Source organism: Phalangium opilio, unplaced genomic scaffold (genome assembly GCF_054372755.1).
Source record: "Phalangium opilio isolate 3A_F unplaced genomic scaffold, DU_Popi_V2 ptg000061l_1, whole genome shotgun sequence".
In the NCBI taxonomy this organism is placed as follows: Eukaryota; Metazoa; Arthropoda; class Arachnida; order Opiliones; family Phalangiidae; genus Phalangium; species Phalangium opilio.
In genome coordinates, this window is record NW_028324178.1 from 10,162,239 (window position 1) to 10,234,327 (window position 72,089).

The 72,089-nt window shown below is 38.7% G+C and overlaps 3 protein-coding genes and 1 long non-coding RNA gene across 5 annotated transcripts; 1 reads left to right on the forward strand and 3 right to left on the reverse strand.

Annotated features, from left to right (window-relative positions):
- Window positions 1–23,845: 23,845 nt before the first annotated feature.
- On the reverse strand, window positions 23,846–30,554 carry LOC149665077 (uncharacterized). Of its 2 annotated transcripts, none has more exons than XM_089841937.1 (3): window positions 30,496–30,554; window positions 27,285–27,755; window positions 23,846–23,980 (listed from the first exon to the last, which is right to left on the reverse strand). In XM_089841937.1, the coding sequence occupies exons 1-3, from the start codon at window positions 30,520–30,522 to the stop codon at window positions 23,945–23,947; spliced, it is 534 nt and encodes a 177-aa protein (XP_089698063.1). In that variant the 5' UTR covers window positions 30,523–30,554; the 3' UTR covers window positions 23,846–23,944. The 2 variants fall into 2 exon arrangements, with proteins under 2 accessions (XP_089698063.1, XP_089698062.1); XM_089841936.1 differs by lacking the exon at window positions 23,846–23,980 and adding an exon at window positions 26,834–27,058.
- On the forward strand, window positions 27,458–28,028 carry LOC149665078 (uncharacterized). The gene is made up of 3 exons (XR_016368401.1): window positions 27,458–27,585; window positions 27,651–27,739; window positions 27,955–28,028. It is a non-coding gene; the product is annotated as an uncharacterized LOC149665078 (long non-coding RNA).
- On the reverse strand, window positions 30,542–31,809 carry LOC149665079 (uncharacterized; the record flags this gene model as incomplete). Its single annotated transcript, XM_089842062.1, has 4 exons — window positions 31,511–31,809; window positions 30,848–30,960; window positions 30,687–30,791; window positions 30,542–30,621 (listed from the first exon to the last, which is right to left on the reverse strand). Coding segments are annotated over exons 1-4 (597 nt in total), but the record flags the coding sequence as incomplete, so codon positions are not given.
- Window positions 31,810–42,450: 10,641 nt separating this feature from the next.
- Window positions 42,451–47,821, reverse strand: LOC149665080 (uncharacterized). The gene is made up of 4 exons (XM_089842063.1): window positions 46,942–47,821; window positions 44,252–46,906; window positions 43,482–44,185; window positions 42,451–43,419 (listed from the first exon to the last, which is right to left on the reverse strand). Exons 1-4 carry the CDS (start codon window positions 47,819–47,821, stop codon window positions 42,451–42,453), a joined length of 5,208 nt encoding a protein of 1,735 aa, XP_089698189.1.
- Window positions 47,822–72,089: the final 24,268 nt, after the last annotated feature.

Sequence of the window (72,089 nt, forward strand, 5' to 3'; positions counted from 1 at the left end):
TCAATCAAACGGGATTCCTTTTCCTTTAAAAGAGCTCGTAATTTTTCATTCTCTCCGATTAATTTCTCGGGATTAACACCATCAATAAGGTTAACATTGGAGATGGAACTCTGTAACAAAAATGTGGCTAAAAGTGAAATAAATGTCAAATAATTGAGATAAAACGCCTTTAAAACCAATAAGATAAAGTTCCTGAATGACTTCAGAGATAAAGATAATCATTATTTTCAATTAAGATAAAATAGACTTTTTTATACCCCTTTAAACAAGAATAAACAAATGTAATTCTTACAGCCTTTTCTTTCATTTCAGCTTCACTTTTAGAGAGTGCGATTGCCAATTGCAATTCCTCTTCTCCCAATTGTTGTTCAGTTTTACCACTAGATGTGGGAACTGCCGAATTTTGAGCTGAACTAGGTTCCTGGAGGAAAGAGTGGGCCCATGTTTGAAAGAGTTCCAAAGTTTTGGCTTTAAGAGTCTCGTGGGGTGTAGTCTTAAAGAATAGGTCATTGGCTATAGGCTAAAGATTATAATTATTCGTGAATAACGCCTACTTTGTATAATTCCCGCAGTTCTTCCTTGAACTCTTTAGATGCAATCTCATTATGAACTGGAGTGCCACAGTTTTTAATAACATTTTCTAAAACATGAAACGCGTTTAAAGCTACTCGAGGATTCCTAGCGTAGAATTTTTTCCTAATGGCACTGACGGCGTATTCAGCCCTGATTAATAGTTAAATCTAATTAATATTTACGCCTCATTGTAATTCCCAAGGTTACGTCATTTTGGATACATACGGGACATCCTGTTGACTTATAGAATCACAAATGTTCAAAATCGAAGCCCAATCGGGTTCAACAAGATAATGGCTCGTAGCAGCCTCTAAAATTTAATTAATAAAATGAAAATAATGACTATGACTCATTCGTTGTGATGATGTGATCGTTGTCAATGTCATTTATAAAACCAACTTACCTAAACATTTGTCGAAGTCTGACATCTTCGCTGTCTTCGGGAAGTAATAATTACTTATTAATTACGGTTAATTAACAAGTATGTACTATTAAATTCGTATCAATGAATAGAAGTCAAGTACATAGACATTAGAATACTATTAAGAACCTAGATCTAAAACAGGAACGCTAACCCTGTCTCAGCGGCGTAAAATTAAAAACCACGAACAAAGTGCGCGAACCACGGTCATAAAAGGCGCCAAAAGAAGCCACGTGATCTATGCCGGCGCCGAATTCGGTTTATCACAGCAGGAAGCCAGGAAAGAAGCTGAGAAAGTTGCAACTTTTAAACCCATGGAGAAATATTACTGGAGTTGATGGTAAGAATAAATAATTTTGGGCAAAAGCGTTAAAACCAATAACTCGCTGAAAGTTCTCTGATGTTCAGCCCCAGTCTAAGGTAGTTAGTACTTAGTAGGTTATTTTCCTAAGCCTAATTTTTGGAATTTTGGCGCCGAATTTGGCGGAGAAGCTGCGGAGGGTGAAGCCAGGGATGTTTGATATATCGTCGACACTATACGGGACTTACGAGGTTACCGCCCCCTTTTCGGAGAGTTGTTCTGCCAAGGCTACAGAGCGCGTTCGACGACAGGCAATGTCAGCCACTAACTAAAGGCCGCAGACAGGTTATGGCAGCGCCAACAGAAAACGTCTAGTAAATCCAGTATAGAGTGTGGACGATATATCAAACATCCCTGGTGAAGCCGACGATCTGGACCTGTCAGCTTACTTTATCATTATATTTAAGTCGTAATTATGTAAAATAACTTCGAAAATTTATTTAAAACGGAAATATAATCAGTTTCTGCGTGTTTTGATAGCTTATTTTCAAGAATTTCTCGAAAAGTTACGGGTAATTAAAGTTTTGAGGAGCGTTATGATTAGTAGGCATAAAGGTCCCAAAGTGTTTCATTGGCAAAAGAAACAACAATTAGTAGGTAGTTAGTAATTAACTTTATCTTGGTTTTAGAGCATAGTACAGAAATATTTAACACAAAAAAAATTCATTTAAGCAAGATATCCTTAATTTTTTTATCCATAAATTATCCATTAAAAGCAAATTCCTAGCAATTTATGTGGGCAATTAACCCCCTTTTAAAATGAAAGAATTTAGGTTCGGTCGTAAATAGAGAAACTGATTTTCGCGCTGTATGTTTCCCGCCTACTTGACGAAGAAATCGTATACCAAGTCCCTTTCCCTACCGAAAAATAATCCCTTTAACCTACATAAAGTTGAATGAGACTTAACTAATAGGAACTAAATTATTTTTAAGTTTGCGCAGACTGCAGTCTGGGAAATAAGGATATTTTTTAAACTAGTCCTTGGGACCAGTGACCCCCTAGTGTCTTAAATAATAAACTGGTCTAAGGTCTCCAGAGTGGTCCCAGCCTTTGTTCTATTATAGATTTGCAATTAATAAACTGGTCCCGAGGACCAGTAACTCCAACTTTTTGAATTGAAAAACTAGTCCAAGCAATTAATAAACTGGTTTTGGACCAGTGAAAGTGTGCTATTTCCCAGACTGGCGCAGATACGCCAATGAATCAACCCCCACCCCCATCCTTGTACGTCCCGATCCTGAGGATTTGTTACATCGAAGCTAGTTCAATTCAGTCTCAAATGATTTTGTAGAAAAATTAATCGGAAAACAATAGTCAACGCCAAGCCTAAACCACGTGGTCGTACCGGATTGCTAGGGTGAAAATGGCGAGCCGACAGGCATGAATGAAGCCAATACGCGCTAATCACGATTAAATGTGCCAAACATCTAACCTTAAAATTACGCGACAATTCACCAGTTACCGCTACAACTTAGAAAGAATCGTTCCCATAATTAATACAAATGAAACCTTAGGAATTCCGTATTTTATCAACTAATAATGGGCTAATTAAAATTATCTAAATCATGGTTTAAACCATTCTAATTAAATTCAAAAATTGCCCCCAATTTCAATAGATTAAACCTTCACATAATTAATACAAATGAAACCTTAGGAATTCCGTATTTTATCAACTAATAATGGGCTAATTAAGTTAACCTAAATTATGGTTTAAATTCAAATTAAATACAAAAATTACCCTAATTACGATTTTAAAGTATGGTTGCAATGAAATTTTGCGCTTACCAAGTTACCACTTCGGAGTCACGTTAGTGAGAGAATAAAATTTCTATTACGTTTTTCTTACCAGCTGTAGGAATAGACCGCCAGGGGGCAAAGTGGCTCACTAGGAAAAAAATAGACCTATTATAATCAATAGGCCAAAAAAGGCGTGCGAGTCATATTTTTTGGGAGAAGCAATGGGGAACGCGTCATGTTTCGGCCATATAAAGCGGCCTTTACACGCTCAATGTTTTGCACAAATTAAGTGGGGAACATACATAAAATTCATATTTTAAATTTTTCCCAAGACTTTTCACGAACTGTGCAAATAAAAATCTAAAAAAAGCTCAAGATATAGAACAAAAAATTTAAAATTTTATTGGACAAATATATTGATCATATTCCATATTATTAAATTATATTGAATATATTTTATCATAATAAAAATGTTGATGTTGAGTCCGTGGACCTCTTACAATTTTATTGACCACACATAACATATAAATCGTTAAATACACAGACTTTTTTTTCGAATGCGAAATATTGTTCTTATTTTAATAACATTTTAAGGAATAAAAACTCACTCAATATGTATGTTCATTTTTTTACGCAAAAATTGTCCAAAATTTACCGCAATATTATTTTCCATTTCCTAAAACATATTGTAGCATTACATTTGAACTTTGCACAAATATTAGTCTGAATAACGTTCTATTTATACTTTGTAACTAAAATAACGGGCCACACGTTTTTTGCGCAAATTATTGAGCAAGTAGGGTGCCCTTAACATTCGCGACTCGAAAACAGGGACAAAAACCTCAGGGAAATTTCGAATTTTTAGTAAAATTCAGGGAAATTTGCGTCAAACAGGGGCGGAGTAATTAGGCAAAATGTTCATAACCATACCCTCCATAGGATTAACATTACACTCAACTTTGAAGGCTCATAACTCTGGTTCTACTAGAGTTATGGTTATTTCTTTATGCTTTTAGTGTCAAACTTATGGTTATTATCTTATGCTTAAAGTGTCGAACTTATTGTTATGACATTATGCTTATAGTGTCGAACTTATTGTTATTACCTTATGGTTATAGTGTCGAACTTATGGTTATTACCATTATTACCATAGACATTATTCGTGTTCTCGAAGCCTTTAGTTTGAATCTACTGTCAGCGGTTTGCCATATTACCAAATTACCAAGCTAGCGGCTTTTGTTCTGCCGGACTCATGACGGTGTGGTTTACTATAACTGTATCTGAGACCTGACTAACAAAAACGCTTAACGGTTGCATATTGAATTGCCTATGGCGCCTTATAAAATACCTTGCCCAAAGTGTGAAAAGGGCATTTTTGGGAAAGAAAAATACATCCCCTGCAAACTTTGCCCAGTTAGAGTTCACACGGATTGTATGAACCTGAAATTAGAGGAAGATATACTTGCATTCTGGGATGGTAATGAATCTAAGTATACTTGCAGTATATGTAAAAGGAAGAGTAGTGAAGGTCTACTACCGATAAATCCTCCTGATTTTTCCCAAATTTTGGGCACAAATCACACCCCATCCATAGTAAACGCCAACGATAATAGAATTAATGTAATTTGTAGCAGGGACAAAGAGATTAGTGATAGACTATTATCCATTGACTCTCAAAGCTGTTCTTCCAAGGAAGACACAACTAAGACAAGAGTACCGACAGTTAACTTGACAACAGCCTCGGTTAACTCCATTAAACGTATATTTCAAGTGAAAACAAGTCACTAAGACACGATTTTGCGGAATGCATCGCCAAACTGATAAGTGAACACACAAGCACAGTGCCAGATAATAACAACATTCAAATAGTAGTGCTAAAATCTATCATCGAAAGGCAAGCGAAGGAAATAAAGTCACTAGCTGTAACCATGGACGTTCTAACAAAGAAGCTGCAGGCCTTGAAAACGGAAAATATCAGGTTAGCGACACTTACAATGGATACGACGCGATTGGACACACTATTGGTGGAGATGCAATACCTAAAATCTGAAAACACAAAACTGGCAATCTTGTCCACTGATGTGCTATCCGCGCTTTCGGAGGACAAGACAAAATTGGATAATTTGGCAAAGGGAATTCAAGCCTTGAAACTCGAAAACTCTAGGATATGCACACTATCAGCAGACACCCTTCGAGAGGTTTCAGAACTTAACAATAAAGACGATACTTCCCCCATGACCCGCATGCACAAGGAGACCGAGGAAAATGCTGAGCATGGTAATAATAACAACAACCCATCGTGGGCTAGGGTCACGAAACGAAAAGCAAAGAAGATTAACCACAACACCACGAAAAATGTGAATACTTACCAAGTTACCAAGAAGAAAAAGCACGTGGTAGTCGGGAGCTTTACGGGGGCTCCATTCAAAGCAGCGGAAAAGGAACGTACCACCATTCTTCGGAAAAAGGCTGTTTTTGCGACCCATCTCGAAACTGCATTAACTAGCATCGACCTTACAAAATGGCTATTAGATGAACACGGATTTAAAACAATTAAATGTCTGAAATTCAAATTAAAACATAACAAGTTCTCATCTTTCTACATATCCTCCTTTCACGACGAGTATGACAAACTGTTGGACAGCGAAATTTGGCCGAAAGACGTTCATGTAAAACCTTTCCGTGGAAGTCTTTACAACAACCAAATAGATGCGGAGGGCGAAGAGTCAAGACCATCAAATAGGTCAATCGCGCAAGAACAATTCGTATCTAACAATGAAGACTCGCAGGCTACGAATAACATGTCCCCAGTGCAGAGTCCAAATAATATTAATAAGACACGTCCTCTAACAGAAACAGGAATAGTTGTAGAAGTTGTCAATTAAGAAAACTAGACTACCCGACCAATAATTGCCGAAGAATAACAAGTAAAAATTCCAAAGAAGACAACAGCAACCTGTAATATGGCACCGCTCAAATTAAAACAGCTCCGAATTGGCTACCAGAATGTACGAGGCCTAAGGACGAAATTAGACATTATCAGGACAAACAAATTGAGCAGCACCGAAGATGTAATCTGCTTGACGGAAACGTTCTTAAACCATACACACTACGACAAAGACTTTGTTCCACTTGATATGCACGTTTTTCGAGCTGATCGCCAACAATTAAACGTTAAGGACAGGAGAGGAGGCGGGAGTCTGATTCTAGTACGAAAAAGTCTCTTGGTAAAGAGACGGACTGAACTTGAGCTCCGACCGGAATGTGTATGGATTGAAATAGACGGAAGAAATGGACATAAGACTTTAATCGGGAATCACTATTTCGCTCCTAAATTAACAAAAGAAGAGTAAGCGCAATATTTTGACCAACTTTACGCCAAATTAGAAAATGGCCCAGGCGACATTGTCATTGTAGGCGATTTCAACATTCCTGGAGTCAATTGGGACATTGGTCAGACAAGCGAATGCAATTCTCGAGTAAAACCAAAGGCGGAAGTCGTTCTTCACTTTGCACTGAGTCTAAACTTGCATCAGTATAATTCTTTCCGAAATGTCTCTGGAAATATTTTGGATCTCGTTCTCACAAGCACAAATACAATGGTTCAGGCAGACCAGACACCACTAGTTGAAATAGATGTGTTTCACCCACCATTGTCGATCGTCATACGATTGAATGAGAACCTGCATATGGTACCTAAGAAAAACATTCAGAAACGATTCAACTTCAAAAAAGGAAACTATACCAACCTAAATACTTTTCTCCGTGATCAGTCCAGGGACCCTATTCTGTAAGCGTTTTTGCCCGTAAAGTTTTCGTGAACCGTAAAGATTACGGTCGGCAAAAACCGTTTGGTGAAAAAGTCTGTTCTGTAACTTTCTGGACGAAAACTTAACGGTAACGGTAAACGTTAACTTTTCGTGAGCTCGAAGGCATCCGTTAGGGATTTTACGGTTTAAAAAAGCATTGTTAAGCCTATTTCAAAAACACTATTATAGTGGTATAAACTTAATTGTTTACATATGTGTTTTTTTTTGGCAATAATTTCAATTACGTTTCGAGAGTGATATTTAAATGGGCCTACCGATTAGTACAAATGGAAATTCTTCGCGTTGCTGTGTAAGAAAGAAGGCAATGCTTTGCGTGTCAACGCGTTTTTCGTGATAAATAAAAGTTAATTTAATTAAGTTGACAATTTATAAATAATTAAATAGTGAAGAAATACCACGCCAACAATCTGTCAATAGTTCAACTTAAGCCTAACGAAAACGGTATTATGAAATTTCAACGGGAATTTAAAAATTAACGGGAAAAATGTTTTTACTTAACGGAAAAGTTATAGAATAGCATTTTTCTCGAATTTTCATTTGGCCGTTATGCCAAAAACGGAAAACTGTAAACTTAACGGGAACCGTAATGTTTACGGGAAGGATCGAGAAAATTACAGAATAGGGTCCATGGAAAGAGATACTAGCCGATCAGCCAGTTGACGATGCCGTCGAGGCACTCCATACCGTAGTCGATGACGCGATAAATCGATTCATACCAAAAAGTATTTGCAAATCCTCAAAATATCCACACTGGTTCTCGCCGGAACTAAGAAAAGCCCTGCGTCGAAAACAGTATTTCCATAGAAAGCATAAAAGATCAAACAATTGGATAGACCTACAAAAGTTTAAAGAGCTACGCAAGGAAGCTCAAAAGCTGCTAAGGATTGACAATTACAACTATGGCCGATCAATAGTGAAGGAATTGAAAGAAAAGCCTCAAAATTTATGGAACTACATTAACAGCAGAATTAAGCCTAAAGTTAGAGAGAACTTACGATTGGAAGGGGTAAACAACGAAACCATTGTCGACAGTGAAGAAATAGCTCAAACATTCAAGCACCATTATGAACAATTATGCGGGGGGGAGAGAGACTTACTCACAAACAAGGAGCAAACAATAGTATTAAATAATATGAGAGGCAATTTATTACAACCTTTCCTTTGTCTTCAAATCACAGACAAGGATGTTGATGAGGCTATTAGAAACATTAAACCGAACAAGGCCATAGGAATCGATAATATCCCTGGATTTGTAGTTAAAGCCTGCGCGCAGTCGTTATCCAGTCAACTTAGGCACATATTCAATACAACACTGAAACAATGTGTTTTTCCAAAAAAGTGGAAAATATCTTTGGCGGTACCAATATTTAAAAAAGGGCGGAAAGAAGACGTGAACAATTATCGGTTGATAACCATTATCTCCGTATTTGCAAAGCTCTTCGAAAATATCGTACATAAGTACTTTAGTAATTGGTTCCAGTCGGCTCTAGCGCCTTCGCAACATGGGTTTAGTAAAGGAAGATCAATAAACACGAATCTACTTACTTTTATGAATTTCTTGGTACCAAGAGTTTTAAACCAGAAGCAAGTGGATTGCATATACATGGACCTAAGCAAGGCTTTTGACCGAATGGACCATAAGATACTGCTTCTGAAACTATCATGGTACGGTATGGATGGCAAGATGTTAGAATGGGTAAAAGGCTACTCAAAGGACCGAACGAATTACTTAAAAATAAATCAAGATCCTACCGATATTAGTTTTAAAACCACCGTAGGAGTCCCGCAAGGGTCAGCTTTAGGCCCCCTACTATATGTTATATTCATAAATGACTTACTGTGGACCAACGAGGACAACTCGCTAGCATACGCCGATGACAATAAGGCTTTCAACGAAATAGAAAGAGTACAAAACTGCAAAGAGCTAAACATAAAACTAGAAACCATAAGTGAATGGCGCAAGAGAAATAAATTACCGCTAAACCCAGATAAAACATATATAATGAATTCACTAGAAAAGTAAGTTATATTACATACCCCTACGTGATAGACGGGAAAGTTTTACAAAGATCCAAAACCTTGAAGGATCTGGGCGTATTGGTCGACGCGAAACTACTCTTTGTTGAACATATAGAAGCTATACAAGCCGATTGTTTCAGAAAACTATATGCTGTACTAAGAATAGCCAAGAACTTTAACAGCTCCACGATATTTATCGCACTTTATGTATCCTTGGTTCGCGTCCGACTGGAATATGGGTAATTAGTTTTTGGGGGCTGTAGTGCACATAACATAACTAAATTAGAAAGAGTTCAAAGAAAATTTGTAGAACTACTTTATAAGAACTTCCGAAACCATTATAAAATTGAATATCATTAAGACAACAACTTAAAATGTCTAAAATTCTTAACAATTCGAAATCGTATAAAATATCTGGAAATTACTTATTTATACAATCTTAAAAACAAATATATAGACTGTCCTTGCCTCTTAAGTAAACTAAATTTTAAATTACAAAACGGTGTGACAAGGGCAAAGAACTCTTTTTACATATTAAAACATTATCAAACAAACCCAATACTAAGAATACAAAAAAACATATGATGAATTAGAGGACAGCTCCTGAAATATTCGAAAACATCAAAAGTCGTTTTAACTCAAATTTGAAGATTTCCCTAATGGGAAAGTAAAAATAGTAACGTGTTTTATTTATTAATTTATTTTTTCTTTTCTTTATTTTTATTTAAACGTTTATAGCACCGTTATATATGAAGTAAATTATTAATTGTTATTTATTTTAGTTAAGTTTAATGTTCAAAGACCTAATTTAACTCGTGCACGATTGTAAAAAGTACTTATGTATGTTATCATGCACGAAATAAAATTCAATTCAATTCAATTATTAACATTAACGGAGTGTCTATTTCTGCCTGGGACCCGGGAAGAAATAGAATATAGTCGACTAAATCTGCCCGGGTCCCGGGCAGAAATAGCCGCCCATTTATAGCAGACTAAAACTGCCCGGGTTCAGGGCAGAAATAGCAATTTAACTAAGGACCACTATTTCTGCCCAAGGGCATAAATAAGGATTAACCTATATACAGCTATATATGCCCGGGTTTCAGAAATTTAGAAACCCGGGCAGAAATAGACGGCCCACAGTGGAGTGGCTATTTTTGCCCGGGTTAAAAATCCGGGCAGAAATAGCCCTGAAACATTAGTCGGCTATTTATGCCCGGGTAGCCAAAAATTAATTCAAGCCCGGGCAGAAATAGACGGTCCACAGTGGGCCGTCTATTTCTGCCCGGGTGATCAAGTGTTCTTTCCAGCCCGGGCAGAAATAGTCGCCCATTTATGGATGGCTATTTCTGCCCGGGTGATCAAGTGTTCTTTCCAACCCGGGCAGAAATAGTGGCCCATTGATGGATGGCTATTTCTGCCCGGGTGATCAAGTGTTCTTTCCAACCCGGGCAGAAATAGTCTCCCTTTTATGGATGGCTATTTCTGCCCGGGTGAACAAATGTTCTTTCCAACCCGGGCAGAAATAGTCTCCCATTTATGGATGGCTATTTCTGCCCGGGTGCTCGAGTGTTCTTTCCAACCCGGGCAGAAATAGTCGCCCATTTATGGATGGCTATTTCTGCCCGGGTGAACAAGTGTTCTTACCAACCCGGGCAGAAATAGTCTCCCTTTTATGGATGGCTATTTCTGCCCGGGTGATTGAGTGTTCTTTCCAACCCGGGCAGAAATAGTGGCCCATTGATGGATGGCTATTTCTGCCCGGGTGCTCATGTATTATCATATTTTTTGCGATGACAACAACCCTTTCTATAAGCAAAATAAAGCAAACTCCTTTTATTTTTTTAAATTTTTAGTCTTTATAATATAAGCTAGCTATATATTTTTTCTCTTGTATTTAAATTTCAATGGAAGGGAGCGAGATCAACTTTCAATAGAACCGAAAGTTCATAGATAACTTTTGATAATTGCTAGTGCAATTATGATATCCTTGTTATAGCGATATTATACTGTCCATTTATTCCAAAATCAATTTATTTTAACAATAAATATTCTTCAAAATGTTTGCGTATCATTTTGGCTTCGTTATGCCTTTCGCCTTTTTCCCCATACCGGATTTTTCAAAGTTTATGATGTGTGTCCCCCCACCCCCAAGTTGACTTGAACTTTGGAAAAAGTAATAAAATAATCATAAGCCAGGCCTTGAGATTTTCGTGGGCCAAGGTTACGATATTGTATCAATAGCCTGCACTGTACTTTTCGTTGAATTTAATTTATTGTTCGTGCACACATAAGAAATGCATCAATATTAGTGGAGTTTTCAGCAATTATAATACGCACCTAATTCCTACAAAACACATCATTTTGTTATTGGCTCAACCATCGCCCACTAAATTCTTAAAAATAGCGTATATTTGTTACATTTTAACGAGGGGAGGGCCAAAAGCCAAAAATAAAACAAAAACATTATCGTTATTTCAAATATGAAACATTCTGTCGCGAAGTGATTGGCTCCTCGAAAAGTCACCGTGGGAAACATTTTCCGTTTAAAAGCTGTAGAGAGGTTGAGCAAGATTTTATAAACCTAGACATCTACCGAAATAAAGCATAAATAGCAATCAAACCCAGAAGGTCCAAACTGTTTTCCAAGCATAGATCAACTAAAATTATCCATAAAACACGATTTAACGTTATAACTTTAGACTTATATATTCTAATTAAGGCGGAGTTGCCATTTCGAGTAAAGTTAACCTCTCTATAGAGATGAATCAGCTACAATAAAGTTTTAATCCGCTGCGGAATTTCAAGTTGGTTTCCCAGTAACAGCACGGACTCCTTTTCACAACGCGAATCTTTCAGTTTCGGATTGAAAGTGTAGTTTTCCCACCTAACACGTAGTGAGCGAGAATCGAATGAGCTTTTTTTGTCAAATTAAAATGACGTTAAAAGTGAATATGCTTTTTGAGGACTGGGAATCCCTCATTAAGAACCATCGTGATTATTGTGACGCTAATAATTCACCCATCTTATCGAAAGCACCGCATTCAACAACAATTGAATCAGAAAACCAAAGATCATATCGAAAGAAACCATTACCAAAGAAGCTCAAGTATGCAAAGGTGAAATATACATGCGTGAACTACGGTTTTTATGATTCTAAAGCGTCGGGAAAACGCCAATCATCAACATACAAGAGCGGCTGCCCAGCTTTTGTGAGTTATTCCGTAAACACTAAGTTTGAAAGACTGTACATTCATTCGTTGAATTTGGAGCATAATCATGAAACGGGACCATCACTCTACCCAAACTATCCTCAAAACCGTGCTTTTCGACGCATGAATGGAGAATCGAAAGACTTTTTTGCTAACTAGTCCAAGTCGGAGCGGATAACAAAAAATTGCTACACAAAGTCATGGCATCAGAACAACGAGTTGACTTTCCAAAGTCATTACACAATTTTAAATCTAAAGTATTATCAAAAAGCAAGGAGGATAACGCAAAAAACTCTGCTCAAAGGCTTTTGGATAAGCTTGCAAGAGACAAAGAAGCAGATACGAACATGGTAAATATTTTTGTTTTATTGATATTGTTTTCAAAATATCTTCAGATAGTTTTATTTTGTTTACAAAAAAGGAGTCAATGTCGAAGAGTGGTTATATCTAGATTGCTCTCATAAGCTTTATTATTTATTTGATACCGTATAAGCAGCGTAGTATTTGCTTCCCAGTAAGTCATTACTAGTATTTAAAATTAATAATAAGCAATGCATACTATGTGCTCTTTTTATTCACGGTGTACGAATATTTTCGCGGTAATATCTATTATAAAACGTGCAAATTTTCAATTTTAAAAGCCCTTTTTCAACCAAATATAATCAAGAGTACTTGTTTCAAATGTTTTGGTTGCCGATTGTAGATCAGAAGTAAATTATATAGTGTACTTATGTAGTGTTGGAATTGAAATTTTCACATAAGCGTAGCTCTAAACCTGCCTTTAAATGTTATTTGAATCTAGTGTCTTTTTGAAACGTTATTTGGGATGACACGCATGGTTTTAACGAGTGTCATAAATTAATTCTAAGTGGTCGAGTTCGAATATGATGAAAAAAGTTTCGAGTTAACTTTTGTTTTTTTGGCAAACTGGAGTTATGAGGGAATCCTTTGCAAAGTACCCTGAGCATGTCTTATGTGACGCTACGTATTGTTTGAATTTTTGTCGTATGTCTTTGTACATAATAATGGTGGTTGACGGAAATAACTTAAGCGAGATAGTAGCCTTGAGCCTAGTCAAAATGGAAACCAAAGAAGTTATATTCAAACTTTTCTCTACGTTCATAAAGCACAATCCCAACATCGATAAAATTGTGACCTTTATGGTTGATAAAGATTTTACAGAGATCAATGTCATTGAACAACTTTTCCAAAATGTAACTGTTGAAATATGCCTTTTTCATGTTCTTAAGGCAATTAAGGCCAAAATCCATTCACTAAAAATGGGCAAGTCTTCCGAGAAGAAGGCTAAAATGTACGTTCAGAACAATGCCTATTCTTTTACTGAACTTGATTTTCAAAAACATGTGGATTCACTATTGTCCGATGAAGAGTTGAGTCGTGAATTTCTAAAATATTTCCAAGACAATTGGTTGGTGATTAAGGAGAAATGGGTAATGTTTTATCGAAGGCAACACTTCAATTTGGGAGACACAACCAACAATAGATTGGAATCTTTGAACCAAAAAATAGAATCAGCCGTTTCAAAACGTAACAACTCGCTTGACCAATTTTATGAAGAAATGAAAAGCCTTTGCTCCTACATTAACTTAATTCGAGTGCAAAGTAAATTTAATGCAAAGATGAAAAAAAAAATTCCATCCCATCCTTAAAGATCCTGACATGCAGGAGGCAGCTGAAGTGATTCGGGACGTTTGCGTGCCAAATTTTTCTGAAGAAATTGTCGAAAACATGATTATTGGAATGTCAAATTACACGAGTTGCTCACCAATAGATAACTGTTCGAATTATTTGGTGAAGTACAAGAGCAGTTCAAACGCAATCTGTGATGGGAAAACATGCTCTTGTTCTAAATTTAAAATGATTGGAATTCCCTGTTTGCACATCTTTTCAGTACGAAAACATCTAAAATTATTTCCCTTTGAAATCAAAATGCTTTCTCCAAGACTAAGTAGAGAAAAATGGGTTGGAAATCTAGAAACGGAGATGGTAGTGACCCAAAGCATGGCTTTCAAATCCACATCAAGAACTTGTCAACAAAGATACGCGTCTGCGCGTCCAAGACTGAATCAGCTTTTCGACGTAGCCACATCGTGTGGAGAAAAAACTTGGGTGAAAAGGGATAATATTCTGAATATGATGACTAAAGCCTGGGCCCTTCAAGAAGAAGTTAAGCTTCTAATAGGTAATAAAGTTTACGACGGAGATGATGAACTTGATGCTACTGAAATAATCGAGTCTGGTGCGAAGGACAATAGTGCAAATGAAGATTATCAGGCTAGTTCTAAATTTCACGGAGAAAGTGGTACTATAGATGACAACGAAGAGAACGACAGCGAAGGAGAAAGTGACAATGAAGAGAACGACAGCGAAGGAGAAAGTCACATTGCAGGAAACAGAGGGATAAAACGAAACAATAGTGAAGACGGAAGCGATTCAAGTAGCAGCGAAGAAAAATGTAAGGATGATATTTCAATGGAAAGAAAAAAAGACGAACGTGTTAAAAAGGTTGATTTGGACCATGAAAGAAGAAATTCAGCTAATAGTATGAAAAACATCATTTCACTTATTAAAGAACCCATGATTTTGAAAGGACGAGGTAGACCAAAAGGTATACACCAAACCGTAATGGGTGTGGAAAAAAAGAAAGCTGGTGATAATGCGCGAACGGAGTTTCGAAGTCCAATACGGTTGCTTCGAAATCGTGAGGAAGTCGCTTACATTTCCAAAATTTCTTACGCAAAGGAAAATCTATGGATCGAAAAACCCTTTCACCTCAGTAAAGAACATGAAAAAAACGTTCTTAGCCACGCTTATATGTCAAGCGATATCATCGATGTTTCCCAAGAACTTTTTAAGCAGTCTTTTAAAAATGTAACAGCGGGGTTTGTACCACTACACAACTTTTTCCCGACAAAAATACCATTCATTGTTAACACCGTGGAGGATGAAGGTTATCTAGTTCAAATTTTGGGAATTGATGACCATTACATATGTGTAGCTGGCTATTACAGCAATGGTCAAGCTGAAATATCCGTTTACGACTCTCTAGACGGTACTGTAAGAATACCGGAAATAATATCGAGACTAAGTGCACAGTTCAAAAATTCAAAGATTAGCAAGATAGTTCTTAAATGCGTTAGAGTTACGCAACAAGTTGAAGTAGAATGTGGAGCCCATGCTGTTGCCAATGCCTTTAACAGTTGCCTCAACCTCAACCCTGGTGCTTTCACCTACCAAGTCGAGAATGACGCAATGAGGAGACACTTACATATGTGTCTCACTCAAAGCAAATTCACACCATTCCCTTACACGAAAGTTAACAATTTAACAATAAATATTTATCATGAAGGAGTGTACGAGCTGGTTTATTGTGTGTGTCGTAAACCTGAAGATGGGAAAAAAATGTACTGTTGTGACATTTGTCACGAATGGTACCATGAAGAGTGTTTAAGATCAAAGAAAAAGCTATCCAGATTTTATGAATGGCGATGTGATTTCAAGTGCGCTTTAAATTCGTCTGAAGAAAGTGTACCGATAGCAATAAAATGATTATAAGCGCATTTCGCATTTTCTCAAAAGCCTGTAACTTTGTTCATAATATAAATATAAGTATTAATAAAAAATATAATTTAGTATCTGATTTTAGCTTCGACTGTAGTTTATATAGGTTGGACAGATATAACCCAAGAATAGAACTATCGACACCAATGAAAACTCAGGGTCTTATTTTCTCCAATTTATGGGGAGATAATCTATGGTAATATCTAAACCGCACATATACGTAAATTTCATAAAAATACTTCAATAATCCAGCTGTATGACGATTTAAAAGGTAAAATGAATGAAGCAAAAAGGGACATTCACCACGTTAAATTACCAAACATTTTTAAAATTTTACCACGGTAAATTACAATTCTAAAATTATGGTAAGATATAAATTGGTAATGTACGCGGTATTTGATAAATAGCCTAGGCAAATTATGGACTCATAATCTATACGACGGTGCGAGAGAAAAAACTGCATGGTTGAGAAAGTAAACTTAGGTTTAGTTTAGTAGTGGTTTTTTTGTTTTTTCGAGGTTGGCAGGTGGGGAAAACATATCCATTAAGCCTGTCCTATTGTAGATCTGCTTTACGGTTAATAACATAATTAAATAAATGGAGTTTGCTTTATTTTGCTTATAGAAGGGTTCTTGTCATCGCAAAAAATATGATAACACATGAGCACCCGGGCAGAAATAGCCATCCATCAATGGGCCACTATTTCTGCCCGGGTTGGAAAGAACACTCGAGCACCCGGGCAGAAATAGCCATCCATAAAAGGGAGACTATTTCTGCCCGGGTTGGAAAGAACACTTGTTCACCCGGGCAGAAATAGCCATCCATAAATGGGCGACTATTTCTGCCCGGGTTGGAAAGAACACTCGAGCAGAAATAGCCATCCATAAATGGGAGACTATTTCTGCCCGGGTTGGAAAGAACACTTGTTCACCCGGGCAGAAATAGCCATCCATAAAAGGGAGACTATTTCTGCCCGGGTTGGAAAGAACACTTGATCACCCGGGCAGAAATAGCCATCCATCAATGGGCCACTATTTCTGCCCGGGTTGGAAAGAACACTTGATCACCCGGGCAGAAATAGCCATCCATAAATGGGCGACTATTTCTGCCCGGGCTGGAAAGAACACTTGATCACCCGGGCAGAAATAGACGGCCTAAAAGTAATGCTTAAGACGTTTATCGGGGCTCTCGATAACGCGTCCGCTACCACATTCTCTACTCCTTCCTTGTGTTTAATGTTAAAGTCAAACGTTTAAAGGTACATGGCCCATTTAACTAGGCGAGAATTTGGTTCCCTAATATTGAACAGCCATTGTAAAGCTTGATGGTCAGTGAGAACTGTGAACTTACGACCTTCTAAAAAGGGTCTAAATTTTTTAACTGCCCAAAAAATAGCTAAACATTCTTTCTCGCTAGTCGAGTATCTTGTTTCGGCATCTTTAAGTCCTGTACTAGCATATGCTATAGGGACTTCTATATCATCCTGAATTTGGGATAGAAGGGCACCTAACCCTACGTCACTAGCATCTGTAGTTAGAATGCACGGGGAATCCCTTCTATAGGAAGCTAAGGGCGGAGCCTTGCATATTTCTTCCTTAATTCTATCGAACGCCATCTGCTGTTCAATTACCCCAATTAAATTTCTGACCTTTTCTTTTAAGTTTATTAATTGGAGCTACTATTTGAGAATAGTGATTAATAAACCAGTTATGCCAACCTGCCATCCCTAAAAATCTTTGCACTTCTTTAATATTTTTAGGAGGAGGGAATTTCTTAATGGCTTCAATCTTAGAAGGGTCAATATGCACTCCTTTTTCCTTAACTATGTGACCGAAAATAACTGCTTCTTTTTGAGCAAACCGACATTTTTTTAACTGAAGGGTGAGACCCGCTTCCTTTAATCTATTTAGGATGTATTCCAAACACGTTAAGTGCTGATCCCAATCCTCACTAAGAGAAATTAGATCGTCTAAATAATCGATTAACTGAAAGTAATCGGCGTCTCTAAAAATCTCGTCGATTAAACGTTGGAAAGAGCTAGGGGCGTTACAAAGCCCAAATGGGAGTACGTTAAACTCGAATTTTCCCATATGAGTCACGAAAGCAGTTTTAGGTCTACTCTTAGGGTGCATTTCTACTTGCCAATACCCGGATTTTAAGTCAAGTGTTGTTATAAATTTCGGTCTTCCTACCCTAGCTAACATGTCCTCTATATTAGGCAAAGGATAAGGGTCCTTAATGGTAACACTGTTTAGTTTTCTGTTAGCAATACAAAACCTATAGGGTTTACCCCGTTTTTTTTTTGATCAACTAAAACTACGGGCGAAGCCCAAGGAGATACTGAGGGTCTGATTATCCCGTCATCTAACATTTCCCTGACTTGTTGTTCAATTATTTTCTTTTTCTGGTCATTTACACGATAAGGCTGAGATTTTACGTTCGGACTATTTCTCGTATGAATCTTATGGAAGACTAGTCCTGTTCTTCCTACTTTATCCGAAAATAATTCAGGGAATTTTGACAATAGGGATTCTAGTTGCTGACGTTGTTCATCAGATATAGGGGCTGCGGAAACCACTTCCCTGATGTTATCTAATATCTCCTGGTTTACTGGATCCTTTTCTGATGGAATTGAAAAAGGGATCTTCAAATTACCCACTAAACAAAGTGAATATTCAAAATCTAATTTGACCCTATATTCCTCAAGGAAATCTTGTCCCAATATAAAGTCACTAGTGAGGGAAGGAACAATGTAGAATTGAAATTTAAAATATTTTTCATTCCCATTATCTTTAAGAGAGAAGTCAAGTTCGTGGGAACCTTTTGTAAACGTATAACGGCCGTCGCCCCAAACTACACAGTCTAAATGTTCATCTTCAGGTAGCTCTGAAGAATTTCTAAATTTACAAATCCTTTGCCATTGATCTAAGCTAATAAAAGCAGCATCTGCCCCGCTATCTAATTTTGCGTGTACTGTCGCGTGTTCAAATATAACGGGAATAGTAACCCTTTTATGAATGGAACCTTTCTTCACGGATTCAATCCTCAAAGGGTACGCGACACGCATCTTGATAAGGATTTTTATTGGGCATCGGGAGAGGGACCCTGAGGGATCTCTCCCGCTTTGGCTTCCCCCGACTTGCTGGGTTGTTTATCAGGGCAGTCGGTAGCGTAATGTCCAGTCTTCTGACATATGTAACAAGTAGGCGGATTGAATTGTCTAGCTGGGGATTTGGCTCTATACCTAGACCTTGAATTAGGTCGAGAGTTATTTCCTTGTACATTTGGGATCATTGACCTATTTTGGTTTCCCATATTTTGATTAGGATATTCCCAAGGAAGGGCATTCTGATTATAATACATAGGTTGAGGGATCCAATTCACGGCATAAGGCTCTGGAGCAAAGGCCCCATTATTTCGGGAATCCCTAGCCCTATTAGACTGCTTAGGAGGAGATTTTTCTTCTCAGTAGGTTTATCTTCTTTGTGTAGGTTTCTTTCTACTGTTTTTAAAGATGTTCTTAACTGCTCAAGAGTTGTAAATGACATAAAAAGGAGAGGAGCTTCCAACTCTTTTTTAAGGTTACTTTTTATAATTTTAACTAGTTATTTTTCCGTTAACGGGAGATTCATTCCCAGATTTAATTTCGTTACTTCCCCAATAAATTCTTCAACAGATTCTTTATCTTTGTGCCTCCTTTCTGAAATTTCTAATCTTAGTTTTGAATCTGCTTCAGCTGAGTCCCTAAATTGAGCTTTTAAATGTTTCTTAAAACTTTTCCACGTCAGCTTAGGATGGTTCGGGTTAGTTTGGCGTACCGAATCATATCTCAGGGTTAGATTTCTATACCAGTAAAGGGCATGCCCTCTAAGCAAGAGAGGCAAAGCAGATAGACTCTCTTTATCTGTAAGTTTATGGAACTTTGAGAATTCGTCATAAGAAATGAGAAATTCAGCGTCACTTTCATTTGGTGAACCCGAAAATGCTAACCTTTCAGGAGGGATATCAGGAGTTCTAACAGCTGAAGGAGCTGGAGAAATAGCTTTTACTAAATTTGCATTAGCTTGTACTAGTTGAGGTAGGGCATTTGCTATTACCGTGAAACTATTCACCATGGCCTGAAATAGGGGGAGTAAATGATTTCCTACATCCTCAGCGGATGTATTTGGACCAAATCGGAAAGTACTAGGTGGAATTGGAGGGATATTCCCTGAAGTTCCAGTTGAGGAAGGTTGGCTAGGATCAGTCCCTGTAGGCCTAGGATGGGAAGTATTCTCCTCCACATTAGAATTACGTCGTGATCCAGTCTTAGACTGTAAAGTACTGAAAAAGCGAACTTTTGGCCTAACACTAGGTACTTCTGTATCGGAACCTGAAGGATTATTCCCAGCAGAGAAAGGGATAGTTAAAAGGGTAGAAGACCCCGGAGGAGGAGGAATGCCTCTCATCGGAAAGAGTTGATAGGGATTTTCTCCCGAGGCTAAAGGGTTTAAGTAGGAAACAATGGTCTTCTCTTCCTTTCTCTTTCTTGTTAAGTCCTCCATGTAAAGCAGGTTGTTGAAAGAAGCTGCAAGATCTTCCTCCCATTCTGCCGGTAGTAAGGAATCAAACTCCTCCTCTTCCGAATCTTCTTCATTATTGTAAGACGGTTGATCGCCGTCGTCTTCTTCCTTCTGGGTCGATCTCCATTTTTGGTTATCCATAGGGTTTTGACCGTGGGCCATTATTATAGGGTTTATTAATTATGACAACAATACTAATTTTAATTAATTACAGTCAATGATTAAGTTGGATTAAGTGAATGATAATTAATTGGCTAAATCAGCGTAATTAATCACCTACAGAGCCGAGGCTAAATATCCCGCGTGGGGGCGTTGAAATCTCGCCGGTAACAACGAGGTTTAGGGTGTTTCAAGTCCCTGTTCGGGCGCCATTTATGCAACCCTCAATATAATATTTGAACGAAAGGGAATATCTTCCCGAGGGCCATAAAATAAATTAAGGACAACTTAGTTTTAATCCAAATTCAATAATAATTTTATTTCAGTTAACGGATGTAGGGATAAACCCGTAACCGAACTAGTATACAAAAATCGATCCGTCTTCGGAGAAATCATAAACAGAACTGATTGACTATACTAAAATTATCCTAGATAACATCTGTGGAAGAGGTGTGGCTTGTGACATGGAGGCTAGATATGCCCTGCCAGAACCAAGGAGTGGAAGCTCCAAGAATTTTGGCAGCCATGTTACATCGGGACGAACTAATTTAGTCTATCATGAGATACATACAACCTCCGACGTTCCAGTTAGTCAACGCGCGTATCGTGTTAGCGACGAGAAAAAACGGATAATTGAAGATCATCTTCACGAAATGATCCGCGACGGTATCGTGAAGCCGTCCGTTAGTCCTTATGCGTCGCCTGTGGTACTTGTCCACCAGAAATGCGGAAAGATACGTTACTGCGTTGATTATCGCTCTTTGAATAATGTGACCGTGAAGGACCCTTATCCGCTACCGAGAACTTTTAGGAAAAATGGGAACCCCAAAGTTCATCACAGCACAAGACTTGAAGAGCGGCTATTGGCAGATAGATCTCCATTCGCAGGCAAAAGCAAAGGCCGCTTTTATCACGCACGCGGGGAAGCACGAGTTCGAAGTACTTCCGTTTGGTCTATGCAATGCGCCGTCGTCGTTTGGACGACTCATCGACGAAGTCTTCAGGGATGGATATGACTTTTGCATCTGTGTCTATCTGGATGACATCGTCATTCCATCCAGTACTTGGGCAGACCATTTACAAGCCTTGGAATATGTCTTTCACCGACTGTCTGAAGCGGGACTTACGCTTCAGACGAAGAAATGTCGCTATGCGCAAAGCGAAGCGACCGTGTTAGGGCATATGGTAAATGAACTAGGGATTCACATTGATCCCTCCAAGACTAGCGGCCGTATTCTGCAGAAACGTTAAGCTCCTCCTTCTGCCCTTGGCTCTCTGATTGGACCGTCAACCATTGCCCTTGGCCTTTTAATTGGCTACGTCTACCGATGACGTTCCTTGCCTTGGCTCAGTGATTGGTGCAAATTCCGCGCAGACTCAGATGTAAACTATCAAATTATACACCAAATTCAAAATGTTTTTCATAAACTGACAAATGAGTTACCGGTTAAACACCGGTTTTAATGGTTGCTTCGGTACCATTCTGTGCTGAACGCTGTCAGCCTCTCACAGCAGACGACAGTTACCATTCCTTTGACCACTGCTTTGATTAAAGTTAAGTAAAAAGTAGCGAGTGTAATTTATTAAGTATTGAACTAATTTCTTTAATTGTTACAGGTTTAAACTAATTTCTTTAATTGTTACAGGTTTAAACTAATTTCTTTAATTGTTACAGGTTTAAACTAATTTCTTTAATTGTTACAGGTTTAAACTAATTTCTTTAATTGTTACAGGTTTAAACTAATTTCTTTAATTGTTACAGGTTTAAACTAATTTCTTTAATTTTTACAGTTTTCAACTAACCGCTTTAATTTTTACAGGATTCAACTAATCTCTTAACTTTAACTTTATTAACTGATAATTACAATGGCTGGCGCTATGGGTCGTCTCTTGCTTGCCTACGCATTTGAACTTGAGGAAGGGCAACAGGGAGAGAGATACCGTCGAACTAGGCCGGTTGGCGGTGCAGCAGCATTTTGCATGCCAGATGCTGAGTTTTTGCGTCAATATCGCATGTCCAAGGAGAAAGTGACGCATTTGTGCGGGTTATTGAGGCCTGAGTTGACAAAAGAGTTTCCTGACCGTAACAGATACGTTTTGTCTGTAGAGGACGAAGTTCTCGTGGCATTATTGTTTTACGGTTCAGGAGCGTTTCAGCATAGCATCGCTAGCAATTACGAGCATGGAATGAGCCAGGCATCAGTAAGTAGAGCCATTGAAAGGGTAACTAATGCCATTATCACGAGAATGAGGGGATATATACGTTTCCCTACTGATGATGCTGAAGTAATTGCGGTAAAGGTCAGTGTCATATAAAATCATTAGATAAAATGTTAAGAGTTATAGCGCTTAATTTTAAAATGTCCCAGGAGTCATTTTGTCAAAGGTGCTCTTTCCCTGACGTTCTGGGTGCTATAGATTGCACTCATATTGCAATCAAAGCCCCATCGAAAGACCCAAATGCATATCTGGACAGGAAAGGAAATTTTTCCATTAACGTCCAACTGGTAAATGACATTTCATACTTGTCTAACACATTAAAAATCCTTCCTTGGGCTATAGATATGTGATAATGAATGCCGCATCACAGATGTGGTGGCTCGATGGCCTGGTGGAACGCACGATGCATTTATTTGGCGTTTCAGTGGAGTCTTAGAACGTTTCAAGGCTGGGGAAATGCCTGAGGGATATTTGCTCGGAGATAGTGGGTACCCTCTTCAGCCCTTTCTAATCACTCCCCTATTACAAGCTGCAACGCCTAGCGAACAGCGCTATAATGAACGTCACATGTCAGGTATTAGAACATTTATTCTGGCAAAACTCAAGACATTAATAATATTGGGCAATTATCTATGTCATTAGGAACATTTCCCTCTAAGTTTACTTTTTGCGGGTTATCTTACTCCCTTGTCTTGTTATTACCTCCCTTTTAAGTATTTGGTTTCGAAATGCTTTAATGGTAATGGTTAACAATACTGATATTAATTGATTGTTTTACCATATTCAATGAACCTCAGTAAGCTATAAACTGGTAAAAGCACAATCATATTGGTATCATATGCCAGACTGCCCAGTGCTAGATAATTCATTAATGTGACGTCCTAAAGGACCTGTGCTTGTATTAAACCATTAATTGATTTTCTTTATGATTAGGTCGCAATGTTATTGAACGTGTGAACGGAATTTCAAAGATGCGGTTCCGCTGTTTGGACACATCTGGAGGCGCACTATGGTACATACCTGAAAAGGGTTGTGCTATAATCAGTGCCTGTTGCATTCTCCACAATTACTGCTAGGATGAACCAATGCCTGCAGGAGGAGGAGGTACTGTTAAATTACTTTGAAAAATTAATAAAGACATTAGGCGTTTCATGGACCTTTCTCAATGTAGCTGCAGCAAATCCAAATGTTGGAGGACACAACAATGTTCAGCCTCAGAATGATAATGAGCTGCTTCAATCTGGTCGACTGCATAGGCAAATCTTAATCAACCTTGAATGTAACGGCCTCTAACATCTTGTACCTAGGGAATTCCATATGATAACGACCAGAGATGCCACTACGGTTCAATTGATTATTTTTAAATTAAATACAGCAGTTAATAAACGTGGGTTTACAACAGTTTTTCTTCAATCAGTGAAATGATTCTGAATCCTGTATGTGATCCTGCAACCCTCTGCTTTTATAAAGATCTTTTTGAAGTATGTAGCTTTTTCCTAAACGTTAAAGCAAATGTTGGCTCCTTTTGCGCCCCTAACATGCTGGCTAATCTTCACAAATTTTGAATGAACCAATCAGAACTCGTCGACGAGGGCAGACGACGAGGCTTGACCCCTTGACTATGGGAGTACTATCTAGTGGCATTTGTTTAAACTAAACCAAAGCCTACACTTTCTTGAAGTAACATTGTTTGTACATTTTACTTCTTAACGACATTGAGCAGACTTTTGTAATATTGCAACGGCTATTTAGGGGTGCATATTTTAAATTTCTAATGCACAACATTGCTAAGGTCTTTAGTGCCTAAAATGGAAAGTGTTTTATTGGAGGGGGCCCCTTATCCAGGTTGGTGCTACTACCCAGCGTGTACTTAAGAAACATTTTGTGTTACAACTTTGTAATATTCACTGCAAAATAGCAATTCCGATATTCATAAGTCTCCTACATTTCATTAAGAAGTATTATATAGAAACAATGTTATGTTACGTTTAAGAAAGGGCTAAGCACTTGCAAAAAAGCTTTACAAAATGAGAAGGATGCAGGGACACTTACATGATTCAAAATTATTTCACTACTTGAAGATAAACTGTTCCAAACCCAAGTTTCTTAACTGGTGTATTAAATTTAAAAATAATCATTTAATCCGTGGTGACATGAATGGCCGGTACCGTATGCCTTAGCTTTCGTAGATATATAAATGTTTAATCTCCAAATAGAAATCAAGCCAAAATTGAGGCTGCTAAAGAGGCAGTACATACGTGACGGAAGACAGCCAAGAAGTTTTATTTTTATGACATGCTGAAGCTCAGCATGATCGAATTAACTGTACATATTTATTTTCTTAATGCCGTGATAGATCTTCAGTACAACGTTTCCCTAATTTTTTTATCATTTTAAATGTTCAATTGGACATGCACTTTCATCATCACGGTATTCATTATTCATGTTCACGTTGGCATGAACTCTTTTCAATTATTGTATCCTTCATTATCATTTATAGTACTCATTGTAGATATTTCATTCTCATATTTTCACATGCACTCTTTTCCATGCTATCATTATAGACTATTATTTTCTTCACGCTCAGTTTGGCGTGTAAAGGTTTCGTTTGAACCATTTAATTTATTGCATGTTTTTATAATTTAATTTATTACATGCGCTACTTGCATGTTTTTATAATTTAATTTATTACATGCGCGACTTGCATGTTTTTATAATTTAATTTATTACATGCGCTACTTGCATGTTTTTATAATTTAATTTATTACATGCGCTACTTGCATGTTTTTATAATTTAATTTATTACATGCGCTACTTGCAGGCATTTTATCTAATTTAATATTCTCATGCATCTAATTTAATATTCGCATGCATTTTATCTAATTTAATATTCGCATGCATTTTATCTAATTTAATATTCGCATGCATTTTATCTAATTTAATATTCGCATGCATTTTATCTAATTTAATATTCGCATGCATTTTATCTAATTTAATATTAGCATGCATTTTATCTAATTTAATATTCGCATCCATTTTATCTAATTTAATATTCGCATGCATTTTATCTAATTTAATATTAGCATGCATTTTATCTAATTTAATATTAGCATGCATTTTATCTAATTTAATATTCGCATGCATTTTATCTAATTTAATATTCGCATGCATTTTATCTAATTTAATATTCGCATGCATTTTATCTAATTTAATATTCGCATGCATTTTATCTAATTTAATATTCGCATGCATTTTATCTAATTTAATATTCGCTTGCACTTTATCTAATTTAATATTCGCATGCATTTTATCTAATTTAATATTCGCATGCATTTTATCTAATTTAATATTCGCTTGCAATTTATCTAATTTAATATTCGCTTGCATTTTATCTAATTTAATATTCGCATGCATTTTATCTAATTTAATATTCGCATGCATTTTATCTAATTTAATATTAGCATGCATTTTATCTAATTTAATATTCGCTTGCATTTTATCTAATTCAATATTCGCATGCATTTTATCTAATTTAATATTCGCTTGCATTTTATCTAATTTAATATTCGCATGCATTTTATCTATTTTAATATTCGCATGCATTTTATCTAATTTAATATTCGCTTGCATTTTATCTAATTTAATATTCGCATGCATTTTTATCTAATTTAATATTCGCATGCATTTTATCTAATTTAATATTCGCTTGCATTTTATCTAATTTAATATTCGCATGCATTTATAATCTAATTTAATATTCGCCTGTATAGGGTGGTTTGATTTAAATCTGTTGGATTAAGATTACTGATTGAAATCGCTCGATTGTGGTTTTGTTTAATAATGGTTGGTTTAAAACCTAAGATATTTTTCAAAACAAGGGTTTCTAAAATTCCAACAAATAGTTTTAGATACTTAACTCGAAAAGACCCATTATTGAAAACAATCATGGTTTGGAATATTTCAATTGGGTTTTTCCCAGTCTGTTGTGTCTTGCATAAATGTAATAATCATTATTTTTCTTTTGGTTCTTAAATTTGGACCCAAAGGTTTTGAGGTTGGTGATTAACTAACTGGTAATTCAATAACAATCATAATAATTCGATTTAAATCGATTGGTTTGATTTTCTTACATATTCCCATGAGAACAACGTTGTCGGCCTATTCAAGGTTGAACTTAAACATTTCCTTCCAAACAACGATTCATTTTAACTTAAAACTCTATCACGTTCCCTCCCCCACTGCAACCCTAGGAACATTACAACGCGCCCTGACTGTTATTGAGAGGGGTTGTTAAGATTGTGAAGCAAATGGCGATCGTCATTCTAGAACTCAGTGCAGCAGATGGGTTAAAAAAAGGAGATGGGCTGGTCGCGCGTGGTAACTGATCGGAAATAACACAATTTGGGTCTTCACTTTAGTTAAGTCAACAAAAGCGTGATGATAATGAATGTTAAAGGTCTAATTTGAGCACTGAGTATTTTTATAAGGAAGACCAAAATCGCAAGAGCAATTTCATACTCTTGTGGCACTTATTGATATATCATAATCCCATGGAATGGCGTGCTGAAGGCATAATCATGAGATTATGATACAAGGTACACACTTACCCTTTTATCAATATTTATCCTTTCCTCCTCCAGGTATTGACGAAGTTGAAAATCCTTTCTCCAACGAGGTACCTCTTCCAGTGGTCGACGAACCATCTTTTCCAGACACCGACTGTCTAAATATTTGCGCCTTGCAATTAACTGTGGATGTCGTAGATGACACGCTTTCCGTTTTACGACTGCTAGTCGAGATAAATTATAACAAGTAACCATATTGACACCTTTCCAAAGAACTCTTACATTCATTTCAGTATGCAGCAATTGGTATATCAATCCCCCTGTTTCTCTCAATATGAATATGGTAGGTCTGAAATAGGTAATGATGTGATTAATGAAAATAGCAAAGTAAAGGTTAATGTAAAATAGGTATGCATTCATGAAGACTTCGAGGATGTAAATTGTAGTCAGGCGACAGAAGAAAAGACCAATGAACTCCTGATGGCCAGACGGATGAGGTAAAGTTGAATCCACCTAGTAAATAAGTATGTGAATATTAATAAATCGCGGAGTTGTTGGGTTCGGTAACTACATGCAGGTTATAAAGAATGTAATCTTGAGTAAAGGGTAGTCATCAAAATACGTGTGGGAACTGATTAAAGGCGCGAAAGTAACGATATTGTTGTATTAAAGGGGGTAACCGACTTTTTCTCCCTTTTTAATCCCTCACCAGCTGCACTGAGCTCTATGAGGACGGTAGGCATTGTCTACACAGAATGAAATGGAAAATCAAGTGATTTTATCAACGATTCTTCTACAAATTATAAGACCAATCTGGAAAGTGAAACATCCAAAAAATATCTCCGAATGATTTTAAAATTCTAATTAGTCCGATTAGATTTTATGGATACTTTTAATAATATACCTCCGACCAATCGCGTAACGCCCTGCCTTTTTGTTAACAAAATTCTCGTGGTACGCTCTATGTGAATTTAAATTTATCGCGAGATGTGAAAATCGTGGCATGAGACATGGAGCGCGCCACGAGAATTTTGTTAATAAAAAACAGGGAGTTGCGCGATAGATCAGAGGTACTTATTGAAAATAATCATGAAATAATAGTAATTTTTAAATCATTCGGTGTTATTTTTTGGATGTTAGACTATGGATATTGTTCTCATCATTTGTAGAAGAATCGCTAAAAAAAGTTACTCAATTTGAAACTTCACCCTCCCTTTAAATAACAGTCAAATGATAAAATATATGCTAATAAATTAGTAATAATGTAATACGTTAAACATTCATTGTGAAGTTGATGTTCCTAACACATCGAATAAATTGTAAAATGCATGCAAATTTAATTGGCTTAATAAATCCACGCAAATAATGCATATAATAAATACAATATAACACGCATGCAAAGAGCACATGTAATAAATTAGATTATAAAATGCATGCGAATATTAAATTAGATAAAATGCATGCGAATATTAAATTAGATAAAATGCAAGCGAATATTAAATTAGATAAAATGCATGCGAATATTAAATTAGATAAAATGCATGCGAATATTAAATTAGATAAAATGCATGCGAATATTAAATTAGATAAAATGAATGCGAATATTAAATTAGATAAAATGCATGCGAATATTAAATTAGATAAAATGCATGAGAATATTAAATTAGATAAAATGCATGAGAATATTAAATTAGATAAAATGCAAGCGAATATTAAATTAGATAAAATGCATGCCAATATTAAATTAGATAAAATGCATGAGAATATTAAATTAGATAAAATGCATGAGAATATTAAATTAGATAAAATGCATGAGAACATTAAATTAGATAAAATGCATGAGAATATTAAATTAGATAAAATGCAAGCGAATATTAAATTAGATAAAATGCATGCGAATATTAAATTAGATAAAATGCATGCGAATATTAAATTAGATAAAATGCAAGCGAATATTAAATTAGATAAAATGCATGAGAATATTAAATTAGATAAAATGCATGCGAATATTAAATTAGATAAAATGCATGCGAATATTAAATTAGATGCATGAGAATATTAAATTAGATAAAATGCAAGCGAATATTAAATTAGATAAAATGCATGCGAATATTAAATTAGATAAAATGCATGCGAATATTAAATTAGATAAAATGCATGCTAGTAAGGCATGCTATAAATTAAAGTTTAAAATGCAAGCGGGTAGTGCGAGCAATAAATTAAGTTATAAAATACATGCGACTAGCGTATGTAATATTAAATTAAATTGTTTGAACTAAACTTGTACATGCCAAATTGAGCATGTAGAAAATAATAATTTAGAATGATAATGAAAAAGACTGAATGATAAATGAAAATGAATTAAAATGAGGGAAAAGAAGTTCATGAATTAATTGACAAAGAAGAATACAATAATTAAGAAATGTCAGAAGTGATAGGAGTTCATGTTAACTTGAACATGAGTTAATAAATAAAGAGTGATAACGCCACGAAAAAGGTCCATGCCAAATTGAGCATTAAAAATAAAAATTAAACAATTTAGGGTGACGCTATAAACAATAAAGCTATTTACAATATTTACAAAAACTATACATGCTTTGCTTAAGCATGCTTTCAAACTGAATAAAAAAACTACTCTTGATTGCTCTTAGGAGCCCGCCCTTTGTCGGCTAACTGTCTCAATGCTTCAGCTATATTATTGGCTTGAATCCTTTCGGTTTCAAGCCTAAACCTTTCGTTCTCAAGCCTCAGCCTCTCATTTTCCTGCTTAGCCTTGTCACTTTCAGCCATTGCTTGCAAAGCGGACGCGAATAAGCATAGGGCCTCCTTTGTTTCGCGTAGCGCCTCCCTTGTTTCGCGTCCATCCTCCAAACATTTATTTGCGGAAAGCATAAGCCTTTCCTTAAATGGTAAGGGTCTTTTCCTGCTTTGCTGCGGCTGAGACTCAGCTATAAGAAAGTTTAGACGTGTTATCAATCCGACCCAAAGGAAGGTCGAGCATACAGAAACAATAGCAAGAAAGGATGTAATATAGAAAAAACGCAATGGAGAAGTAAAGAAATAAAAGGAAACGGCAGGGATAATGTAGAAAGTCTGATTAGAAATCTGACTTAGCATCTGCAATGACCCCTCTTAACTTAAAATTTCAAAGTTAGACAACAATAAACTAAGTCAAATAAAAGGTTAAGGATATTTTGCATTTACTTATACCTTTTAAAAACGATTGTTATAACCATGTTTATGTCGTACTTACAAGTGGCAGGTGGTTCGCTATCTTCATCGAAAAGAGAAGTAGGAACACTGTTGGTGTAGCTTGTTTCCACATCTTCACTGAAAACATTTGGACCACTGTTTGAGCAGCTAGCTCCTGGATCTGATTCTGAAGGAAATAATGACAATGACATGGTAAATACATTACGAGACATTAGCAACATTTCATCTTACCAAAATGTGGAAAACGCGAAGCTATGTCACTAGCTGTAGACGCTTCCGGATCAATACCGACAAAAGAAGGACCGCTGTTTGAGCAGCTTGCTCCTGGATCTGGAACTGTAAGAAAAAAACGTCAGTGGCATGGTCAATACATTAACAACATTCCATCTTACCATAATTTGCAAAAAACGAAGCTACATCAGCTGATAATGATGCTTGGCCTTCTTCTTCAATAGCAGGTGCGTTCTTATCAGTGGGTTCAGCACGAAAGGAGTCAGTAGGTAGCCTGCAATTGTTTTAGAACATAATGCACACACTCCAGTTTGTAACAATAGTTTACTTTAATTTCTCGGGCCATGGGGCCAATTCTGTAACTCTTTTAGTGTGTTATCGCAAGTGATAACTATCGATTGAGGAGGTCAGTATAAATAGGCAATTAGTCTTGGGTGTCCTCAAACCATGAACAGAAAGTGGTGGAAGGCTCGCGTTTCCGGTCGTGCTGATGAAGACATTTAAAATTTTACTATCACGACAGCGATCACTTAATGACCATCTTAACCCCTTTTGTTAACTTATCACATGTGAAAATGAAAAACGATAAACGTTAACTTTGGCAATCTTGTTGTTTTTAGAAGCACAAACGTAATCGTGACACAACCGCCGCTTTTTATTCAAGGTTTGATAAGACCCCAGAGTAATTGGGTATTTAGACCAAGCTCTGAAATAAAATCATGCCCTTTAAGCGATACTTATCACATGATAACTCACTGAAAACGTTTCAGAATTTGCCCCATATCCGTTATGGTTTGTTATGCGATGACAAAATAAGTACTTACATTTCAGGGGCAGTTGATGGACCATCCAAAGATACCCCAAATTGGGATGAACCAAAGTCAAAGGCATTCGGAATGCCTTCCATCGACACCTTAGGAATCAAAGAGGCAACCCTTGACTCAATAGGTGTCAATGGCTGCGTCTTATTTGGTCCTCCACCAGTTTTACGGGACTCCCTTGTAATTTTCGCCACCTTCTTCCTAACCTCCGTCTTTATAGTGCTCCATTTTTTTCTAATTTCTTCAGCAGTTCGGTTCTGCTGGTGGACTTCATTTACTCTATTTGTAATTTGCTGCCACATATTTCTCCTCTCTCTTCGGGCGTCTTTCCATAGTCGTTCACGACCAACGAAGGTACGGACTCCAACTGAGTCAACAAAGTCTCCATCTCATCTTGTGAATATGGCGCCTTTTCATTTTTTTCGCCATGTTTCTTTACTATGTATGATTCAATACAATAATTACAAGTACATCTTAACAACGTTAGAACATGTCAATATCAATTTTATTACAACTTGTAAAGTTGAACATGAATTACAAAGGAATAACAAAATGACTGTTTCACAAGACAAATAAAACTTATGCCAGTCAATTAAGAAGAAAATTTAAATTGCACGTTTGATTTCGATCCCCAGTCTTTTTTTTTTTTGGTTTTTGCGCCGTTGTGGATTGGAAAAAGGAGTCGCGCAATAAGTTAGTGAGAGAATAAACCGAGAAAAAATAAACCACTGACAGTCTCTGACACAGAGTCAGACGTCGGGGTGCCATTAAGGCAATGTTATAATTATGCCTTCATGAAGCTTAGGTAGTTGTGGTTTGCGCAAATTTCTATATTATCAAGGTGAGTAACAACATGGAAACAAAGAAAGATTAGACGTTTAATACAAAATTCAATTACAATTAGTTTTCATACAAAGGTTTAAAGCACATCATTTACATGAAAATATATACATTACTCAACGTTACACCATGTTACATATCATTATCTTAAGAAGCGGCTGTTACCAATACGTTGAATTATTTCAATGTAGAGCAGACAGCAACGAATTAAACTAAATTGGGATATCCGGCACGAAATTACTGTTTAGTTCATATGATAGGTGGCGTTAATAAATTAAACGTCTGGGGTGAAAGGTTGCAGCACTGACCTTTGACAATCAATTTACACTGTACACTGACCTTACACCGAAATCTGGTTCAACTTGAAACTCAAACTGAACTGAATTCAAAGGCTTATTTTTGCCGGTTGAACCTCCAATCACTGAGCCAAGGCAAGGAACGTCATCGGTAGACGTAGCCAATTAAAAGGCCAAGGGCAATGGTTGACGGTCCAATCAGAGAGCCAAGGGCAGAAGGAGGAGCTTAACTTTTCTGCAGAATACGGCCGTAGGGCTATAGTAGACTTTCCGGTCCCAAAGAACGTGAAAGAAATCCAAAGATTTCTGGGCATGGCGGGATGGCACTCACGATTCATCCCGCAGTATTCCAAAATCGTTGCCCCGTTAAATCACCTCAAGAAGAAAGACGTTCCGTTCCAGTGGAAGAAAGAACAGCAGGAAGTGTTCCAGGCCATCAAGGATGCGATCTGCATGGCGCCTCCTTTAGCGGTTTACAACCCTAAGCTACCGTGTATCTTGACCACGGATGCTAGCGACGCCGGACTTTGAGCTTTCCTGTCACAATTACAAGATGACGTCGAGGTACCTATTGCCTATGCCAGTAAGCAACTGACCGACGTCCAGAGAAGGTATACCACCACGGAAAAGGAATGCCTTGCTATCTATTGGGGAGTTGGAAAGATCCGCCCATACTTGGAGAATATACCGTTCACTGTGATCACCGATCACAAAGCGCTCCAGTGGTTGTTCACTGTGAAAGAACCAAATTCTCGACTTGTTCATTGGGCAATGTACTTGCAAACGTATGACTTCAAGATCATACACAAGAAGGGAGTTGAGAACAAGGTTGCGGACGCATTATTAGCCATGTCTTTGGAAGAAATGACTTCACCGTCCTCATCAGAAGATTCCAGTGCAGCGGAATCCTCTTCAATGACGTCGACCTCGTCCTCAACCAGTAGCGGATTAGCTCCTCCCGCCAATCACGCATTGTATCACTCTTTCACGCTGGAAGAAGTGCGAAAAGCCCAACAAGATGAACAAGCCACCAATGACATCATAGTCCAGTTATCAGGAGAAAATCCTCAAGGACATCGGTACTACGAACTAAAGAACGATGTCTTGTATCGAAAGGCCTATGGTAGACAACCAGCGAAAGTCTATTTGCCACAGCGGTTCCGGCGGGACGCCATCCGCTTATTTCACGACCACCCTCTGTCTGGAAATGGAGGTCGAGATCGTACCTGCGACAAAGTACGGGCAAGTTACTGGTGGCCATCGTTCCGGCAGGACGACACCCAGTACGTCCGCGGATGTCCTTTGTGTCAGATGCACAAGGCCCGGAATAGAAAACGTCCAGGTCTAATGCAGCCTACGGCCATTACTGAACCATTTGATTTGCTGGGAGTGGACATAATGGGACCTCTACCAAGAAGCCGTCACCATCACAAATACCTCCTGGTGTTCACGGACTATGCCACTGAATTTGTCGAACTGTACCCGATGAAGAACATCACCGCCAGAACGTGCGCGAAGAAACTCGTCTCCATGATAGTTCGCTACGGATGTCCGAAAGCCATCGTAAGCGACAATGGGACACAATTCGTTTCTCAACTTTGGAAGGACATTCTCAAGATGTTCAAAGTCAAACCACGATACATCACTCCGTATCATCCTCAGAGTAACATCGTGGAGCGCACAAACAGAGTTCTGGGAGAAATCATTTCGATGTTCGTTGGTCGAGATCACCGAAGATGGGACGAGAACTTGCCATTCATCCAGTTCGCCATCAACTCGACTACACATACAACAACAGGAAGAACTCCTTTCTACCTTAACATGGGTAGGGAACCGAGATTTCCCTGGGACTTGGACGTGGGTATGCCAGCGCTCTCAGCTTTAGCGAAGCAACTTACTTTGTCTAAAGAACTTGCTAAAGAAAGCGCAAGCACACCAGAAACGCTACTACGATAAAAGGCGGGAAGAAATTGAATTTCCCGTTGGTGCGCTTGTCTGGAAGGAGACGCATCCCTTGTCTCAAGCGGCACGTGATGTCGCCGCTAAGTTATGTCCCAAATGGGATGGTCCCTACAAGATCGCAAAGAAGCTAGACCGATTGCGATATCAACTAGAAGACCCAGAAACCGGAGAAAATAAAGGAATCGAGAATATCGCTCATCTAAAGCTGTATTGGTCGAATAAAGATGCCTGCCAACCGGACGGAAGCCAGTCATCCTCAACTTCCTCTTCAAGTTCTACAACGTCACAGTCCGTAACTCTACTTCAGGACGCTGGAGTCAGTACTGGTGACGAACGTCGTGAGACTCGACGAGAACGAAGACAACGACTGTTGAGAGACCAAGAAGCGCAGACCGAGTCGTCTGGAGAAACCTCTTCCTCAACCTCATCTTCATCCAAGGATGATGATGGATCCTCTTATGTTCCCTCGGAAGAAGTATCAGATCTACCTGCGGAATCTGAACCAGACGCTTTCGCCTTATTCTCAGATCCTCCAGCGGTCTTCCGAGTGAATCGGATGCCGCCAGACCTTTCTCCACCTTCCCCTCCAGATAGGAGCTCGAGAGAGAAGTCTCTCCCTCCAAGCTCTCTTCCTTCCTCTCCTGATAGGAGCTCGAGGAAGAAGTCTCTCCCTCCAAGCTCTCTTCCTTCCTTTCCTGATAGGAGCTCGAGGAAGAATTCTCTCCCTCCAACCTCTCCTCTATCTCACCCCGACGATTCCAGTTCTTCCTCTGAATCTGAGGAAGACGAAATGGAATTGTCCAACCCTGTTCCCATAAATCCTATGAGATTTGTCAATCCTTTCCGTAAAGGATGGAAACGTGAGATAGTGCTGAGGAAGCATCCAAAGCCTGGAGGTCCTAACATGGACATTTATTATCACCCTCCAGCTAATCATCCGCATCAGACTCTTCGGTCTCGCGCAGACGTAGAACAGTATCTACGCCTGCATTCAATAAGATGTGACGTCTAGTGACTTTAATTTTGCCCGTCAAGCAATCTCACGAGAACCATGGGAGACGATTCGGAACGAAACATAACGTTTTGACGCCGCCCATGGAATTCGCCATCGCGAGAATTAGCAGCGACAGAAGACTGCTGCCGAGGCCAGGAGGCCCTCCTCGCCGCCTGCCCAAGACTCAGCGGATTGGAAACAAATGCCGCAGCAGACGACTTTTCTTTGGGGGGAGGATGTAACCGTCCACAGCCAGAACCTCCTTCCCGGGAAAAAACCGCGTCGTCTGCTTTACTCAATTTATTTTTTTTATACTAAATTTTGTATAATGCCAAATTGTCCCGAAGTGGCGCCTTAAGCGCCACTGCTGTCGAACTGTTAAAAAAACATTTTGTCGCGGGGATAAAAAACCCCGCCGACAGTCAGTCAGTTAGTCAGTCTTTTGTATCCGCGCTCACGTACAGACGTGTTTTTGATTAATAAAGACAAGTATTATTTCGATTACGAACTGTGCCTTCTTTCGACAATGGACTACTTGGTAAATATAGTTAGTCATGGACAATAAGTCCTTTAAACGGGTAACCTGGGAGCTTCTTAGTTTTTCTAGTTTACTTTAATTTCTTTGTGAGCCGTGAAATTAGGCCCCCTTTCCTAGTTTTAAATTTTACGGTTACAAACCATTTCAGTTTTCAATGTACATTGAACTTTTGCAAAATATTTAAATGTTACATAAAATTAAGAGGATATACAGTTACAGATACATATATTGCACGTCGAGCTCAAGAATGGTCTTAGAAGCGTTCGAAAATCAATGCAACTTTGGTTTTATTATATCAGAGGTGGTCCCGACTCGGACAAATTCTCAACTATTTCAGTTTTCAATAAACATTGAACTTTAGAAAATATTTGAATGTTATATAAAATTATGTGGGTATGCAATATTGCATGTCGCACTCAAGAATGGTACAAGAAGCCTTCGAAAGTCTATGCAACTTTGTATTTGTTCTATCAGAGGTGGTCCCGACTCGTACACTTTTTCAACTATTTCAGTTTACAATGTACATTGAACTTTTGCAAAATATTTAAATGTTACATAAAATTAAGAGGATATACAGTTACAGATATATAATGCACGTCGAGCTCAAGAAAGGTCGGAGAAGCGTTCGAAAATCTATGCAACTTTGGTTTTGTTCTATCAGAGGTGGTCCCGACTCGGACACATTCTCAACTATTTCAGATTTCAATAAACATTGAACTTTTGGAAAATATTTGAATGTAATATAAAATTAGGAGGGTATGTAATATTGCACGTCGAGCTCAAGAATGGTCTGAGAAGCGTTCGAAAATCTATGCAACTTTGGTTTTGTTCTAACAGAGGTGGTCTCGACTCGGACACATTCTCAACTTTTCAGTTTTCAATAAACATTGAACTTTGGAAAATATTTGAATGTTATATAAAATAGGGAGGGTATGCAATATTGCAAGTCGCACTCAAGAATGGTCTGAGAAGCGTTCGAAAATCTATGCAACTTTGGTTTTGTTCTAACAGAGGTGGTCTCGACTCGGACACATTCTCAACTTTTCAGTTTTCAATAAACATTGAACTTTGGAAAATATTTGAATGTTATGTAAAATAGGGAGGGTATGCAATATTGCACGTCGCACTCAAGAATGGTACAAGAAGCCTTCGAAAATCTATGCAACTTTGGTTTTATTTTATCAGAGGTGATCCCGACTCGGACACATTCTCAACTATTTCAGTTTTCAATAAACATTCAACTTTTGGAAAATATTTAAATGTTATATAAAATTAAGAGGATATACAGTTACAGATACATATATTGGACGTCGAGATCAAGAATGGTCTGAGAAGCGTTCGAAAATCTATGCAACTTTGGTTTTATTTTATCAGAGGTGATCCCGACTCGGACACATTCTCAACTATTTCAGTTTTCAATAAACATTCAACTTTTGGAAAATATTTAAATGTTATATAAAATTAAGAGGATATACAGTTACAGATACATATATTGGACGTCGAGATCAAGAATGGTCTGAGAAGCGTTCGAAAATCTGTGCAACTTTGGTTTTGTTTTATCAGAGGTGGTCCCGACTCAGACACATTCTCAACTACTTCAGTTTTCAATAAACATTGAACTTTGGAAAATATTTGAATGTTATATAAAATTAAGAGGGTATGCAATATTGCACGTCGCACTCAAGAATGGTACAAGAAGCCTTCGAAAATCTATGCAACTCTAGTTTTGTTCTATCAGACGTGGTACCGACTCGGACACATGCTCAACTATTTCAGTTTTCAATAAACATTGAACTTTTGGAAAATATTTGAATGTAATATAAAATTAGGAGGGTATGTAATATTGCACGTCGAGCTCAAGAATGGTCTGAGAAGCGTTCGAAAATCTATGCAACTTTGGTTTTGTTCTAACAGAGGTGGTCTCGACTCGGACACATTCTCAACTTTTCAGTTTTCAATAAACATTGAACTTTGGAAAATATTTGAATGTTATATAAAATAGGGAGGATATGCAATATTGCAAGTCGCACTCAAGAATGGTACAAGAAGGCTTCGAAAATCTATGCAACTCTAGTTCTGTTCTAACAGAGGTGTTCCCGACTCGGACACATTCTCAACTATTTCAGTTTTCAATAAACATTCAACTTTTGGAAAATATTTGAATGTTATATAAAATTAAGTGGGTATGCAATATTGCACGTCGCACTCAAGAATGGTACAAGAAGCCTTCGAAAGTCTATGCAACTTTGGTTTTGTTCTATCAGAGGTGGTCCCGACTCGGACACATTCTCAACTATTTCAGTTTTCAATAAACATTGAACTTTGGAAAATATTTGAATGTTATATAAAATTAAGAGGGTATGCAATATTGCACGTCGCACTCAAGAATGGTACAAGAAGCCTTCGAAAATCTATGCAACTCTAGTTTTGTTCTATCAGACGTGGTACCGACTCGGACACATGCTCAACTATTTCAGTTTTCAATAAACATTGAACTTTTGGAAAATATTTGAAAGTTATATAAAATGAGGAGGGTATGCAATATTGGACGTCGAGATCAAGAATGGTCTGAGAAGCGTTCGAAAATCTATGAAACTCTAGTTTTATTTTATCAGAGGTGATCCCGACTCGGACACATTCTCAACTATTTCAGTTTTCAATAAACATTCAACTTTTGGAAAATATTTAAATGTTATATAAAATTAAGAGGATATACAGTTACAGATACATATATTGGACGTCGAGATCAAGAATGGTCTGAGAAGCGTTCGAAAATCTGTGCAACTTTGGTTTTATTCTATCAGAGGTGGTCCCGGCTCGGACACATTCTCAACTATTTCAGTTTTCAATAAACATTGAAGTTTGGAAAATATTTGAATGTTATATAAAATTAAGAGGGTATGCAATATTCCACGTCGCACTCAAGAATGGTACAAGAAGCCTTCGAAAATCTATGCAACTCTAGTTTTGTTCTATCAGAGGTGGTCCCGACTCGGACACATTCTCAACTATTTCAGTTTTCAATAAACATTGAACTTTTGGAAAATATTTGAAAGTTATATTAAATGAGGAGGGTATGCAATATTGCACGTCGAGCTCAAGAATGGTCTGAGAAGCGTTCGAAAATCTATGCAACTTTGGTTTTATTTTATCAGAGGTGGTCCCGACTCGGACACATTCTCAACTATTTCAGTTTTCAATGTACATTGAACTTTTGCAAAATATTTAAATGTTACATAAAATTAAGAGGATATACAATTACAGATACATATATTGCACGTCGAGCTCAAGAATGGTCTTAGAAGCGTTCGAAAATCAATGCAACTTTGGTTTTATTATATCAGAGGTGGTCCCGACTCGGACAAATTCTCAACTATTTCAGTTTTCAATAAACATTGAACTTTGGAAAATATTTGAATGTTATATAAAATTATGTGGGTATGCAATATTGCATGTCGCACTCAAGAATGGTACAAGAAGCCTTCGAAAGTCTATGCAACTTTGTATTTGTTCTATCAGAGGTGGTCCCGACTCGTACACTTTTTCAACTATTTCAGTTTACAATGTACAGATACATATATTGCACGTCGCGCTCAAGAATGGTCTGAGAAGCGTACGAAAATCTATGCAACTTTGGTTTTATTTTATCAGAGGTGGTCCCGACTCGGACACATTCTCAACTATTTCAGTTTTCAATAAACATTGAATTTTGGATAATATTTGAATGTTATATAAAATTAAGAGGGTATGCAATATTGCACGTCGCACTCAAGAATGGTACAAGAAGGCTTCGAAAATCTATGCAACTCTATCTGTGTTCTATCAGATGTGTTTCCGACTCGGACACATTCTCAAATATTTCAGTTTGAAGGGAGTATATGGGTTGAAGATTGAAAGATTGGGAATGTTTCAATTTATTTATTATTTTTTTTTCGATTTTTAAAATTTATGGAAGTTGTGAGATTGGAAAGATTTATCAAGGATTAGAAAGATTTTCTGGGATTTAATTATTTCCCTTACATTTGAAAGATTTTCTTACATTTGAAAGATTTAAAGATTTTTCTGGGATTTGAAAGATTTTCAAGATTTTTAAGATTTCAAGATTTAAAATCTTCTACTGTACGAGATTTGAAGAAGCGTCGGACCCCTCGGGTGAATCAAATTAGGGATCCCCAAAATTATAAAGAAAGTCCAAACACAGAGACTGAGATAAAAACAATCGCCTCGTGTAGTTTAGCTCAAACCAACAAGGGGGAAAATATAGTGTTATTACAAACTGCATTAGCAATGACAAAAAACCCTTATAACAATCAAAACAATCAATTAGCTAGGTGCCTCTTTGATGGGGGAGTCAAAATAGCTTCATCAAAGAAAGCCGATCACGAAAATTAAATCTCCCAGTAGTAGGTGAACAAGAATTGGAACTTTATAGTTTCGGAAATGAAAAACCACAATCAAAACTACGCAAAAAAGTTTAGGTTGTTTTACAAAACAGGGAAATAGCTGAAAAACAAATAGAAATAACCCTAACTAAAATTCTATTCGTATGTTCCGCCGTTACGTTACTAAAAAGCCCTGAATTAGTCACGGTAATGGAAGAAAAAGGCTTACAACTTGCGGACAACACTCATGGGTGGAAAAATCACGACTCAGATATAGAAATTTTGATAGGGGGGATTTCTATTGCTCTATTTGCACTACCAATATGACTAGATTAAAACCAAATCTAGTTGCAATGGAAACAATGTTAGGATGGGCGTTGCATGGACCCACGGGGAGAAACGGCCCAGTTTCAAATTCAGTTGTTGCTTTATTCGCGGGGGTTAAGCAGGTGGACATAGCTTTAAGAAATTTTTTTGAGTTGGAAGGGTTGGGCATACACAGTCAAGAAATATCCTACAATAACGACGAGGCAACAATAGGCCAACTATTCAACGAAAACACTTTCAAAGAGGGAAGATACGAGGTCAAGTTCCCATGGAGCGTAAGCCGAGATAGATTACCAAACAATCTATCCCAGGCTGAAAGGAGATACGAGGGATTAGTTAAAAAAATTCGAAAAGGACCCCCTCTATTTTTCTGAATACAAAAAGGTCATCAATGACCAACTGGAAAAAAACATAGTTGAAATAGTATCCAAACACGAGCTAGAAACAATTTAGCCAGGAACCTGCTATCTACCTCATCAAGGTGTAGTGAGAAACGAAGTAACTACCACAAAATTAAGAGTAGTTCTTGATAGGTCATTCCACGGAATTAATTGCCCCTCATTAAATGACTGCCTGGAACAAGGGCCAAATTTAAACCCAGACTTACTTCTTCTCTTACTACGCTTTAGAAAGTATGAAATAGCCATAGTAACTGACATCAAACAAGCTTACTTGCAAGTTGCCATAAGCAATGAGGATAAGGACGCAGTTAGATTTCTCTGGGTCAAAGAAAACAATGGGATCATAGAGAAAAACAAATACCAAGTGCTACGCATGACAAGGGTGCCCTTTGGGGTGACATGCTCTCCTTTTCTGTTAAACGACTTTGTTTTTTTTGAACAATTCTACGAGTTTTTATTGTGGCACTGAGTTTGGCCAGAGCATTGACAAATATATACAATTCTGATTTTTTGACCTCCAGCTCTCTCCTTTTATGCACTGTGGGAGAGCGGGAAGAATTGCAGTCTGAACCGGCCGATTATCGACTGGAAAAATAATCGTAGGTTCTGGGAGGCGGCAAAATAACGCGACAGCGGGTTAAAATAATAACAAAACAAAACAAATTTATTTAAACGACTGAATATTGATTTACTACTACAAATTAAAAGTTCAAAAAGGGCAGTAGCAAGGAGTTTAGTTTCGCGTTAACTCGCGATCAAAAATTTATACACCCGCAGGTTGGAATAAATTCAAAAACTGACCACACAAAGGTACACTTTCAAGTTTTTCTCTCTTTCGAGGGAAAACGTGTGCGTCATGGGTTTTTTCGGGTTTTCGTGGTGCTCCTGCGTTTGGAAGCCTTGGTAAGGTACGGTGTTGTTGAACTCTTGAGAGAGGGGAGGGGAGAATTACTGGCCCATCGTACAACAGCGTTTATGTCAACAAAGGGGTTGGGGGATTAAGAGAGCTTCCAAATGCAGGTGTGCAACTTTGGGGACTAAAAACTCAAAAAATACCGCGTAAGAAAAAATACAAATGAAACTAAAAAAACACAAAAATTAATGACGACAAAGTTTGTCAATTATGTGGATAATTGCTCGAAATAAAAATTGATTATAATATTTAACACACTCCCCCGCCTTGAGCAATGCTCAAAGTAGGGTTCAATTGGCAATTTCCAAATTATACAACAATTTAATGGGCCTTTTCATCTTGGTCCCATTCGCTAACCTTAACATGCAAGATCTGACAATATTATCGCGGCCCCTAAACAGTTCATCTATGACCGCGATTTTCCAACAGAGACGGGGCATCCTGTTCTCTTCTACTATGACGACATCTCCCACCTTTAGTTCTGGGGTCGACTTAACTCTACTTAGATGATGAGCGTTTCTCAGCTCAAGGAGATAGTCTCGCTTCCAACGGGTCCATAGTCGTTCCAACAAGGCTTGTTGGTGTTTATATCGGATTCTAATGTCCTCTCGCGTGACGGGCTGAATATCTTTTTCTGAGAATTTTCTCGATGGCAACACAGTTAACCGGCCACCAACCAGGAAGTGGGCGGGGCTCAGTGGGATTGGGTCCCCAACCTCTTGGGACATGAAAGTTATCGGCCTGGAATTTATAGTGGCCTCAACTTCCGCTAAAATTGTGGATAATTCGACATTTGATAGGCTAGCAGATCCTAAAGTTTGTTTCAATGAGTTTTTGACAGATCGCACTAGCCTTTCATAAAAACCGCCAACCCAAGGGGCTCGGTCTATAATAAACCGCCAACGGATTTTTGAATCAGTGAAGTAGTTAATTACTTCCGGATTCCGCATGTTTGCGAAAATTTCTTTTAAGTCTGTGTTCGCGCGTTTAAAACTTTTGGCGTTATCCGAGTAAATAATGCTCGGAATGGATCTACGAGCGGCGAATCTGCGAAACGCGAGTAAAAAACACTCGGCCGACATATTTTCCGCGAATTCAAGGTGAATACAGCGCGTGACCGCGCACGTAAACAAAACGAGGTAACACTTTTCACCCTTTTTATTGTAAATCGGTCCAGCGTAATCTAGACCTATGACACTGAAAGGTGGAGCGGGAGTGGTTCTCTCCTCCGGAAGGGGAGCCATTCTGGCGGTACAGGGCTTCGCGCGAAACCGTCGGCAGAGAAAGCAACTACTCTTTTGACAAGTTTACGCGCGCGTACTATCCAGTAGGTTTCCCGTAAACCCACGAGTACGTCATTCACCCCGGCGTGATACAACCGCGCGTGGCAATTTTGAGCGAGTAGCTCAGAAAACCGATGGTTGTTTGGAAGAATCCAGGGATGGGTCTCCCTGTATGTTAGGGATTTAGTCTTCAATCTTCCTCCTACCACGAGTAGGCCAGCATTGTCTAGTTTGGGATCTAGACTACGGATTGGGGATTCCTGTTCTACTTCTTGACCAGCCTTCAACCTTTTTATTTCTGAGTGGAATACATCTTTTTGGGTGATTTTCACCCATAAGAGCTCGGAATCGCGTATTTCTTCGGCCGTTAAGGGTCCCTTTGGCTTTTCTCCTCGACCGATACGGATGAAGCGCATTACGTAGGCTGTAATGCGAAATATCTTGGTGATTGAACTGAATGCGTTTAGATTTAAAGGCGGGTCTGTTTTGATGGCGGTGGACACAACTCCTTGAGCGGCTAGGCGAGCTTCTGTTTTCATTTCATCTAAGACTTCCGTCGGGAATGGCTCTGGATTAGGATTTTGACCGAATGGAATTTTGCAGTTCGGTTCGTATAAGTATTGTGGTCCACGCCACCATTTGGAATTGTTTAGGAGGTCTTCCGCGCTATGTCCCCGTGTTGGCAAGTCTGCCGGATTATCCCTTGTTGGGCAATAATTCCAAGTATTTGGATCGGAGTTAGCTTGAATTTCGCGTATGCGATTCGAGACAAAGGGGCGCCAGGTGTTTTACTTTTCTTTTATCCAACTCAGTACAATAGTTGAATCAGTCCACTTGTAAACTGCTTCCGGTTTATTTATGAGAGCGCGCGTGACGCTTTTAGCTAAGCGAACGCCCAAGACCGCACCCATCAATTCAAGCCTGGGGATGGATAACTTGTTTATCGGGGAAACTCTGGTTTTGGCGGCAACCAGACTGGTCTGCATTTTTCCATCTTTTGTTTGACAACGCAGGTAAACAACCGCGGCGAAGCCTCTTTCTCTCGCGTCTACGTAACAGTGCAATTCTGACGTAACGCGATTATTTTCTGGAATTCCGGAGAAATAAAACCGAGGGATTTGTAATTTGCGGAGTGATGCAATCTCAGCACACCAGTTGTTGAACGAACTTGCTAATTCTTCCGGAAGTGGGTCATCCCACTGTAACTTGCGTTTCTTCTGTTTGTCTTGCCACTCCCACAGCTGCTGATAAAGGAATTTGGCGCGAACTCTGAAAGGTGAAAGGAGGCCCAGCGGGTCGTAAATTCTCGCGAGGGATCTTAATACCCATCTTTTGGTTTCTTGTTTTTCTAAGAGGAATTGCAACAAATTGTTGACCTCAAAACTTAGAGTGTCTTCTTGACTATTCCAAATTAATCGGAGGACCTTCAGTTCTCCTGGATTGGAAAGATTATGAGTGGCGCCTTCTGGGGGTGGATCCTTCTCTCCCCATAACTTTCTGAGCTCTGGTGAATTCGTATTCCATTTACGGAGATTCATTCCGGCTTTACTAATTATGAATTTGCTCTCCTCGGTGATTTTATGCGCCTTCTCTACGTTTGCGGCTCCAGCCAGTAAATCGTCGACGTACAGGCTTAATTTTAGGATTTTGCAGGTCTCCTCGAACTCGGCTTCAAATTTACTGATATGAAATTGTAGCGTTGCTACCAAAAGGAATGGACTACAGGTGGCTCCGAACGGTACCCGAGAGATTCGGTAGGTTTTTAGTTCGGCTTTCCTCGGGTTGGTGATGTCTGAGGTCCAAAGAAATCGGAGGGCATCCCTGTCACTAGGGTTTACAGATATTTGGAGAAAAGCCTTCTCGATATCACTGGAGAAGGCGACGCGATGCTCTCGGAAACGAATGAGAACTTGGATAAGCTCGGGATTAAGGTTTGGGCCCGACTCTAGGACATCGTTGAGGGACGGCGAGTTTTGGCTATGGGACGAGGCGTCGTAGACAACACGGACTTTGGTTGTGACGCTGTTCTCCCTGACGACAGCGCGGTGGGGAAGATAATACGCTAGTTTTGGGACTGCAAACGGGTCTACTTCCTCGATTATTCCCTCTTGAAGTTGGCTTCTCAGAATATCATCGTATTCTCTCAATAAAACTGGATTAGATGCTAACTTGTTTAGCAGGTTGGTTGTTCGTTTCTTTGCCACGGCGAAATTATCGCTGAGAGTATCCTTGTTTGGTTTCCAGGGTAGTTGGATTTCATAGCGATTGTTGTCAAATTTTACGGTTTTGTTAAAGGATTCTTGGACGCCGTCCTGGAGGGGTTTTTCTAGTTCTTCGGGTTTGACTCCCATAATTTCTAGGTCCCAAAAGGCACGTAATTGACGCGAGACAAGTTCTTCCTCCGAGACGCGTTCCGCCGCTACTCTCATTACCGTCACGGAATTTACGCTGACTACCGACCGACTCACGCTTAACTCAGCAGGACCTTGGATGGTCCATCCCAAAATCGTCTCGATCGCGGCTGTTGATTTCCCGAGACGTTCGTGTCGGTCTCTCGCGACTTCCCAATAGAAATCCGACCCGATTAGCACTTCGATTGACGCGTGATCATACTGACGACCGGTACGCGGTTCATCGGCCATAACTAGACCTTTACTTTGTATTTTTTGCACAATTTCGCCACTGGGTATTGAAACAACCGATCCGCATATTTGCGGGGTTTCAAACGCGATAACGGGAATTGAAATTGTAGGATCATGAATATTGCACAATACTACGCGCACTTTTCTTCTTTTGGAATAAACGGGAGTGTCGCTACCGAAATGATTAATACGGAGAGGTTCTTCTCCGATGACCTCTAATTGGAGCCGGCGCGAATCTTCTTCCTTAATGAAAGATAACTGGCTTCCGCTATCTAATAAACAGCGGAGTTGACTGGAGGTTTGACCGTTAGGATTTTTTACGGTAGCTAGCGCGGTCTGGAGTAATATGACGCTCGAGCTATTAGAAATCGCGGACACGATATTCGCGGGAGGGTTTTCTCTTGGTTGTTCATCTGGAGTGTCCACCGATTTTGGCTCCGTGCTTTGACCTCTATCTTGGTCCTTGTTATAGCAAAGGGTGAAATGATGCTTTCTCTTACACCATTTGCACTGTCTTACTCTAGCGCGGCAATCATTAGTTCTATGACCTTCGCGTAGGCAGTTAAAACATCGGCGTTTACTCATCACTATATCGCGTCTTTCGTCTGGACTATGTTTAGTGCATTCGGTCGTGAAGTGACTAGTTACGTCACAGTAAAGACAAAACTTTTGGCTTGAGGTAACGCTCAGAGCAGAGAAACTGCCTTTCGGTCTGGATTCGGGACGGGAGTGGCTACCTCTAGCGTCAGACTGGCTTCTTTTGGATTCGTTATCTGTCTTTCTGGACCTAGTCAGAGCCGCGGCTCTCTCTCTACTCGAGACTTCACGCAGTAGGAATTCGCATAAGTCATCTAACTCCCATCTTCGCTATCATCAAACTTTCGGTTAAATGCTATGACTATGTCTTCCGGAATTAAGTCCATTAAAACGGGCGTGAGTAGCGCACTGTAACTACTCGTGGATACTCCTAAATTTTCTAGGCTCCTAATCTGGATTTCGCAATTATCATTTAGAACTCTTAACGCGGCGACGTTGCTTGAGTCTTTAACTTTAGTCATGCTTGTTAAACATTTCATGTGAGCGCCTATGATATCTTTTTTCCTACCAAATTGCTTTTCAAGGACCTTTATGGCTGAATCATAGTTTAAACCCGTTGGCTGTAAGCCTCTGATCGCCCTAGCGGCTTTGCCTTCAAGATAGGAACGTAAATAGGTAAACTTAACTGCTGGGTCCAGGTCTGCTCGGTGAACTGCGGCATCAAACTGGCTCCAAAATTCTTGCCAGTTTGCGGAATCGCCGTGGAACTTTTTTATCTCCAGAACTGGTAATTTCACCAAAGGAGTTTGGGATTGGCAGGAGGACCCGCACGATGACGACCGATCTTCTTCGGCGGCAGCTTGGTTGTTTCCGTTGCCGTGGGATTTTTCTCCACCACGTTGAATAAGTTTGCTGGCTTTGAACTTACAGGAGATAATTCTTTCGTGGCACTCCTCGGTCTTGAGAATTTCGGCTTCTATCAGCGAGTCGTCTATTAGATCCTGGATTTGGTTGTTCATAAGGAGTAGTTTCCTTTCTTTTTCTTTAAGCTGCATTAGCTTCTCCTCTATCATAGCTAAATCTGGCGTTCTTTTCTTTATTTCCTCATCAATAGTCCTTATGACGTTCGTTGTACTAGTCCGTAACGCGCCTCGCGCTTTTACTAACTTGTCTACGTCTACGGGTGTCGCGTTTGCCATAATTAACTTTGTTCGAAATTAATTAGTTCATCTAAAGATTTCCCGGGTGTCTTGCACCAAAAATGTGGGAGAGCGGGAGGAATTGGAGTCTGAACCGGCCGATTACCGACTGAAAAAATAATCGTAGGTTCTGGGAGGCGGCAAAATAACGCGACAGCGGGTTAAAATAATAACAAAACAAAACAAATTTATTTAAACGACTGAATATTGATTTACTACTACAAATTAAAAGTTCAAAAAGGGCAGTAGCAAGGAGTTTAGTTTCGCGTTAACTCGCGATCAAAAATTTATACACCCGCAGGTTGGAATAAACTCAAAAACTGACCACACAAAGGTACACTTTCAAGTTTTTCTCTCTTTCGAGGGAAAACGTGTGCGTCATGGGTTTTTTCGGGTTTTCGTGGTGCTCCTGCATTTGGAAGCCTTGGTAAGGTACGGTGTTGTTGAACTCTTGAAAGGGGAGGGGAGAATTACCGGCCCATCGTACAACAGCGTTTATGTCAACAAAGGGGTTGGGGGATTAAGAGAGCTTCCAAATGCAGGTGTGCAACTTTGGGGACTAAAAACTCAAAAAATACCGCGTAAGAAAAAATCCTATGAAAAACATTAACATGTACAAAAATGGGCCAAGCCTCGCTTCGTGCCCTCTCCGCCGTAAAACGTTCTGAGATCCCATGTAGAGCCAAGTCTGCCTTTTGTTCTCATTCAATCACCATGCAATTGAACAATTATGTTATAAATTAAGTCCTTTTCCTAATTAATAACCAATATTCTTTGACTCTATCATTATTATACATCTTTGTTCGTATCAAAAATATCGTGACTTGGCAATCGCAGGTAAGTAATATTAAATGGAAGTCGAGGGGATATTCACTAAATCGTTTAAGGTCGAGGGGATATGTACCAGTTTGTAAGATGAGTCATGCACAACCCTTTGTACAAATTATATGGTGAGTTATGCATAACCCCATTTACAAATTTATAAGGCGACTTATGCATACACGTTTATAAGGTAATTACCTGCGCTTGCCAAGTCACGATATTTTTGATACGAACAAAGATGTATAATAATGATGATAGAGTCAAAGAATATTGGTTATTAATTAGGAAAAGGACTTAATTTATAACATAATTGTTCAATTGCATGGTGATTGAATGAGAACAAAAGGCAGACTTGGCTCTACATGGGATCTCAGAACGTTTTACGGCGGAGAGGGCACGAAGCGAGGCTTGGCCCATTTTTGTACATGTTAATGTTTTTCATAGGATCTCACTTCTTTTTGTAGACCCTCTCGTTATACTTCGGTAGTTATATTAAAACAAGACCCTCTCGTGGTACTTCGTTTTCCAATATCATCGCTAACGTTTGTCCATATTTACGCTGAATTACCCCTTTAGACCCGCAGAGAATATGCAATAAAGATTTTACGCGATATCCTAATATAAGAATGTAGCATCAGTTACGGCACATTTCTTTTAAAATACTACTCCTATTAGTTTTAATATATATTTAACTTTCGGTTAACTTTGGACCATTACGTCCTTTCATCAAGAACACACACTATTTCTGTTGAAAAGACGACAGCGCCATCTAGTTTTAAAATAAAGAACTAAAGAACAATTTTATAAAAATTTCGGGATGTTTTAATTTTTCTGTGCTCTATAAAATGAATGAAAACTAAATCCTGAATTTTAAGTTTCTATCTACCCTAGAAGTACCTTAGAATTTTGATGATCGGTGAGTGAGTGAGTGAGTGACAAAATAAGGTAGATTTCACCTTCGATATTTCGAAAAGTATATAAGGTAGGAACTTGAAATTTGGAAACCATAGCTAGGATTGACAGTCCTCACGGCCAGAAAAATTTCAGACTTTTACCTATACCCATCACGAAGTTACAGTGGGCTTAAAAGTGCCACGAGTTGCTTCGAGAAAAGGATGTCAGTGCTCGACTTGGCTGGGAGCACTGCCGTGCTCCCAGATACAAATGAAACTAAAAAAAACACAAAAATTAATGACGACAAAGTTTGTCAATTATGTGGATAATTGCTCGAAATAAAAATTTATTATAATATTTAACATGCACTTTCGTTTTGGTCCCTTTGTAGGGACAGGGACCAATCATGTTAGAGCTTTTTAGGGTATTGGTTCTGACGTCGTGATTTTTAGTGACGCACGGGGTTTTTAGTTTGATAGTTTGCGAGAGGAGAGAGGTAGGGTTTACAATGGATGATACGCTTTTATTTACAAAGTGAAAAGATTTTACAGATTGAAATGATTTATTTTTGTATAAAGGTGAATGACTGTTTTCTAAAGAGGTTAAAGTTGAAGCGAAAGGGTTTTAAAGAGTTAATTTTGCATGCCTTATAGTTTGTTTACTGACATGATTTTAATTTTAATTTTATTTGTTTAATTTATTTTGTAAATTTTTATGTCTAATTTTAAGGGGGTTTTATTTTAAAAAATGGATTTAGTGGCTGGTTTATTAACAGGCCCAAACTCAGTTGCTAAAATACCTCTGTGAGAAGTTTTTCGTCGATCCCAGTTATGCAAGCAAACGCTAAAATTTTTGTGATTTTATCCGGCGATTCTCTATGCTTCAGGAAAGGCAACCTTTTGATATATTTTGGCCACAAAGATTTTAAGCCAATTATTCCTTCCATTTTAAGCATAGGATTTTTTTCATTTGTCGACAACATCAAATCTGACCATAAAAAAACTTTTTATTTATAGCTGGTATGGATTCAATGTTAATTCAAATCCTTACCTGTTCCACCTATTAATAAGGCAATAATTGAGAAACTAAATTGTCGAAAAAACAGTATACCAAAACTGTACCCAGAGTGTTAGAGGGTGTTAGAGGGTCACAAGGCTTAAACCGTAGGCATTAGACATATGCCAAAAATTACCGAATTTCCTAAATGACTAAACGAGGAAACAAGACTACAACACAAACTAAAAGTAAACTTGAATTTTACCACTAGACCAAAAACCCGCCTTTATACAATTTTTTATTACCAAAAAGTTATTAATGCCTAAATTTGGTACGATGAAAAGTGTTTTAGTTCAGACACAACGCTATACAGCAAGCGTGATCGAGTGGGCTGTAATTGAGAATTTCTGATTCGCTTAACAAAACGACGCCCAGAAAATTCTCGAAGTTCGAAAGAGTACGAAACGACGCAATTTATGATTTCTGAAGTTTCATCGTGGAAATTTAGTTGTAGTTTGTTGCTATGAGAATCAGGTTATGTCCCGGTTAAATTGTGATTAGTGGGTTTAACATTTTGTTGCGTATAATTTGTCCAATAATGTGATATGACGTAAAAGTAAAGGTATCTATTAGCCGGCCTAAAACGCGGTTTAAAAGGTCGAAAGTGAGGAACTGTTTCATCAAACCGATTCACGATTATCTGAAAACGATTCTTCCTGGATCTAACGATATTAATTACTTTAGCGATGGTGTAAGCTCACAGTTTAAAAATCGTAAAATTTTTGTATTAAGTTATGTCACCACGAAATTGATTTTGTAATAAAGGAAGAAAATTTTTTTAAGTTATGTCACCACGAAATTGTTTTTGTAATAAAGGATGAATGGAACTTTTTCGCTACCAGCCATGGCAAAAGTGCTTGCGACGGCATAGGAGTACGGTACGGCAAAACGCCTTGTAGCCAGGGCCTCTCGCGAATGCTTATTACAGAACAAATAGTCACGCCGAATCAACTTTTTTGAGTGGTCATGAGAAAACATTAAAGGGATAAGATTTTTTTGGGTTTTTAAGAAGAAGTTCAACTTCACAAGAGATATTAGAGGAAAGATTTTCCAAAGCTTCTACTGTGATTAGAACGAAAAGCCATCACAGATTTGTCCCCTTGAATAAACGTGAAATTGAAATGTACCGCGTATCATCGGATACTTACAGCACAAAATTTTTTATTGGGATAAATGACGATAAAAACACTATTACTTTTTTGGATATATCAGTGGGACAGTATGTTGCTGCTATTTACGACCAAGAGTGGTACGTTGCCCTTGTGCTGGCCTCCTTTAAGGATGAAAGCGATTTCAAGCTGAAATTTATGGTGAGGCACTTACAGATGAATTTGCTCAGATGGCCTATGAAAACTGACGAGTGCTTTAATTAGTCCCACTGAATAATATTATATGCTTATTACACAGGCTTCAAGCAATTTTAGAAGATATTAAAAACTAGATGATGATTGCCTTAAGCAAGTTCAAAAAATGTTTCATACTTTCATCTAAACGTAATTTACCATTAAAGTAAATAAATATTTTATATTTTGAAGCAAAATTTGTGTTTATTTGAATTAAACATTTAGGCTCTAAGGAATCAAATACTCTAATATATTAATTCACCGTTAGAAAGGTCTTTTCGAGCTCTATAGTTCAGGATAATTTATAAGATTTTTCGAGTTGGACGTTTTTCTCCATAGGCCCAAAAACGAAACCCCCGAAAATTTATTTTTCTCAAAAATGCTTTTGCAACTCGTGAACAAAACTAGATAAGGTAATTTTGAGTGGCTTAATCAATTCCCCTGGTTATATGCAAATCTGATTGAATTCGCACACAAAACTAGAAAGTTATTGCATATTTTCTAAAAGGTACCAAAATGACTCTTGAGAAACACCGTTTTTCTGGGTTTTACAAATTTTGACGTAAAAATTAAATCGATGAATGTTTTTAAAAACTATTCCGGTTACTCTTTTCTAATAGCCAAAGGATCATTTGGGCCAAATTTCATCTAAATCCGCAGACCCATGGTTAACGACTTGGCTCATATCACATTGAATGACCCTATAATATTTTGTGCATGAAGCGCTGGGGTGTTTATATTATATATTGTTCCTTCTCTCACTAGTTACTTTATATTGGGACAAGATTTCCTAGAGGAACAAAGGGTTAAATTAGATTTTGAATCTTCACAATGTTTAGTGGGTAACCAAAGGATCCCTTTTTCAATTACATTGGAAACAGATCCAGTAAAGCAGGAAATATTAGATAACATTAGGGAAGTGGTTTCCGCAGCCCCTATTTCTGATGAGCAACGTCTTCAATTAGAATCCCTATTATTAAAATTCCCTGAATTATTTTCCGATAAAGTAGGAAGAACAGGACTAGTCTTCCATGAGATTCATACGGGTTCTAGTCCGCCCATAAAATCTCAACCTTATCGCGTTAATGTGAGAAGAAAAAGATTATTGAACAACATGTGTGGGAAATGCCAGAAATACATGAACCGAAATTATCTACGAGGCTTTTTTTCGCCACAGGCAATGCCTCCGAGTAAATGGGGTGGGAGTCTAGAAGGAAGCTTAGTAAATTTTACCCTCCTGCGGCAGCGGGAAAAATATTTTTGGAATCATAGGTAATTTCGTTGCCATGGTGACAGCCAAACAATTTTTCTTCTTTCTTTAAAATCGTCGTGACGTCGTCTGCAAACCTAGGCCTAGTTGTCAATGGTGCACTGGTTGGTTGGTGGTTCGTTTGCAATTATGCTTAACGTGGAAGAATTAGTAACTTACTTAAAAAACCTTTCAAGACCATTTATTGCTCAATTTTGATTTAAAAATAAGGCACTTGATTAAATATTCACTTCTGGTTAATCCCTACAAGAAGAGCAGACTGCCATTATTACAAAGACTAAAAGAGACACTTTCCCACAGTATATTTTTAGTCTGTGTATAAACAAAGCTTCTTGTAGCAATCGCTAGGTAGCGTATTCAAAGCTCCCTCTTGAATCAGAGATGATTGTATTTCTAACAGGGGGCTATAAAATACGGCACCTAAGGAGGAGAAACAGAGAGAACTTGCCTCTAGCGTTAGAGGAATATGTCTCCGATAATTTCGGTTCATGTATTTCTGGAAATGCTGAATGACGGGATCATTAGATCCTCCTTATCTCTTTGGGCTTCGCCCGTAGTTTTAGTTGATCAAACAAAACGGGGAAAACCCTATCGGTTTTGCATTGACCACAGAAAACTAAAGTGTTACCATAAAATACCCTTATCCCTTGCCCAAAATAGAGGATATGCTAGCTAGAGTGGGAAAACCTAAATATATTACTACCCTTAACCTAAAATCAGGTTATTGGCAAGTAGAAATGCACCCTAAAAGTAGACCAAAAACTTCTTCTGTGACTCATATGGGAAAGTACGAGTTTAACGTACTCCCTTTTGGGCTTTGTAATGCCCTAGCTCTTTCCAGCGTTTAATAGACGAGATATTTGAAGACGCTGATTATTTCCAATTTATTGACTATTTGGACGATTTAATCTCCCTTTTTGAAGATTGGGATCAACGCCTAACGTGTTTGGAATATATCCTAAATATATTAAAGGAATTGGTTCTCACCCTTCAGTTGAAGAAATGTCGTTTCGCGCAGAAAGAAGCTGCTATTTTTGGTCACATTGTTTATGAAAAGTGAGTGCATATAGACCCTTCAAAAATTGAAGCAATTAAGAAATTCCCTCCGCCTATAAATATCAAGGAAGTACAAAGATTTTTAGGGATGGCAGGTTGGCATAATAGGTTTATTAATCACTACTCTCAAATAGTAGTTCCCCTTAATAAACTCAAAAGGAAAGATCAGAAATTTATTTTGGGGTACCGAACAGCAAGCGGCGTTCGATAGAATTAAAGGGGCTGTTCGGACCGCTGGCGGTGCCCCCGCGGAATGTCGACCCACCCGTCTTGATTTAGGGGAGGGGAAGAAAAAGGAAGGGGAGTAACTGAAAGGGAACTACATTATAGTGAGAAAGGATACATGTTTTTGAGGCGTCAATTGGCCAGCAATAGCGTCATCTGGTAGAGTTGTTAGCGTTTACTTCAAGTGTTCTGTCTTTGTTGTTTGTGAATACAAGTTAGAGACTAGTAGGTGCATTTTCGACTTGGAGTGTTTTTAAAAACTTTATTGAAAATGCCTTGTAATTGTAAAAGTAATTGCTTGAGCAATAGAAATAGTAACGTTTGTGATTGTAGAAGGCAAAATTTGAAATGCACCAGTACTTGTAAATGTGGACAATATCTTGAATGTGCCAATGGGAAAAGTGTAAATTCAGTAGTTTGTCTAGTCCCCGAGAAACGCATTGGTAAGGTAGCAAAATTGATGCTCCCAAAAAAGAGAGGTAGCACCAAAATGGTTGTAAAGTTGAACCCATTAAAAAATGAAGAGGGTAGGATGGTGCTTTCAGAAATAATTCCTCTTAGCTCAGTTAGCTGCAAAAGTATTGGGTTTATGGAAGGTGTAGTAACAAATGATTCACTCGAGGTAAATGTAGTTTCTTTTATTTAATTATAGAGATGTACCGATACCAATATATCGGCTTAGCCAAAAATCGGTATCGATACGGCATCGGCCTATCCCTATAGATATTTCTTTACTGATATTGGTATCGGCCCATCTCTATTTATTTATATTGTGTTTTATTGTTCGCTTTTATTATGAAAATATCTTTTGACTGTCCAAACTGCAGAAAGTCAATGTTTTAATGTTGTCAACGGATCAGCTCAGGCAAAAGAGTTACGAAAGTTCAGGAATCGTACCCAAACATAGATATCCGTGAATTTTTTGGGAAACCCTATTGGAAGTAAAATATCAGAAGCTGGAGAGCCCTCCCAACCCGCTTAAAATTTTCATAGTGCCCCAACCGAAGAGGAGGTCCCAATACCCAATGATCCTGTTCCTAACACTGCTTGGGGAAATTTTCATTGTGCACCCGAAAATGAGGTCCCAATGCCTGATGATCCGGTTCCCAACCCTGCTGGGGGAAACTTTCCAGGCTGGTGTAAGTGTGATAAGTGTATTGAGATGCCAACTCCTGATGAATGGAAATGTTGCTCGAGGAGAAGGGGCATGGGAAGTATTACAGACCATCCAAACTTTGATAACATTATTTTAAACAGAGAAGTCTTAGAAATCCAAATGGAAATGCGACAAAATTTATTAGTGATGCAGCAAATATTGATTTTGCCGAATACCGAATATTCGGCCATGCTCTCGGCCGAAGCACAGAATATTCGGGCGTGAGATATGTGCAACTCGCGCGAAACCGGTAATGAGCTGTAACCCGTTCCGCGAAATACGTACATCCCCCGCACGGACCGCAATGGGACAGGTCTCATCATGGAAGAAGAAGGGTATGGAATGGTGAGGTGATTAGGCAGACGGCTACGCGAAATGTAGTGTCGCGTGGGATTTAACAGCGTGGGAAATAAGGCGGTGGCACAGGGCAAATGACCAGTTTAAAAATTGCCCGGACCAGTTTAAAAATTAAATCGGAGGGGGGTCAGTGGTCCACAGGACCACTAAGAAAATTCAATGGTTTCCAGAGTCCAGACATTAGCTTATATATTTTAATCATCCACTTCTTCAATTTAGCAGACGATGGGTGCTGGTCAGTGGTCATGGACCAGTTTATTTATTCCAGGCCAGAGGGGTCGCTGGCCCAATGTCCAGTTTAAAAATATTCCTTATTTCCCACCCTGCATGGGAACTCTCCTCTCCTCTCGGCACTAGCTGTAACGCGATTACTGCTCTGCGCAACATTGGCGCGCAAGCAGAGAGAGGGATACACTGTTTAGATCCGCTCTTTACCGCCTCTGCTACAGCGCCTGCGCGGAAGCTTTCAACGTTGGTGATAAACTCGGGAAGGAGGGAATGAAAAGGGGGAAGTTTCGATTTTTCAACGCGCTCTCTTTAACACTATAGGACCCGTCTATAGCATCTTTAGGTTTTTGGTTCATTTGCGAGTAGATCGTCTCACTATATGCTTTTTTTTTATTCATCACAACTTACCAATGGTAGATTGATTATAAATATGAAAGTAAAAATTGTTATTGAAAAAATAATTTTTGAGTAATTTTTCCGTTTTTTTCCTTCATGATTGGAGATTCGGTATTCGGCCGAATATTACGAATTATTCGGCCGAATACCGAATACGAAAAAAATGGCCGAATAGGCCGATTACCGAATAGTAACCGAATATTCGTGGCATCACTAAAATTTATTGCACCTTCTCCTCGAGGATGGGGATGGAAATATGAGGTACCGCCATGCTGGCTTCAGACAATATACTTATTGGCAATGGGGCAGATTGGGTCAGGGTAATCGGAGAGTTATCCCTTCTTGCGTGGTTTGGAAAATTCGCACCACATATCCCAACCCTAACGAAACCTACACAGGCTACAAAGCTAATCGCTTGCTATAAATGCTTTTCTTTTTATTTGTAAAATTTTTATTAATAAGTTAATTAATTAAGCTTCGTTCATTCACAAGGATCGCTCCGAGTTTTCTTTTAGTGTTCCAAATTTTGTAAATTTTTCTCTGGCGGAGATCAGGTCAACCCTAGATGGGCAAGGAGTCTTCGCAATGTTCTGACGATTTGTTATAAGTGCGGGATTTGCAGAAAACATATCCTTTACATCACGAACCATCTCCCTGGACATTGTTAAATGGAGTAAATTCTTTGCATACTGATGATTTTTGGGTATTTTAACTGGGATAATTGTCCATCGTGAAGACACTTAGGAAAACTTTGCTTTCAGTCTGTTTAAAAAAATAAAAATTTTAAATTTGCACCACATTTAAGATGAAAAGGTAGTTTACCGAGTTTCTCCATTTTTGTTCAGTGCTATTGGGCGAAATACATTGCTGTTGTAGTCTAAAATTGCCAGCACATTTCTGGCAATATAGCCTTTCCAACTAAAGTATAAAAATTAAATATATATTTATTAATTATTAAATAAAAATTTAATCCCTAAATCTTACGGATAGTTTACCCTCTTCAGAACGTATTTTAAGAGCATACTGTGGTATGACTCCAGAGCCCCAGCATGTCTGACAAAAAATTACTGTCACTATAATTGAGTCCAAAGAGCTTGACATAGCAATGTTATAAGGTAAAGTAGATTTTCACTATTATAGGAAACCTCATATTTCACCAGTACTTGTTCAGAAATTTATTATGCGTAGAGCAATACTGCACTAGACGTTTTTATACACTGTTTTTAATAAGATTTGAGCTCCAGTGTTTCCGCCAACTAACCTGAAGTTTTTGTAGTAAGGAAAGTCTTTCAAAAACACTTTATCACAAATGATCTTTGGTAATTCTCTAAATGGCAAGCTCGTTTTGTCTAGCCATTGCTTTGAGCGATTACTTTCTTCAAGCTCATCGTGCTTGCATTCACCAAACGGGAAATCATGAACATTTTGCACATGGTGTGAGAGAGAAATCCAAAGCATCTAACAATATTAATGTTTACACTATAAATTGTAATAGAAACTTGAAGCACTTCATTTTTCTTTCTTACTATCATGTTGTTGGTGTCTCTTTCGCAGTTCTTAGCACACCACCAAAAATGCGTAATTATGTCATCGATCCATTCAGCTAACGTACGACATCCAACTTGTTTGGAGACCTATAGAACATGATATTGTTATTGAAGCATAGGCTCAATTTTACAAAGTAGCTCACAGCTGCAATGCGCTTCTTCAGAAGTTTCGCAACATGACAAATGTCATCAGAGTGTTTTATGTTTGGATACTCTTTCCCTAAAGTGGTTCAAATAGAAATTTTACAACTTCTGACTATTAATTTAAAATTTCAGTTGAAAGTTAGTTTCCTTTTTTTAAAATATGTTTATAAACGTAATTTACAAAAAAAGGTCACCGTTGCCTTCAATTATAGAAGTAGTAAAAGAATTCTAACTCATAATGGCCTTAATTTATCGATGACCATCTGTCACAATTTCGCCTACGATGCAATGTTCTTCCAACTTATTCAAAAGTCTTCGGAAACACAAGGGCTCCATGTTGGGGCTTCTGTTTTCGGTGAGCCGGCAATCAGCGAATTCCACTGCTATAATTTTGCTAGTTTGTAGGTCCACAGCAGTGTACGTAGTGTTTTGCAGAGTAACCCGGGGAATCGTTTCGTGCATCACAGGAAATAATCAAAGGTTCTGGTCTATTTGTCAACATTGTTATCTGAAATAAGTCAGTAATAAACTGTATAATAGTACAATCTATTAGTGTTGGAACATCTTACTTGTTAGGAATGCCAGTACTGCATTATTGCTGGGTAACATTCATTTTCTTTTTTCTCTATGGATGTTGTCTTACCAATGCCTTTTACATTTAACAATTTACACAAATTGTCAAACTGCTAAGAAAATAACTGTGTTACGATATCCGTGAGGCTCGTATAATTATAGAAAATATTTCAGACAGTCACATTATCTTACGGAAAATTAAGGTTTGATAACTTGTAACTATTAAATGTAAATATCTAACGTTTCAGCCTAATATAATAAAACGACCTGAAACCTAAAATGGCTATTGAAGGTGTGTCTGAAATATTTTGTCTTGAACCATCTGTTACACCTTTGAATAAGAACATCCTGAATATAGCAATCCAGCTGACAACTTCAGATTAAAATCCCCTGTTACCGATTCCCATTTCTGGAAATGATAGGCTTTCCGTTTCTTGCATTTCCATGATACACAGAAATTATTACCATTGAAGTAAGATTTGAATGAAAGTTCTTTTCCACAATCTTCCATAGTGCATATTGTTCCAACGGAAGTTTTAACAAGATTTTCAATTTGATTTGAAGATGCAAAACAATTAGTTTGATAATCGAGGTTTTCCACAACGTCCTGACTTTCATCCAATGACAAATCAATTGATTTAGGATCATTGGGGCTTCCATTTGTAGCACTATTTAATACAATTTATTTATTTTGCAGTAAATTCAAATAAATAAATAAACTAACGTCGTCCTAATGCTTCGATTTCCCACAAAACTATTTGGTATGCTGCAGGTTGATAGCGGCGATTAATTCAGCGCAAATATTGAGCTAAAATTATTTTTTTTTAATTTTAATAATAAAAAAAAACAGTAATTAAATGCTAAATATTTTATTGGAGACGCTTCCTCTTTGGAGTCACCCATTCACCAATCTTGATAGGTGTGCTACAAGTTGGTTTGCTGTTTGCTTCCGATTAAATTTGAGGTTTCACTTTGTCACCTTCATCAACTGATAAAAGAGTCACTTAACATTTTGAAGTCTCTTCGAGATCATAGTCGTGTTGTTCCGGAATTTTATGGACAAAACTAAAGTTTAATTGTTGTAACATTCTTAAGAATTATAGAAGCTCATATTTCATAAACAAACTATACTTCTTTGACAATGGACGTTTCATTTTGGGTGTAACATGAATTTCGTCACGTGTTTCTGAGAAATTTGTTTCCAGGTCTATGAAATCCTCATGCAAAGGTTTCGCTGTGTAGATTGAAGGCTTTTCAAGTTCTTCATCTCCTTGTGGCATAATTTCTTTGTCTAGTTCCTCTATAACGATAAAAATGTTATATGGAAATTATAATCATCCTCACATTCCATCTAGAAACACACCTAAAGATCCAGTGGGTTCTTGGTACATTTGACCCAATGAGCTGTCATTCACGGTAATATTGTTCTTCTCAATTTTGAACAAACGGGATATTTCTATCAATGTAAGTACTCTAACTTTCAATTAAATCGTGCAGAAAAAAAAATTACTTCCGATTACATTATTTAAAATCAAAAAGAAATAATTCCATATCTCTGCTGCGAGAAGCTGTCAAAGTGGCTAACAAAATTTAGCCTAAGATAATTTGCCATCGCTATATCCATGGGGTACACCTTTAAAGCTTTGCAGAAAATATCGTGTTTTAAGTAAAAATCCCTCCCGAAATGCTAAAGAATGGGCCTGTGCGAGTAGTGACAAGTTGAGTCCAAATACTCGGACTTGGACTCACAACCTGTTTTCCTGGAAATTCGCGGGTACTCGTGAGTCCTCCGCAAAGCTAGTAACCAATCCTAAAGACTTACTAGATAAGGCAATGATGTAAGAAACTATAAAATATCGTCGGTTCTAGTCATGAATTGTTCTTCACTTTCCGATAATATGGAAACGAGGCCAAGATTTTCCTGATGAACTTTCAACATACGGTATATTGCTATTAAATTAAAAACTTTAATTATTATGTTTAAAAATGCAAATTTTTCGTTACCTTCAGTTCGATTCATAAATTCTTCTTCACTTTCTGACAATATATGAAGTATAGTTTCTACAATATGGAAGTCTTGTTTTTAAAAATGGTTTACGGTCAATTTGAAATAATTTTCTCACCTTTATCACAATGGCAGTTGGTACAGAATTTTTCATGTATATCCATGAGATGTTGAGCAAAATAAAAGTTAATTTTGGGGATGGTGGAAATATTAATTCTGTTTCGTTTATTAATTAACGAGCGAGCTTTTTTATGGTCGAGCCAAGCCGAGCCGACAGGCATCGAGCCACTACGACTCGCGAGCCGGCTTGCGAGCTTAGTCACTGATATAGTGCTTTCCTTTTTGTATTTTCAGCGTTCCGTTGAAATAAAGCGTGCGAAAAATCTCTCGTCTCTAACCTTCAGCATATTTTACCGAGCGGGTTTTACTGAAGCACTACATTTCTAAACATGGGATGGCATTTATAGTCGTTCTCAAGGTTGACGTTGGTAGTAGCAGTTTTTTTAAACATGTATATATTAATCGAGCCAGCTGGGCTCGGCTCGATCATTTTCGAGCCGAGCCAAGACCAAGCTCGAGTAGAGCCGAGCCACCGATTTATTGACTCGAGCCGAGCCGAGCTTTTAAAAAGCTCGCTCAGCTCGGCTCGTGAACAGTCCTAAAAGGAACATTCTTCTTTGGAATGAAAGTAATACGGAAGTCCTTTAGAACGCTAGGGATTTCACCAAGTGCAAAAAAATGTTAAAGAGGAATGTAAGGACTTTTACATTCATCTTTTAAAGGGAGGTAACCGTATAGCCATCCAGACCAGGAGCCGACTTGGAGTTCATATCTTTCAATGCACCAGCGACTTCAGCTTCCATAATCAAGTCGACAAAGCGCTCCACCTGACGCTTTGGTGCAGCAGGAGTAGCTATAGGAGGCATTGACTCAGAGGAGAAAATACCATCGTACACCTGATGAAGCTCCAACATCGTAACTCTATTCTCCTCCGCAGTATCCCCATTAATTGCTTCAAAGGCGAGTTTCGGATTTTTCCGGTAAAGGTTCTAGAGTTTAGCATATTACTCCACTCGTTTGCGGCGACGATTTGAATTTGCAGACCGGTGAACCCTTTTCTTACCGGTCTTTTGGTTCTTAACCCTGCGTTCGGACTTATTCCTTTCATTAGCAAGGCACAAGCGACAGCTTTGCATTAAATCGTTATCCCTGCATGGGAGTTTAGACAACTCAGAGAAGTCTGCATAGTTGATATTTGTGTCCGATAAATAATCAAGCCAGTTGTGTTGTGTTGGGAGGGAAGTTTCCTCAATTACTGAGGAATCAAGTTCTAAATCGGCACTCAACAAATCTAGCGCCTTTTTGTATCTAACCGACTTTCTTAAAGAGGTAAGCGTTCCTTCGGTTCTGTTGGTAGAACCGAGTTGGGAATGCATAGTTTTAATTAGATTAGCGACAGTGCCGATATGTGAATGTCGAATCTCGAGTTCCAATCGAGCAACCGTCTCTATTTCAGATTGTGACCACAGCCTTCCTTTCCCTTCAGGAATTTCCTGACTATACTCGATCTGATGTTTATGACGACCATGCTGCGACAGTCCAAATTTTGATGTAAATGAAAGTGCACAAATGTCGCAAAGCAATCTCACACCTGGAGAAAAGGTTATTTCAGGTTCTTCGATAACATCGTCAACAAGATCGCCAGACACCGGGGCGGACGGTGCTGATTGACTGGACTTTTCCTTCTTGCACTTTGAGAAGTGGTAGGAAATAGTCACTATTTTATTATATTCTGCGGGACATAAGGGACAGGACATAACTACAGTCCTTTGATGTATTATGCAATAGTGTTCTACCACACTTGGTTGGGACTTAATCTTCTCAACACAGTATCTGCACTCTAATTTGAGTGGATAATTTAAAATTATAAAATGAGCCAAGCTGTTGTTGGCCGCCATAATCGTAGTGACATTAGCTACGAAAAGGTATATAGAGCATCATATGACACCTCAATCTTTATAATACGCATGGCATCCAACACACGTAAGAAAGCAAAACAAATGCAAAATGAGCGTTACTGTCTAGAGTTTAGCGCAAGGCTGACTCTCTAACCTCGTCCCGACTCTTGCCAGGTGTAGGCAACCTATTTCAGATTTTAAGAGAGTCATAGTTACTCCCGCCGTTTACCCGCCCTTTGTTGAATTTCTTCACTTTCACATTCAGAGCACTGGGAAGAAATCACATTGTGTCAACACCGATCAACGGACATCGCAATGCTTTGTTTTAATTAGACAGTCGGATTCCCCTGGTCCGTGGCAGTTTTGAGTTGGCTGTTAGTTGCCGACCGAAACGGTCGCGCCAGGCACGAGACCCAGCACGCCGCGCCGCTGAAATATTCCACGGGAAGGCCCCGACGCTGGTCCGGGCTCAACCAAACCGTTGCCGGTTGGTCTCGCCCAGTCCCGGTGCAGTGCCAGACCCACTTCGGACCTCAGCCTGATCGGCCCAGCCCTCAGAGCCAATCCTTGTCCCGAAGTTACGGAGCGGTTTTGCTGACTTCCCTTATCCACATTTTTCTATCGACTAGGGCTGTTCACCTTTGAGACTTGCTGCGGATATGGGTACGGTTCGGCACGAAAATCACTACCTCTCACTCGGATTTTCAAGGGCCAACGGGATCGCTCCGGACACCGCAAGAGGCACGGTGCTTCAGTTGCAAACCCTAGACGTCGCAAAATTAGAGAGTCAGGTAGCACTGTTTACTAATTTTAGAGCCGCATCCGCCTCAGAAGTCAGACCCGAAATAGTTAAAGAATATATTAATCTGCTAGATAGTCCAGGGGCGGAAGAGGAATGCGCTTCGCAAACACCAAACAACGCGGAGTTTAAATTAGTCACTAGGAAAAAGCGAAACAGATTAGTTGCAAATTCAAACACCCGAGCACTAATGGGAACACTAGTAATGACAGTAATAGTAACAAGGGTAAAAAAGCCAGAAGATTAAACTCTAACTCTAACAAAACTAGCGGTAATAAAAATAGTGTAGATACCAATGATAAAAGTAGCAACAATAACAATAACAAAAACAATGAAGATAATAAAAACAACAAGTAAAGGAAAAACTAAGCAGCCTAAGTTCGTCCTAGAGGACTTTACCCTAATAGTTTACCCAAATGAGCAGCCCCCAGTTAGTACAGCGAATGCGAACGGGGAAAAAGGGACTAGTAGCACCGCGACCACTGAGAATGTGGAACCAGAACGGGGGACTAGCAGCAATGCGACCACCTCCGAGGAAATAATTAAATTATCAAAAGCCAACCTTAATCCTGGTAATTTAGTTATATATGACAAAATATTAGACGTGCGTCAGGAGTTGGGAAGGCGGCCACTATTTGCGCAAATAGGGATATGGATCTTATTGCCCTTCAAGTAACGGATTGATTAGAGCTCTCTTCAAAACCTCCGGAAAAATACCTGACATGAAACTCAGATTTATTACATACGCTAGTGGTAGTGCAAAGTAGCAAAGTTCACGCCATTTTCCAAGAAATGGGTAAGCAATATTAGAAGTAGTCATGAACTCACTGCATTATCTAAAGCGTATTCCACATTAGTTAATGTTATCCACTTCTACTCAAAAAAAGCCGATATCTGTATCAGCCCTTTCACGAGCTTTGTTTATGAGTTGAAAACATAAACCGTTTTCTCTCGTCTGGGGTATTTCAGAATCCCTTTATGGCGAAGGAACGCTGTTAGTTCTGACATAGATGTGTTGTTACGTATGGACAGTTCCATCTCGAGTTTGCAGCCTGTGCAAAACTAGGAAACCTCTTGCATGCAACCTTTGGTCGGAGGGGTATTAGAGAGGCTAAGGTAACCTACACTTGTACACGCGAGTCGGAATTGACTAGACAAGCATAACGCCCTAAGCTCAATACATTATAAAAAGCTGCCCAATCGCAAGATTTGCAAATCGAGATCTAAAAAGTCTGTAAACGCCTGTATAACTTGTACTCTTTCTGTTGAAGCCTCTCACAAGGAAATGCAATGTGAAATCTGCTTACACTGGTGTCATATTTCCTGTGCATACATACCTGAAGAAATATACTCTCATCTCTCCACCACTAACAGTGATAACTTAATATTTCTGTGCCCACCGTGCGTCCACAAAGGTGCCCCTGTTCTTAGATCGGTGGCTAAACTAGTCGAGGACTACTCATCAATTAAGCTACAGTTGTCATCGCTATCTGAAGAACTCTCACAGCTCCGCGAACAGTTTTCCACTGTCGTTGGTCGAATTCAAGGTTCGGATTTGCCACTTATTAACCAAAATATCTCTCCGCCGGAGCCTTCACTTGTTTCTCAGCAGAATGCTCCCCTTATCCCTGATATCCCCTCTCTTATTTCGTCCCTGTCGGTACATATTGCTGACTGCAAATCGCAAATTACCACTTTACATGGGGATATTAACGGTAACTCGTCAAAGGTATCTGCCTTAAGAGCCGATGTAATCCATAACCGTGCTTGTAACATTATACTTGCTGACTCTATCACTACCAGGGGGACCCCCATAATCCCCCTGGACTTAATCCCTCCAAAAATTTCCCCCGTCCAAATGGGCATGAGACAAAATCCCCCCCAAATTGGTGACAAAATCCCACGCTTACGGAACGAAATCCCCAGCTTGGAGACGAACCCTTCAGAAACTAGGAATGGAGAAAACCCCTCCTAAACGAAGTACAAGAACGTTCGACAATCAGTAAAAAAATGTGGTACATTTGTCAAGAATATCATTTGTATAAAGAATGGGTTAAATATTTTTGTAAAAATTAATAACACTGTATATGTATTTGCGAAACCAGGGCCTCGCGTAAACTTGATGATGCGGTTTTTAACCTCCCAAATCACTCATTTATTCGAATAGATCGTCCCGGCCGCCCAGGTGGCGGAATTAAAGTTCGCTGCTCTTACATGAAGTCCCCTTCCTGACCAATTTGAAGAGTCACTGTGGCTTGAGATTAAGTCGCCCTCGTCCAAAACTTGGATCACCCTTGGTTATATTTACCGGGCTCCTAACACTTCTCGAGACCTTACCTCAGTCCTGTTCGACAATATTCGTTCTATCGCCTCTTCTAGGACAGACTTAATCATAATGGGTGATTTTAACCTCCCGCTAATTGACTTGGATAGTCTCTCTTCTAAACCACAAGCCTCAAACGACCATGACACACTACTACAATTAATAACAACCTTGGCCCTTCATCAACATGTCAGATTCCCTACTCGCTTTAGCAAGTACCGGGTAGCAATATTCTGGACTTAGTCATAACACCTGACTTCTTAAAACCTGAGATTCGGGAACTTCCACCCCTCGGGGGCAGAGACCATGTGATTATTTGTTCGCTTTACCCCTAATAGGTGCTACTGTTGCCCCACGTCACATTGTCCATGACTTTCACTACACCCGTGCGGATTTTCTCGCCCTCAATTCTTTATTGTATAACGTTAATTGGTCCCCCCTCGATCATTTACCAATTGAAAAATCCTGGCAATACTTCAAAGAGCAGTTATTCAAGTGCATTACTCTCACTGTCCGATTGTTTTCCCCTCGGCCACACACTACTCGCCTTTGGGTCTCGCGCTTGGCCAAACGCTCCTTAGGGAAAAAACGCCACTGGAAAAAGCTTCGGTCTGCCTCTACTACGGGTGATTATCTCCCACTACAATGAGCTTCGTAACCAATATAAGGCTCAACTCTCGCTTGTTCGGTCAAACATTTCCCAGTGTCGTGCGCGGATGCAATGGCGTCAAATGTCAAATTTAAAACATAATCCCAGAGCCTTTTACCGCTTTGTTCGTTCGCGAATACGTGCCTTCCCGAGTCGACTGGGAATCCGTCTCCCAAATGGTGTTAAAACTGATTCAAACTTTGATATGGCCCAATGTTTAAACCACTCCTTAGTCAAAAACTTTAATGCAAACTTTTGTCACTCACCAGATAATTCTAACTTTTCTCAATTTCCTATAATGAATGAATACTTGCCCACCTTTTTTGAAGTTAAGAAAAATCTCCAATTACTAGATGTCAAAAGTGCTTCTGGCCCTGATGGCCTTACTTACAGGTTATTAAAAAACAGCAGTCCCTCTTTAGCTCTCCCCTACTTAAGCTGTTTGCTACCTCTCTAACGGAGAAATCTGTGCCCGAGGAGTGGCGAACTGCAATTGTGACTCCAATTTATAAGGGCAAAGGTGCCAAATCAGCACCTGAAAATTATAGACCAATCAGCTTAAACTCATCGGTCTGTAAAGTATTTGAAAAATGTATTCGTTGGGCTGTGCCACAACATGTCACCCCTTATCCATCTCCCCACCAGCACGGATTTCTCCACAATCGGTCAGTTGAGACCAACCTCTTGTCGGCATTCCATGAGTGGTCTACCGCCATTGACTCTGGAAAAAGGGTCGATGTCATTTACCTTGACATTGCCAAAGCTTTCGATTCGGTTCCTCATGCCCGTTTTCTTTCTAAACTTACAGCCTATGGGCTCTCCCCTAACTTATTAGGATGGTTGGCTAGTTATTTGACAGGGCGCTCTCAGGCGGTGCGGGTGGGTAGCTCCTTGAGTACTTTCCTTTCAGTTACGAGTGGTGTCCCGCAGGGGAGTGTACTTGGCCCCCTATTATATGTCCTCTACATTAACGACTTGCTGAATTCACTATCCTCCCCCCTTGAACTATATGTTGATGACCTTAAAATCTGGAGAGTTATCAACTCCTACGAGGATATATCTATGTTGCAAGGTGATCTCACGAGTCTTGAGTCCTGGTCTCGTTCAAATGGCTTAGCCTACAATTGTGATAAGTCTCTGGTCCTCACCTTGCAGCGTCGTCCTGTTGATCTTAGTGCCCCCTCCCCTATTACGTCAATGGAAATAATATAAAGCGGGTTAACGAATGTCGCGACTTAGGCCTGACAGTCAACCACAATCTATCCTTCCACAATCACACTTTGAATTCCTGTGGAAGAGCCAATGGTCTATTGTCAGTAATCAAAGCTAACTTCCCTAAAATGATAAATCTCCGAGCCTCTCTTAACCCGGTTGTTCCAATGTTACGTACGTCGAGTTCTTGAGTTCGGCAGTCAAGTCCGGAACCCTAGCTCTAATCGGAACATTAACTTATTTGAGGACGTGCTTGGACGGGCAAGCCGTATACCGCTCTCCCTGCGAGATAAGCCTCGTCATGCCCGTTTAGGTGCCCTTGGGTAGAAACCCCTTGCAATTCGCCGCAAATACCTTGACCTTCTTTGCATTTTCAAGATTCTCTGTCAACCTTCCCAGACATTCTTTACCTTCCATGCTAACACTATAGGTACCCGGGGACATAGTCGCAGGCTATTTATTAACCATTCGCGTACAAATCCTCTGCATGACTCCTTCTTCCGTCGACCGGTTCCGCTCTGGAACGCCCTTCCTGAGGACTTTGTGTCAACTCGCTCGATAAATAATTTTAAGAGGAAACTTCGAACCCATCTAAACATTTAATTGAGTTTAAAAACCTTATGATTTTGCTAAAATGTTAAACATGTAACCATGTGATACCTCTCGTGACAATATTATTCCCAGTGCTAAAGTTCCAATTTTTTTTAAAAAAATAGTATTTTTGTATATTTGTTACACCACCACTATTTATGTACCTTCCCATTTGGAGCTGTATGGCTGTCACCAGCCCTAGCTCGACAATAAACGGAGCATAAGTGGATTTCTGCTCATTGCTCAATGATGCTTTGGTTCAGAGTATATCGCCATATATGTAAATGGCGTTACTCTTACCAATAGTCTGTTAAAAAGTCCTGCTCCCGGCTTTATGGCTACGATCATATCCGGTTGGCTCATTTTAAAACTGTTTCGAATAAATAAGAGCCGTACTTCTACACTTCCTTTATCTCATTTTAAGGGTAGAACTTGTAGGATGCTAAACATTTATGGTCAGTGGGGGTAATTCTCTAACGTTTTAAGCGAGTTATTGCAAGTGATAACTATCGTCTGAAGGTTGTAGTCAACCTTGTACCGTCTATGAGAACGTGATATTTTAGTATGTGATATCCTATCTGCTGAACCCAGTAAGGCTGTAACTGACCAAATCCTACAATCCGTACATTAAAGCTAGTTAGGTACTACTATAGAGTCCATTAATTAATAATTAAATAATACGTTACGTCCTTTAGTTCTTTTATTCCAACAGTTTAAGTCCTTTTTCGTATGGGGATGGGTTGTCCATCTAAGTTCAGCCCAAACCATGCCGCCCATAACTGATACCGACTAAGCGGATACATGCGAGATGAAAGGTCACTAATGAAAAATGACCCCATAAACCGTAACTGAAGTCTTCAGTTTTGTTTTGACTGTACTTCTTCAGTTTTTTACCCAACACCAACACTATGACAAATTTGTAGTAGAAAAACATAAAAAGACATTGCTTTCATTTCAAAAGCATTGGAAAGCTAAAAATTCTTTAACCAATCTCCCTGTCTGTCCCTTGAGTCATTTAAATTTATTGGTCCTGACTCTGTAAACCCACCTCTAAATTGCAACAATCCTGTCCCTCTAAAAGTAAAAGGTTTCCCATAGCTTCTCGTATACAAAATAACTAAGTGAATGCTTTTAGCACAACAATAAAAACTTGGGGCAACCAAGAAGAGGAGCTGATAGGCCTGACTATAATTATATCGAGGGGCTAATCACTATCAGATTTCGTGTTCAAAGGTATAACATGTAAATTGCACGCCACTTAAAGGGAGGGTGAAGTAGAAAATCAAGTGATTTTTTATTGATTCTTATGCAAATTATAAGACCCGTCTGCATAGTGAAACATTCAGGAAATTCTCCAGAAAGATTTTAAAATTAAATTTATCACGAGATTTGATAAAATTTGCGCGCGACGTGACAATCGTGGCGCAAGACATGGCGCGTGACACGAGAATTTTGTTAACAAAAAGGCGGGGCGTTACACGATTGGTCGGACGTCCTTATTTAAAATTATTCTTAAAATCTGAACCTAATTTTAATTTTAAAATCACTCGGGAGTATTTCCCGAATGTTACACCATACAGACTTTTCTTATAATTGCTAGAAGAATCGATAAAAAATAACTTCATTTTCTACTTCACCCTCCCTTTAAAGGTTAAGCATAATCTTTAAATTGTAGTAAAAGGTACAGCGTCTACAACGATTACTTTTTCCTTATCCATTGGTTATTAGGCACGAAACCAAAAGTGATCACCCCCTTTGATTTTAACGCCAACATGCTAAAATTGCTTGCTTCACTTTTTCCCACGGCCGAATCAGGCATAACCAACACTCTACCATTTCATTTCATTTTAAAACTTGTGTTCTTGAGAGTAGAAAGTTCAAAAAAATGGAAGACTTCCCAATTGCAATGAAATCGGGTTCAGCCGACCTGTTTTCTAATTGTTGTTCGTGTCGGTGCGTGTGTACTCAAGCTCATGGGCGCCTAGGGTGCCCATGTAGGGCAAATGGTGTCGAGTGCACCGATCGATGTAGCTGCGGGTCTGTGGGCAAAAAGGTGCTAGTTTGCACAAACCAGCAAATTTCTAGCACCTCCCACGCCCCACATTATTGTGGGAAGATCAGGGGAGCCAACTCGGGACCTCATCGAAGAATTGGAAAGAGGAAGCGAGTATATATATATATATTACTATCATGGAAAAATAAAAAAATAGTGATTTCTCGATGATCTGATAACCAGAATGCTTAATTTGGTAAGTAGTAAGTTTTAAGGTCTGGATGAAATCCTTTTTCTAACAGCATTCGGATTCAAGTCGCAATTATGTCTCTTTCCCAACCCCTCCTCTTTGCCAACTGTGCGACTCCCACCCGACTCGAAACCGACCGGCTTGTGCTACTAGGGGATACGCTAATGCTATAGCTTCAAAGGGTGTCCCTTTGAATAACTGCTGGGGATTTATAGACGTCACAGCTAAACCAATTTGTCGTCCAAAATATGATCAACGCATTCATGCACTTAAGTTTCAGTCCATCACTTCCCCTGATGGGCCAGTAGAGGGACGTAGAAATGATTCCAATATGCTTCGTGTAAGAAATTTAATTCATTATTTGGAGAATGTTTGTGGTGCTGATTTTTGCATATATGGTGACCCTGGTTATCCAATGAGGAATGTTTTGATTGTTCCTTTTCGTGGTGCCCAGCTTTCCTCTAAAGAGGAAAGGTTTAACGAAGCCATTAGTTCTGTTCGGGAGGGTGTTAAATGGGGATTTTGCTTTCTTCGATATTAAACAAAACTTCCTTCAACCTGTCGGAATCTACTACATAGTAGGTGCTCTTTTGACTACTGTGCACACTTGTTTATATAAAAGCACAACATTGTCTTATTTTGAAATAGAGACTCCAACTTTGGAGCATTATTGAGCCACTGACCAGATTTTTAACCGTTTTAAATGGGAATGATTTTGACAATACAATTGACAAGGAAAATTCCCCTCTAAATCCAAATAGGTAAGTCCCGAGATTATTTCATCCATAGTGATCCCTTAAATACAATTTTAATTTCACAGGAAAAAAGATTACACGAAAAAAAACCACAATTTAGGTTTAACTTTGTAGCAGACATACACTTGTTGAAAGAAGTCATTCAAGCTAATCCATTTTTTTGGGCCTTCTTTGGTGTCAAATGCTTGGGCCACAGTGCCCGAAAACAAGAGGGTTTTTACCCAAATAGATGCCCTCGACGTTGTCGTGAAAGGACTACTTTAACCCTCAGTGATTTCATTAACGAGGACAACAGGCACTTCCGTTAATCAGGAACTGAAGAGGAGTTTAGTGATAGAAGCCAGCTTCAAGAGATAAAGAAGTTAAAAGAAGAAAAGGAAAACAAAATGGTAGCTGCTAGGGCTATAGTGAAAAAATCTGTTGCAAGCCAAAAAAGAAGCTGAAGACTCCGCAAGAGAAATTAATTAAAACTTAAAGGCATGCTTAAGAAAAAACAACGTTCCATTACCGTTTTCCGTTGAAATAAATTATTTTACTGGTAATCAATTCCAAAAATTTACTTATCTCGGGTTTTCGGGCACAATTCCATTCCCCCAAAACATTTTATCATTACATTAATTACTTTTGAGAGAGTATGTGTATGACAATGAGTTTTAAAAGGTTCCC

What these genes read in the sequence shown, in the direction of transcription:
- LOC149665077 (XM_089841936.1), bottom strand. Translation starts at nt 30,522, where the DNA reads ATGAAGATAGCGAACCACCTGCCACTT. An exon ending in TAGCGAACCACCTGCCACTT is followed by an intron (nt 27,756 to 30,495) that starts GTAAGTACGACA and finishes CTTATTTACTAG; the next exon opens with GTGGATTCAACTTTACCTCA. An exon ending in GGATAAATATTGATAAAAGG is followed by an intron (nt 27,059 to 27,284) that starts GTAAGTGTGTAC and finishes ATTTCCGATCAG; the next exon opens with TTACCACGCGCGACCAGCCC.
- LOC149665080 (XM_089842063.1), bottom strand. Translation starts at nt 47,821, where the DNA reads ATGGCAAACGCGACACCCGTAGACGTAGACAAGTTAGTAAAAGCGCGA. An exon ending in TGATTCAACTATTGTACTGA is followed by an intron (nt 44,186 to 44,251) that starts GTTGGATAAAAG and finishes GCGAAATTCAAG; the next exon opens with CTAACTCCGATCCAAATACT. An exon ending in TACGGGAAACCTACTGGATA is followed by an intron (nt 43,420 to 43,481) that starts GTACGCGCGCGT and finishes TTTCGCGCGAAG; the next exon opens with CCCTGTACCGCCAGAATGGC.